Source organism: Ovis canadensis, chromosome 3, assembly GCF_042477335.2.
Source record: "Ovis canadensis isolate MfBH-ARS-UI-01 breed Bighorn chromosome 3, ARS-UI_OviCan_v2, whole genome shotgun sequence".
Lineage (NCBI taxonomy): Eukaryota > Metazoa > Chordata > Mammalia > Artiodactyla > Bovidae > Ovis > Ovis canadensis.
This window is the reverse complement of record NC_091247.1, coordinates 217,012,603-217,083,982: the sequence shown is the minus strand read 5'-3', so window position 1 is coordinate 217,083,982 and position 71,380 is coordinate 217,012,603. Positions and strand designations below refer to the sequence as shown.

Sequence of the window (71,380 nt, the reverse complement as noted above, 5' to 3'; positions counted from 1 at the left end):
AGAGTGGGATGAATGGAGAAAGTAGCATCAACAAAGATACACTGTCAGGTTTAAGATGGATAGCTGGTGAGAAGTAGCTGTGTAGCGCAGGGGGCCCAGCCTGGCCTTCCATGATGACCTGGAAGGATAGGATGCAGGGAAGGGAGGGGGATTCCAGAGGGAAGGGATATATGTAGAATTATGGCTGATTCCCTTTTGTTGTATTGGAGAAGGAAATGGCAACCCTCTCCAAGATTCTTGCCTTGAGAATCCCATGGACAGAGGAACCTGGTGGGCTACAGTCCATAGGGTTGCAAAGAGTCAGACACAACTGAGTGACTAACACCCTTTTTTTGTATAGCAGAAGCCAACACAACATTGTAAAAAATTTTTTTTTAAAAAGCAAAGAAAAAAAGGATTGTTTTTTATGTCTGTGAGTCTGTTTCTGTTGTCTAAGGAAGTTCATTTTTTTCCTATTTTTGAGATTCCACATATAAGCGATGTCATACATTTGTCTTTCTCTGTTTGACTTATTTCCCTTCATGTGATAATCTCTAGGTCCATCCATGTTGCTGCAAATGGCATTGTTTCATATTGTTTATGGCTGAGTCGTGTCCCATTGTATATATGGACCTCATCTTGTTCATACAATGGAACATATGTATATATGTTCCATTCATCTGTGGATGGACACTTGAGTTGCTAGCAGATTTGTGAATCAGTGTGTGTACCAGCACATTGCTGGCAGGAGGCCAACGGAGAAACTCCTAGAGCTCTAAAGGGGTGAGAAAAAGTCATCAGATTTGGGGCATATTTTTAAAGCTTCCTCCTGTGATGAACTAGGGTGAGTGACCTTCTTGCTCTCATTCCATCCTCACACCAGCTCAGAGCCAGCTTTAGCCCATAGAGGACATCATGCAAATTAGAGAAAGATGCCCCTTGCTCTGGAAGTGAGCAGCCAGGTCAGGGTGCAGCCTGCCAGTTCACGACGATGTCCTTCTAACTCCACTGACGGAGGTACTGTCAGGACTCCTAGTTCATAGATGAGAAACAGGCAGTCCCTATGAGTTGAGTAACTTCCCTGGAGTGGGGGAGAGGAGATTGAAACCCAATATACAACCTCACAGCCCAAACAGAACCTTCATACCTGGGCTATAAGGCACCCAGACTGCAAGGGCAAGGAGGTAGAAGAGGAAGAAACTAGGGCTACAGACTTCTATGGGAAAAGTTTTTTCCTTGTGCCAACAGAAGGTAAAGTGAAAGGAACTACAGATATTAAGTTTCTACTTGATGAAAAGTATCCCATATGTCTTCACATTCATTTGGGGGAAAAAAGACATTTTAGCTTCATGTTTCCCCTGCTTTGGTCAATGTTTCTTTAAAATAAATTTTTAGCTTTAGCTGGAGGACAATTGCTTCACAATGTTGAGCTAGTGGATCAGCTGGAGGTGCACGTATTTCACCCCCTCCCACCACATCCATCCCACCACTCTAGCTGAGCACCGAGCTGGCTCCCTGTGCTATTCAGCACTTTCCACTGGTTCTTTACTTTCTCCGTGGTAGCGTATATACGTCAGTGCTGATCTCCCAACGCGTCTGCATGTCCATTCTCTGTGTCCATGTTGCTATTCCTCCCTGCAACTGGCTTATCAGCACCAATTTTCCAGATTCCGTATATACGCATTAGCATGATAGTTTTCTCTTTCTGACTGACTTCACTCTGTAGAACAGGCTCTAGGTTCGTCCATCTCAGCTCAACTGGCTCAAATGTGTTCCTTTCTACGGCCGAGTAGTATTCCACTGTATATAAGTACCACATATAGATGGGAACACGGAGGCTCAGGGAGGCTGGGAAACGCATCCAGGGTCACACAGTTGGAAGGTGGCATCTGGCCTGTGCTCCATCCTCGTCATCTCCCTTGAGCTTGGGCCCTACCAGTGGGCAAAGGAGCTTCCCCTCTTTCTCAGATCAGTGGGCATCTGAATGGGGAGCAGGCTGCCCACTTCCTCATATTTTAGGGGCTTGACATCAGGGCAGTTGTATGGAGATCATTTCTTTTTTCCACTCATTCAATAAAGTATGAATGTCTATTATTTAGACAGTGATGTATGGGGGCGGCAGTCAGATCACGACGGCTTCTCTCTGACCTTGTAGATTAGTTCACACCCTGCCTGGTTCCTCTTTACAGTTTGGGGTGCAGGCCCCATATGCTCAGTCCCCACCCACCCAGGGTTCCAAGGGAACCTGGGGATGCCCGTGTGGTTTGATATTTCCCCAACTGGGAATCGAATCTGGACATATGGAAGGTGGGCTTCCCTGGCAGTTCAGTGGTAAAGAATCCACCTGCCAAGCAGGAGATGCAGGTTTGATCCCTGGGTTGGGAAGATCCCCTGGAAAAGGAAATGGCAACCCACCCCAGTATTCTTACCTGGGGAACCCCAAGGGCAGCGGAGCCTGGAGGGCTTCAGTCCATGGGGTCGTAGAGTCAGAAAGGACTTAGTAACTAGGCAACAAAATATATGATAAGTATCAAAAGTTGCAACTTCCCTTTCCTGTTTCCATAATGTCGCTTTGCCCCTTCCTCAGCCAATTCCTGAGCTGATGACACTGAGAATACAGAGAGCAGAATTTCCAGAGAGTGGGGGCCCACCCTCCACCTCCCCTGTCCCCCTGTGTCCCCCATTCTCAACCTCCTTGTTTTTGACAAGAGAGCAGGAACCTGTTTTGTAAGGATGCGAGGCTCTTCCCTAGCACGGGGCCCCTTCCTGGCTTTGGGAAGGACCAGAGGATTCTGCTGGACGTGTTTTTCATGGAAATGGAATTCAAATTGGAACCTTATGTGTTGCAGAGCAGGGCTAGAGTGTGGCCTGCACCAGCCAGACTCGGATTCCACAGGTCTGCTGACTCGGCTTAGCTGAGCTGCAGCTTTCTCTCTAAAGGAGGGGCTTTCTGCTGGTGCTTTTCCTGCATGGACTCCCTTCTGGTGATGGGATGGTGAAATGTGATGCCTAGGGGTGAGTGAGTACGTGTGTGTGCGTGCATGTGTACACGTGTGCATATGCGTGCAAGTGTGTGCACGTATGTTTGTGTGTGCATGTGTATGTGTTTGTGTGCATGTGTGTGTATGAGTGTGTGTGTGAAGAGAAAGTGCAGAGGGCTAGTCCCACTTTGAGGAAAGTTCTGGGCTCCCCTGGACTCTACCACCCCCCTTCACTCCCCAGGAGGCAATCTATTGTCACATCTCAGCTGGGTTGGAACTTCCGCCATAAAACCTAATAGCTGAGCAACTCTCTGCAGGTTATGTGGCTGCTCTAAGGGGTTCAGTTATCTCTGTCAGCATCACAAGGCAGCTGACCCCTAATGTCTTCAAATATTGATTTGTTGTCATTATAGCTCATGATTCTGGGGCTCAGGAATCCAGAAAAGTCAGAGTGGGGATGTTCTGTATCTCTTCTGTGGTGTCTGGGGTCTCAGCTGGGATGATGTGAATTACCGAGTCCTGAAACAGCTAGGGCTGCTTGAGGAGTCTCTCCGTCTCTGTAAATGTGTGTGTGTGTGTGTGTGTGTGTGTGAGGGTGTGTGTGCACCTGTGTCTATACACCTATGTCTGTACATGCATGCGTGCTTAGTTGCTAAGTCGTGTCCAATTCTTTGCAACCCCATGGACTGCAGCATGCCAGGCTTCCTCTGTCCATGGGATTCTCCAGGCAAGAACACTGGAGTGGGTTGCCATGCCCTCCTCCAGGGGATCTTCTTGACCCAAGAATCGAACTGGCGACTCCTGCATCTGCTGCATTGCTTCTCATTTACCCACTGAGCCACCTGGGAAGCCTGTACACCTGTATGTATATACTTCCCCCTCCCCAGTTAGGTCGATTGTCCTGGGGGTTAGAGTCATGCTTCTGACTATTTCATTCAACACTCTCAACCCAGCATGTAACACAGTGCTGGTATACAGGAGATGCTCCATGATTATTTGTTGAATAGACGAGTGACTGCCTCTCGGGTTACCAGTGTGTGTGACCAAGACTGTGGGCGATGACAAGACAAGTGAGCATGGTGACAGCCCTCTCAGGAGCCACTTGTCCCCTCCCCACACAGAAACACTGCTCAGGTCACCCTGGACTAGGAGAATTCTACTTGACAGCTAGTACAGCTTGAGGAGTCCAGGACTCACACAATCTCATCCATGCTCTGTCTCATATAGCTGAAAATGTGCACATTGACTGCTCTAGTCTTTTCGCATGAACAGGTTCTGGGAATAACTAAGAGACACAGAGTGCTTTGAGATCTCGAGATGACAGATTGGGTGGGAAACATCCTCTACTGTAATTTGCTGTTAGCGTCAGATCCTCCGTCTTGTCCTCATGAGCATGTCCCCAAGCGGAGTGGTCCAGGCTTGCTCGGGAAGATGGGGGGAAGTGGCCTCTGGGTGTTGGGGGTGTCTGCCTTTTCTTTCGCTGCCTCTGAGCACTGCAGCTGGTGATACACATCCTCCTGGGCACCACCTCCAAGAATCAGGTCCCGGGCCAGCTGCGGGCGGTGGGGGGGTGGGGCGGTGTGTGTCTAGAGTCGACCTCTCCCCTTACTAAGGGAAGGACCTAGTGGGTGATGCCAGGGATCATGATGTGAGACTGGTATTGGGAAACCTCTCTCTACTGATGCTGTTGCTTTGGAAGAAAATGGAGTTCTTTCTACCTTCAGTGAACAAATCCCCAGAGACTTTCTGAAATGGTAACAGCCTAGGATGAGGAGCTCACAAGACAGAGAGTGAGGGTTGTAGAACCAGGGTTAGAATTTACCTTAGACCCCAAAGACCTCTCATATAAACCTCTCACTGTGCAAGCGAGGAAACTGAGGCCTGGGAAAGTGCAATGTGGGCTGAACATGGACACCCCAGATCTGGAAGTCAAGCTCCCCAACTTCGACTTCAGGGCTCAAGGCTCTAAACGTGACTGTTCTTTGCCAACTGTAAAGCACTGTGAACAAGTGAGGGCCTTATTCACGACATTATGAACACGTGTCCGCTGATCATTGGATGGGAAACATACATGGAGAGAGAGCAGCCATCACCCCTCCCCTTTCTCCCCTAAATTTCCCCTCCCACCTCCACCCCGCCCCCACCCCTTCTCTGGACTCTGACCCCCTTGCTGGTGACCTGGCCTGGCTGGGAACGACATGTACATTTTGGAAAAGAGGCTGTGGAGGACGAAGAACTTGTGTGAAGGCTGCTTGGCTGGGCTTCCAGGTCTTCAGAAGAAATTCACGAATGGTGGGGAAACCAGGCGAGAGTCACGACTCCCCTTCACTCTCCTCCTGTGTGGCCCTTGAGGCCCCCGAGGCCCCCGAGGCCCCCAAGGCCCCCAACCTCCAGGTGTCCCGGAATACCTGCGCTATGCAGCAGGATTCTGGAACCCCTGCTGCCAGCCTGGCAGCCAGCATCCTGCCTCCACTGTGGTCAGAGCCCGGCTGCCTCTGGGAACTGTATATGGGTGGAAATGAGGTCCTCCCTTCCCCAGGCCATCTCCAGGCTTCCTGAACCGCTGAGAGCAGTGGGAGGAGGGATGAATAATTTAGTAAAAGGCCATCAAATATAATTTGTTCCTGGGAGTGAATTAGAGGCTGTAGTTAAAAAAAGAGAGAGGCTACCATCGGTGGACCGGGAGTGTTGCATTATTCAGCCCCAGCTATTTCATTCCCTTGGGGAAGTGGATGAGCCAGAACATGAAAATCACACTCTTAGCTCCTCAGAAAAGGAAGCAGCGCGTTGGAGGCCCAACTACATCTAACTTAGACTCACTGGGCAAGGGACAGTGGCTCTCTGCCTGCAGGGTGCTTGGGGCTTTGTTGTTGTTCAGTCCCTATGTTGCAGCCAACTCTTTTCGACCTCGTGGACTGCAGCACACCAGCCTTCCCTGTCCTTTACCATCTCCCAGAGTGTGCTCAAATTCATGTCCATTGAGTCAGAGGTGCCATCCAACCATCTCATCCTCTGTCACCCTCTTCTCCTCCTGCCTTCAATCTTTCCTAACATCAGGGTCTTTTCCAGTGAGTCAGTTCTTTGCATCAGGTGGCCAAAGTATTGGAGCTTCTACAGCATCAGTCCTTCCAATGAATATTTAGGGTTGATTTCCTTTAGGATTGACTGGTTTGATCTCCTTGCAGTCCATGGGACTCTCAAGAGTCTTTTCCAAGACAATTCAAAAGTATCAATGCTTTGGCACTCTCTGGCACTCAGCCTTCTTTATGGTCCAGCTCTCACATCCATACATCCTTACACTTGGGGGGTGGGAGGCATATGTGCTTTGGAGGGAACCAGGCACCAGCCGTTCGGCCTCCCCCACTGCTTCCGTCTATTTGTATCTGAAAGAAAGAGAGGGGAGTGGTGGATGCTAGTGGGGTCTCCTCTTTCTGTAGAGTCCTCCCTAACTTCCTCCATCTCTTTCTCCAAAGCAGCTCTGTCATTATCCAAGGGGAAGCCAAGCCCAGAAGAGATAACAGGCTAAACGTGTACACCAGACATCTCTGTTTCAACCTCTGCGTCCGACAGGCTGCCTCTCAAAGTCTTTGTGACCTTGCCTCCCCACCCTGTTTGGGGACCTGCCCTCCTTGATAGACAGCCTTCTCTAATTTCTTCCTTCTTATTTTATTCTCTTTCTTTCCTTCTTCCTTTAAAAAAAAATTTTTTTTTTTTGGTGGTGCTGCATAGCTTGTGGAATCTTAGTTCTCCAACCAAGGATCAAACCCATGCCCTGGGCAATGAAAGGGCCAAATCCTAACCCCTAGACCGACAGGGAAGTCCCAATTTGTTCCTTTTCAGTTTCCTGCAAGTTCCTGACCCTGGGAAGACAATCAAGAATCATTTTACTTCTGTTTTGATGCAAAACAATAGAATTTCCTTTGCCTTAAGCTCCCATCACAAACCTGCTCAGTTTCACCACTCTTAATTATAAAAATCCTTTCATTTGTCATCAGAACTAAAAGAACTTTTTACTCCATGGAGTCCCCAGCTAGCAAAATCAACTAGACAAACAACTCCTTTAACTGTGTCAAGGCTTCCAGATCTATCTCTTCATGAACTTGCACTTCACAGTGGAGGAAGAAGCAGGGAAATATTTCCTCCATCTTTTCTGAGCATCCCCTCTGCAGGATGATACGGTGGAGAAAGAAATAACTAACAACAAGAACGCCAAGAACAAAAGAGTTGGCCAAAATTAAGCTTTTGAAATGAATTTCATGATTTATGTTCAATGTTTTTCTTGTGGCCACAGAAAATAGAACATTAGTGATCTCTGTTGGGCTTCCTTGGTGGCTCGGTGGTGAAGAATCCACCTGCCAATGCAGGGGACATAGGTTTGGTCCCTGGTCCAAGAAGCTTTCACATGCCATGGGACAACTGAGCCCAGGTGCTCCGACTATTAAGCCTGTGCTCTGGAGCGCGGGAACCAACACTACTGAGCCCACGAGCCCCAACTACTGAAGTGTGCTTGCCTAGATCCCCTGCTTTGCAACAAGAGACACCACCACGATGAGAAGCTGGTGAACCATGGCTAGAGAAAAGCCTGTGTAGCAACGAAGACCCAGCACAGCCAAAAAATAAAAGTGATGTCTGTTGTGTGTATCTCCAAGCAGGAAAACAAGCAGGTGAATTAGACAGGCGAGGCTAGGTCACGCTGTAGTAATCAACATCCCACACCTCTCAGTGGGTTCCACTGAAGGATTATTTATTTCTCAGGCTATGCATACCTCATTGCATTCTTGGGGCCCAGGTTGCTAGAGCGGCCACCTTCTCAAGCACTCAGAATTGTTATGGCAGAGAAGAGTCTCGGTATTTCAGGGCTGCAGGCCAGATAGGACACAGTCAGTTCAGTTGCTCAGTCATGTCCGACTCTGCGACCCCAGGGACTGCAGCGTTCCAGGCCTCCCTGTCCATCCCCAACTCCTGGAGTTTACTCAAACTCCTGTTCATTGAGTCAGTGATGCCACAGATGGAACACAAATCACAGTGAATTGGCTGGAACTAGTCATGTGACCCCACCCCGCCGAGCATGGACCAGGAAGGACACAATCCTACCACGCACTCAGAAGGTAGGAAGATAGAAATATTTGGTAAATAGCAGCAACGACTACCATTGTCTGCACTCCTGATCAAAAATGTTTGACCATCACAGGCAGAATACACGTACTTTCTAAGGGAGACAACCCAAAAGTCCTATCCAGTCCAGATATCAAGCTCAAAGTACAGGACCTCCAGTGATGGGCAGTAGTCTTTGTGTTCAAAGGGACATGTTTGATATTAGCACATATATAAGGAATCTAGAAAGATGATACTGCTGAACCTATTTTCAGGGCAGCAATGGAGATGCAGACATAGAGAACAGACTTGTGGACACAGAGGGGGAAGGAGAAAGAGGGACGAATTGAGAGAGAAGCGTAAAACATATACATTACCATACGTAAAATAGATAGCCAGTGGGAATTTGCTGCCTGATGCAGGGCGCTCAAAGCAGGTGCCCTGGGACAACCTAGAGGGGTGGGAGACAGGGTGGGAGGTGGGAGGGAGGTTCAGTAGGGAGGGGACATGTGTATACCTATGGCTGGTTCATGTTGATGAGAGGCAGAGACCAACACAATATTGTAAAGCAATTACCCTCCAATTAAAAATAAATGCATTTAGAAAAGGGACATGTTCTGGTCTCTAAATCAGTTATGGACATGGCTCCTCCTCATTCAAAACCTCAGGGAAACACAAAGATAGATTATCTTTCCTTCGTCTACAGCACAACAGACAAAGGTTGATTTGGGCCTTCCCTGGTGGCTCAGACGGTAACGAATCTGCCTGTAGTGCAGGAGACCTGGGTTTGATTCCCTGAGTTGGGAAGATCCCCTGGAGAAGGAAATGGCAACCCACTCCAGTATCTTATCAGGGAAATCCTACGGACAGAGGAGCCTGATGAGCTATAGTCAAGGGGGTCACAAGGAGTCGGACACGACTGAGTGACTCACACACACACACACACAACCTTAATAAATATTCCCATTCAGAAAAGGGAGAGATGGAAGCAGTGTAGCCGTCCCTGGACTGTGGTGGTGATGGTTCTGAACAGCTCTTCACAGAATGAGGTCCTCATGTGGCTGCATGGGAGGGATTCCCAGGTCACTGTTCTTTGTTCCCCGACTTCTCCCCCGCCCTTTTCTCTGTCATTTTCCTTGGTCCTACCTGAGATGGGTGTTGCAAGTGATATGCTCCTTGGAGACAGAGCAGCTTTCTCTGCCTGCTTCTTGAACATAAAGGTTTAGGATGCTAAAGATCATTGCACATCAATCAATGAAAAATAAATAAATATAATTTTAAAAAAAGATTGTTGCAAGTCTTGAACAGTCCTGCATAGGTTAGTCCAGATGGCGCTTCCCTTGGTGGCGTGACTGGTGTAAATCATCTTAGACTTTCTCCTATCTGTCCAGGCAGCTGTCTGGAAATATAGCCATACATCCTGGAGCCACTAACCACATCCACAGTTTTCCCTGAGATCAACCTAACAGTGGATAATTTGAGCCTATTAGTTCCTTTTTTTTTTTTTACAATTAAAAAGAAATTAAGTCTTTATTGAATTTGTACAATATTGCTTATGTTGTTTATGTCCTGGTTTCTTGGCCATAGGGCATATGGGATCTTGGCTCCCCGACCAGGGATCGAACCTACACCCTCTGCATTGGAAGGTGAGGTGTTAACCACTGGACCAGCAGGGAAGTCCCAAGTTTATTGGTTTTCAGTTGAAGCTTATACACCTCTAGCTTCTCCCCTCTATCCCACAAGTCACTTTGTCTAATTCTAATACTTATTTTTTGAAAGGCACAACTTTAATTAGGCTTTTGTAAAACACCTTATTTTCTTCAGAGTATCAGCAAGGGGCATAATTGTCTTATGCTTGACTTGTTCCATGAAGCCAGCCTGAATCCTAGTCAGCCCTTCTTTTAATTTTTATTTATTTCTGATTGACAAGCAGTTGCCTCCACCAACCCTGAAAATCTCCATGTTTCCAGACTCTTCTCTTGTCCATCTCATCTCTGCTGGCCAATAGTAGCCACCATGTGATATTAACAATCTGGTTTCCAACTTCTTCACAGACAAGCGAAGTTTTAGGTACATTATCTGCCTTCTAAGTTATCACCAGCAACGATTTTTCAAATATTTTGCCACTCATAACATAAATGGCCCATAACAGCCTCCAGTAAAGTGTCTTTATTGCCCATAACTTGGCCCCTGATTGTTGCTGTGGTAGTTGTTCAGTTGTGTCCAATTCTTTGTGATACCATGGATTATAGCCCATTGGGCTCCTCTGTCCCTGGGATTCTCCAGGCAAGAACACTGGAGCGGATAGACATTCTGTTCTCCAGGGGATCTTCCTGACCCAGGGATCAAACCCGGGTCTCCTGGATTGCAGACAATTTCTTTACTGTCTGAACCACCTGCTGCTGCTGCTAAGTCGCTTCAGTTGTGTCCAATTCTGTGTGACCCCATAGACGGCAGCCCGCCAGGCTCCCCCATCCCTGGGATTCTCCAGGCAAGAACACTGGAGTGGGTTGCCATTTCCTTCTCCAATGCATGAAAGTGAAAAGTGAAAGTGAAGTTGCTCAGTCGTGTTCGACCCTTCTCGACCCCATGGACTGCAGCCCACCAGGCTCCTCCGTCCATGGGATTTTCCAAGCAACGTACCAGATCACAAATTTTAGGTTTTGGTTATAGTAGTTTCTCACTTCTGGGTATTACAGTGAGTCAGTGTGGGTAGACTACATTTGGCCATGGTAACAAGTCCATCCCCAGATATCAGAGAATTAGAACAACAAAATATTTTTTCTTACTTACGCTTCATCCCCGTTGCTTTGTCTGGGGGCCCTGTCTCAGGTCACCTCACTCTGGGACTCATCTCACTCTGCCAGAGCAGTCACCATCATGGATGATGCTGACCACTGTGGTTATGATAAAGCAAGCTCTGGAGGCTTTAATTAAATATTTTGATTCAGAAATGGCACACATCACTTCTGCTTACAGCTCTTTGGTTAGCACTACTGGCCTGGTCCAACCATAAGTGAGGCAGAGTGTACAATTCCTCACCTTCCGGAAATGAAGAGTTGGAGACATTTGGAAAATATCACTGATGATGCCACAGTAGGGAAATGGGATGAAGAAGTAGGCTGCAAACTTGCAGAACTAACAAGTGCTCTTGGGATCCTCCCTGCATGATAAAATGCTCTTTATAGATTTATTTCTTGGCAGGGTTAGTCATCTCCTAGGGCTGTTGATTTGCACGACTCAGATGTCTAATGCCTTCCTTTTCCAATATTCCTTTTCCACTCAACTGAAAACTGTTAGATTTCTCTCCGGTGGATTCTGGAGCATCATTATCTCCATCACCAGTCTGTAGCTGATATCATCACCATCATCGTCAAAAACTTCAGCTAAGCAGCTAATTATAAATGATCCTTATCTATAAGGCGTATTTGCATTTGTCCTCCCTCTCCTCATTTTGGTCCCAGGGAAGGCCCACAGGGAGGGAAATGGTCATGGGACACGGTGTCATGGGACACTTATTATTCCTGTCCTCAACAATCTGCGGTGAAAAGCTAGACAGAGGTGATTCTTCTTACGGAGAGTGTGTGTATACATACCTATAGACAGGTAGGAACTGAGGGAGCTGACCCCTTACCATTCTTTCCTTCCACGGAGGTCTGTGGCTGAAAGGGCAGTGGAAAGGACCATTCACAGAGATTACTCAGAGAAGCAAGGCTAAGTCTCCCCAGAGGAAAACCATGAAGATCCCACTGCTGGGGTAATGACAAGCACACACGCTCGTGCACACACACACACACACACACACACACACACACCCATGACCTGTCTAGCTCAAGGCTTTGGAACTTGTCTGCCCAGAATGATCTTCCCTGCTTGTAGCAAGTCTGGCTCATTCTCTTCTTTGAATTCTCAGTTAAATCAGTACCTCTTCAGAAGGAACTTTGCCAACCACCTGAGGCTTCAAAGCAGAATTCCCAGGTTTGTGCCTAACTCAGCATCCAGTTTATTTTCTTCAGAGCCTTCAGTACAATATGTAAATATCTTCTTTATTGTTTACTGTGAAAATTTTCCATCTAGAATGTCATATATTTACTGCAAGAAATAAAAGCAGATGGTCTGTCCAGGTTACTCCTAAAACCCCAGCACCGGGCACATGATGGGCACCCAATAACTTCTCAATGCAAGCATATTAAATAAATGAATGATAGCAACCATCAGTGAAAATGTCTGGCTTTAGACAGAATTAGGGAAGCCTATGCTGTCATGAAACTGGGGCTCCATGAATTCTGGAGAAATGTTCACTTGTGCAGTCTGGGGATGGGGTTATTCCTCTTGTCTTCCTTCACGTGGGAACTGGCACTTCTAAAGGTGTGATTTTACTCACCCTTTAATATCGGCTTGAGAGGAATGATCTAGAGAAAAGGGCTTTTCTGTGGCTAAGAAATGAGTCTTTCACACAAGAACTAAAAACAGAACTCTGATTCATGAACTTGCTAATGGGTTTTCCCTCGGGGGGAAACTTTCTGTGCACAGTGAAACCTCTCTTGGGGTAGAGCCTTATGCCGCATGTCAAGTAACTATGGAGCTTCTCTCTGCCTGTAGCTTGGAAGCCTTAACCCAGGCGACACTCAAAGGTCTGTTCCCATCACGATTTTAGACAGAATTCAGGTTCCTCCCTACATTTCTCCAAGGTTTGCTTGGAAGAGTGACTGGCCTAGGGGACAACCTTGTGCATAAAAATGGCAGTGACGAAAACAAACAAGTCAATGACTATTTCGTGGTAAAAACTGATCACCAAAAACAAAAGGACTCATGAGTAAGTCAGTTTACCACTCAGAAAAGAATTACAGGTAATTGGACAGGGGTAAAAACAAACAAACAAAAAAAACCCCAGGACTTTCTGTGGTATACTTGTAGCTTTCCTTTTTTTTTTCTTGGAAGAAAAAAAAAATTTAATGGCGCAACCTACTAGTGCAAAGTTTAAATTGATTAATGACAATACCTTGTGAAAAAGAAAGGTACTGACTGGATGATATACTTGCGCTCTTGCCATTCACCGAAACATGCAAGGTGGGAGAAGGGAGCAGAAACAACCAGGAATGAAACGGAAACAACTACCTAGAAGGCGTGGTGAGCCACCAGACTAGAGAAGGAAGACGCAGTGGTGCGGCCATCTGTCTGCACTCGCTCATCACTTGACCTCTGCCCCACACATCCAGCAGGCGTGGTTCCCGACTCACCTTCCTCTCCAGCACCCTGCTGGGAATGAACCGCTGTGGTTTTACAACACCGCGTTTTATGCAAATAACTCTCACATGAGTCTCGTGGTTTGAGAGTAGCTCTATGTATCCTTCCCATCATGATCGTCCATGAACTCCTACCAGTGCTCTAAGAGCACCAGGGGGTACTAAAAACACCTTCTTGTTCTGGTTGTCAGCCAACTTATTTTTGTCCATAGCCACCCCAAAAGGGGAAAACTGAGGCAGCGAGAAGCCAGCATCAGCCCTGCTGGGTAGGTAGGCAGTGTGAAACCATCAGACCCTAACCTGTCTGACCTAGTGATGGTCTCTGGCCGAAATGGGTGGAAAACCAGTCTTACCTCCTCCCTCCTGGAGACTCCCTACAACCAAATGGGGTCTCTCCCCAAATACTTCCAGGTGGGTCTTCCTTGTAACATTGCACGTCTGTGCACAGGAGCACAGGCCATCTTTCTCACAAGATTGTAGGGGAGTGAATGAGATGGTGCAGGTGAGGCACCCAGAGGTGATTGGCACATATTAGGTGCCCAGGAAGCACAGCTCTTAGTTTAATTAACACGCCCTTCTCAGACACTCCAGATTCGTTCCCAGGGAGGCTGGGAGCTTATGAATTCCAGGATGTATAATACTTCCTTAGATTATGCTACCTGTGAGATGCCACCATCTTCTGGTTCTTTTTTCCCTGGGACTGCTGCCCAAGCGCCCTTGGAAAACCTCTCTTGGGAAAGGCAACAGGCGACCTCCCACCCTTCTCACTTTGCAATCCTAGAAGGGCAGCCTCACCCGCCTTCCTAGGTTTGCAAAAAGACCCATGGGATTCTCTGGGGAGTGACACTCAAGTACAGTTTAAATCGGAAGCTCTCAGGCCATCAAAGGTGCTTCCTTTATTTTTTAAGTAGAGATTGAAGAAACTGGCAAATGGGTCTTTGTAAATTCAGAAAGAGAAAAGATGACTTGATTTTTTTTTTTTTTTCGGTCGTTCAGTTTTGGGGTGAGTGGAGGCACGAAGCTCTGTGCCGGATGGCAGGGCGGAGTGTTTTCTTATTGATGAAATGCACTGCGCAGGTCAACTCCGCAAACCGAAAAGGGAGAAGCGGATTGCGGGGGCGGGGGGGTGTGGCAGAGGGGTAAGTGCCTGTTCAGAGGGCGGTGGATGCGGACGCGCTTAAGGGAGAGGCGTGCCAGGAGAGCGCGGGAAAGACTGCCGGAGAGGCTAGGGTGCTTCTGCTCGCCGCGCCCGGGCTCGCGCAGCCCCTGGCCGGGCGAGGGGTGTCATGCGGGAGTGGGGTGGGAGGGGGCAGCAGGCGGGGCCTGCCACGTCACTTGGAGAGAGTGTGTTGGGAAGGAAGGGCAGAGCGGAGAGCCGAGCCGCTGCAGTTGCGGCGGCTGCAGCAAAGGCTTGAGCGCTGGGGAGGTGGGTCCGCGCGCCCCGGCCCCCGGGGCGGCCCCAGGGCCCCTCTCGCAGGCCGGCGGCGCGGCTCGGAGGGAGGCGGTGGCGGCCGTGGCGGCGGGAACGGCGACCTTGGTCAGCGGAACGCGCGGTGGCCGTTGGGCGGAGGCCGAGCCCCGCCGGGCTTCTTGGCCGAGTAGGTGGGAGGCGCATCTGGGGCACGGGTCCCGGCGGCGGCAGGGGGTCTGGAGCCGTGGGATCTGGGACGTGCTGACACCCAGGGCGGACCCCCGCGTCGCGGAGCCCAGTCTGGGGCGGGGCGAGAGGGGCCAAGCCACGCGTCTTTTTCGGGCGTCCAGCTGCACACGCGCCAGGCTGCGGTTCCAGGTACTCCAAGCTCCATCTGGCATCCGGCGCGGATACCTGGAGGCGCGGGGCCGAACCCTCCGCGCCCTGGTCCCCTCCCCAGACCTAGCCCGGCAGAGACCAGGGCTTCGGAACTCAGGGACCCGCCGCCGGCTCGAACTGCAAGCCCCACCCTGCAAAGAGGGCGCCGCCGAGAGCTGGGAGGCGCCGCGGCGCCCGGGTGGTGGTCGTGTCGTGGGCGCCGTCCTAGCGGCGGGGAGCGCAGCGCCGAGGGGACATGCGATCGGAGAAATCCCTGACGCTGGCGGCGCCGGGGGAGGTCCGCGGGCCGGAGGGCGAGCAACAGGATGCGGGAGACTTCCCGGAGGCCGGCGGCGGCGGCGGCGGCGGCGGCTGCTGTAGTAGCGAGCGGCTGGTCATCAACATCTCGGGGCTGCGCTTCGAGACGCAGCTGCGCACCCTGTCGCTGTTCCCGGACACGCTCCTGGGGGACCCCGGCCGCCGCGTCCGCTTCTTCGACCCGCTGAGGAACGAGTACTTCTTCGACCGCAACCGGCCCAGCTTCGACGCCATCCTCTACTACTACCAGTCGGGGGGCCGGCTGCGCCGGCCGGTCAACGTGCCGCTGGACATCTTCCTGGAGGAGATCCGCTTCTACCAGCTGGGGGACGAGGCCCTGGCGGCCTTCCGCGAGGACGAGGGCTGCCTGCCCGAGGGTGGCGTGGACGAGAAGCCGCTGCCGTCCCAGCCCTTCCAGCGCCAGGTGTGGCTTCTCTTCGAGTACCCGGAGAGCTCGGGGCCCGCCCGGGGCATCGCCATCGTCTCTGTCCTGGTCATCCTCATCTCCATCGTCATCTTCTGCCTGGAGACGCTGCCCCAGTTCCGTGCAGACGGTCGAGGTGGAAGCAACGGTGGCGGCGTCTCCCCAGTGTCCAGGGGCAGTCAGGAGGAAGAGGAGGATGAAGGTGACTCTTATACCTTCCATCCTGGCATCGCCCCCGGGGGAATGGTGGCAGGGGGCTCATCCTCACTAAGTACTCTTGGGGGCTCCTTCTTTACCGACCCCTTCTTTCTGGTGGAGACGCTGTGCATCGTCTGGTTCACCTTCGAGCTGCTGGTGCGCTTCTCCGCCTGCCCTAGCAAGCCAGCCTTCTTCCGGAACATCATGAACATCATCGACCTGGTGGCCATCTTCCCCTACTTCATCACGCTGGGCACCGAGCTGGTGCAGCAGCAGGAGCAGCAATCGGCCAGTGGCGGGGGCGGCCAGAACGGGCAGCAGGCCATGTCCCTGGCCATCCTCAGAGTGATCCGCCTGGTGCGCGTGTTCCGCATCTTCAAGCTGTCCCGCCACTCCAAGGGGCTGCAGATTCTGGGCAAGACGCTGCAGGCCTCCATGCGGGAGCTGGGCCTGCTCATCTTCTTTCTCTTCATCGGGGTCATCCTCTTCTCCAGTGCCGTCTACTTCGCAGAGGCCGACGATGACGATTCGCTCTTCCCCAGTATCCCGGATGCCTTCTGGTGGGCGGTGGTCACCATGACCACCGTAGGTTATGGGGACATGTACCCCATGACGGTGGGGGGCAAGATCGTGGGCTCCCTGTGTGCCATCGCCGGGGTCCTCACCATCGCCCTGCCCGTGCCGGTCATCGTCTCCAACTTCAACTACTTCTACCACCGGGAGACAGAGCAGGAGGAGCAAGGCCAGTATACCCACGTCACTTGCGGGCAGCCTGCCCCGGACCTGAAGGCAGCTGATAGTGGACTTGGCAAGCCTGAATTCTCGGAGGCCACCCGGGAGCGGAGACCCAGCTACCTTCCCACACCACATCGAGGGTATGCAGAGAAAAGGATGCTCACTGAGGTCTGATGGATGCGGGCAGTGCCTGCATGGAAGGAAGACACCAAACACACCCTTCCTTAGGGACCTTTCTCATCCTCCACTACTCTCACCCCAGCTCCAGGTGACCTCCTGACTCCCTCACCCCACAGTGGTTGGCGCCAGGCCCATACACCTGAACTGTCAGCCTCGTTACTCGACCCCTGCAGCACCCCAGGTTTCTCCATCTAAGTGACATTTTTGAAATTCTAATGGTGCCACCCATTCGTGCCCATCTTATGTCACGTGGATGAGATTTCCATCTGACCTTCCCTTGAGACTCTTGATTTTTCACGTTTGGGACTGGTGATGCCTCTAGGAAGAGTAACGTCGACAGGCTGGAAACCAGGCATACCTGGGTCTTCTTTCTCCTTAGCATCCTTGGCTTTGGGGCATGCACCCTCCCATCGTAGCTTCTGGCCACGTGCTAACTAGCCGAAGCCGGTGGACAGAAACAGTACTCATCCTGTTGTTTTCCTCCAGTGCCCTGTAAGGTCGGCTGGTCATTCTGCAGAGAAGCCTTCGGAGAGCCTTCAGTTGCGCAGCCTGAACATATGTTATCTGTCTCTGATCTTGGATGCAATTAGAGAAACTACGATGACACTTGGCCATTTGGAGGACGTGAGAGGTCAGTCCTGGACCAAAAGGGCCAGTGGATTCTTCTAGCATGACCTGGCACGATAGATGTTAGTCTCTGTTCTCCACTTGGCTCTCTCGACTCTGATTCCCCTGACTCTCTGGCTTCCAGGAAGGCTCCTCCTTCTCAGAGCCAAATACTCTGTCTGTTCAGGTGCCTTCCTGTGCGGAGGAACTGACAAAGGGGAACCACGGAGCTGCGAGAAATGGCCGAACGGAACCACGTACCTGGCCTGACCGCTTCTTAGAGAAGCAGTGTCCCTTAGACAGTGCCATCTCGGAGCGGTGGAGGAGTCATTTTGCTGACAGCAAATTCCTTTCCCTCACTTCCCCCAGCCCTCTCTAGCCCTCCACCCTTCTTCCTGGGAATCTGACTTAGGTTTGCAGCCGAAGGCTTGCTAAAGCAGACTCCAGCTTAAATCTGCCGCCAGGTAAAAGCACACATTGGATGCTAGCATGGGTTTCTGTTTGCATTTTGCGGGCAATGAGACAGGAGGTTTAGAGTAAGGGAGAAGCATTGTTCTTTTGCCGACAGCCTCACTGGTAGAGGTTTTTTGTTTTGTTTTGTTTTGTTTTTTTGCTGAGTCAGGTAAACATTCTCCTGCTCCAGCCCTGGAGCCGAAGCCGCTGGCTGTCACCGGGGAGATGCCCAGTGGTGCCCCCACCTGGTCTGAGCCATCTTCTTTCATCGGGAACTGAACTGCTCTTCCTGTAACACCTCCCCACGTCCCCTTTTTCTCCTCTTTGCACTGCCATTCATTTGCTGCCTTGATCAACTGTGATGTACTGTTCTGAGCTCTCCTGGGTGCAGTTCAGAAACCGGAAGGACTGTTAACATGTTTTTAGTTTTATAATCTAGGCTTTAAGACTCCTTGATGAGAATTTTTTTTTTTAAGCTTTTCTCGAAGAGCCAGCTTACGAGGTACAGCCTCTTGAGGGTTTTCTTGAGAGACACTGTGTCTGGATGTTGCTGCACTTTACAGGGTAACTTGGGGGCCACAGTTCCTCTTTGTGCCTCAGTGTCCCCACCCATTTGATGGGAACATTGACGTCTGTCCCTCCACCCCCACTTCTTGGGGAATGGCCCAGGAACTCAGCTTGGATCCTGGGGGTGATGCTATGCAAATGCGTGAACTTCTGTAATGATTTCTAGCTCATTATCTTGCTTCCCCCTGTCCCATAGGCAAAGCCTCCTCCCAGGGTTCCCGCTTTGGGTCCAAAGCCCACGTCCAGGCCGTTCTGGGTCCTTAGCTTTTTAAATCCCTCCCTTGCCTCTTGAACTGGGCCTTATTCTTTGCTTCTTCCCCTTCAGCAAGGAAGGTGCTCTTTGGAGCGATTCAGTGGCATCCTTTTACGGCCAGCACCATCTTGACTGGGTGCTTGGCTTCTGAAATACAAGAGAAATCTGAAATACAAGAGAAAATGCTCATGATTCAGACACCTGCTCTGAGGCAATGAAGTGCCAGTTTTCCACATCTGTTCTGGAATATTACTCCTGACAGTTCAGGGGGAGGGGGGAAGAGAAGGTCCACCCAGAGGCAAAAGGGATGCTCACGTCGAGAGTGAATGTTGAAACACGGATGTGTCCTTCTCAGAATGGGTGTGTGTGTGTTTTCATCATCCTCACCATTTCAAGTCAGAGCATGCCCGAGTGGAAAGGGTTTATGAAGAGCTGGGCTCTCCGGGGATTCTGGTTGCCGTAGCAACCTTCCAGACTGTTCTATCTTCTGATTTGGGCGGCCACGGAGAATGAGAGACGATGTATTCCCAGCTTCTGAAGTGGGGACGCCCCTCACGTAACGTTGTTTAGGGGCTGGCAGGGCTGGGACAGGGATGTGTGGCCTTTGGAAAAAGAAAGGGAAACAGGTCCCCAAAGCTTCCTATCTGGACCTTTCTTCCTGGTTTCCCCAGCCCATCACTGGAGCTATTTCATCTCACTCCTGAGTCTTCAGAAACTTGAATGCTAGGCAACTGCCAGTTAGACCATATTCTCTCTTTCGAAATGGCCTTGGAGGGGACTAGCTTCTCAAGAGGCAGCTGCTACTAGTGTTAGTCCATAATAGTACCATGGAGCCCTCACATTGGCCCCTCCCAGCTCTAAGACAGAGAGATGATGCTTCTTCCCAAGGAAATGTCTAGCTCCTGGGAGGGACCTCATAGATGGTTCTTCTTAAAGACATCCAAGACAAACTGGGAGGCTGTGACCTGACCTACTTCCTCTGATGGATTTCGCCAAGTGACCCCCTTTGACTCTGAGCCTCTTGATGTGGATTTTGTTCCCTGAGCACCGAGGGAATCTGTGCCCCGTGTCGCCGTGACAGCTGGGGTGGCGATTTCACAGCTGTCAGCAGAGGGGTTCAGGTCGTTGTTACACCTGAATTGGGCCGGCAGGAGCTCCCAGAGGTCTTCCTGGATCTGTCAGGCTCAGCTGAGACGTGGGGGGATTCCTCCTGCCTGAGAAGCCCCAGGAGAGAAGGGGACAGCTGGCCGTCTTTGCACCCGAGGTAGGTTCTGCTGTTGGGGAATTTTGTTCTGGCTCAGTCTTTCGGGTCAAATGAGAACAGGAGTGGGGAGGGGCAGAAAAGGGGTGGGAGAGCATGCATCTGGGGAGAATGAAGCCTTTGACTGTCTTTCCTAAGCAGCCTCCTCGCTCGCTCTCTCTCTTTCCGTGTGTTTCTGTCTCCATCGATATTACTCTCCTCTGTTTCTGCTTGCACACTGCTATCTCCCTTCACTCCCCCTTCTAAATCACCTCCCCCTTTTCCTCTGCATTTTCCCTCCTTCCTTATTCTCTGCAGTCTCACTTGCTCTGCCTTTCTTTCTTCTCACCTTTCTGGCTTTCCCTCATCTGCCATTTGAACCTCTTCTTCCTTCTTTGTGCATCTTTCTCTCACTTTCTCAGGAGCTGGGAGCACCTTAGGGCGTTTCAGTTGGGCTCACTCTTTGCATTTGAGGATGGCTGTGACCTTGGGTGTTTGCTCAGAAGGTTGTTCTCCAGCTGGTGGACTCTCTGTTTTCCTGACAGTACAGCGTCCTGTCCTAGCGTGCTCACCTCTGGGGGTGGAATGCTGAGTTTCTGGAGCAAGATGAGATTGCTGTGGGTTTAGAAAACATCTCTGATGAAATGTCCTGAATCTGCAAGTAGGAAATAGAGAAGGCGGGTTGGAGAGAAGACAGAAGACCTCATTTATTTCAAATAAATATTTTGCTTGTGTAGCACTGGACTCTGCTCACTCTGGGTCCCCAACCTTGAGAAGCTTGCGGAAGAGTTCCAGACAACGCACTATAGATACAGTGAAATAAACACCGAAAAGAGGATGTAGGAGGAAGGCATAGAGTGGAATTAACCTAGAAAAAGCCTTAATTCAAGGCTGGCCTTCTGAATGCCCTGAATTCACTCGAAGGTTCTCAGAGCTGTCTCTCTCATATCCTGAAAGCAGAGTTCGTAAATCCCAGTGGTGTGAAGTGCAGGGGACGACTCTCCTTAGAAAGGTGGCTTAAGATTCACCAACCGGTTTATAAGGAGGCTTTTTCTTTGTGCGTCTCTTTGCTGGAGGTCATGTAGACTGAGTCCCATGTGTATCAGGATATTAGGTTTTTGCAGGGTTGTTGTTCAGTTGCTCAGCTGTGTCTGACCCTTTGCAACCCCATGAACTGCAGCACGCCAGGCCTCCCTGTCCTTCACCGTCTCACAGAATCTGCTCCAGCTCATGCCCATGGAGTTGGTGATGCCATCCAACCATCTCATCTTCTGCTGCCCCCTTCTCCGTCTGTCTGCAGTCTTTCCCAACATCAGGGTGTTTTCCCATGAGGGTAATGGACATTTTCTAAAAGAGGATTGCTGTGACAGTTGTACTTGATAAGTTAACTCACAAAAGTCACTGAATTTTTTTTTTAAGTGACATGAGGCTGATAACTCCAGAGTTTCATGTCTTGTCTGGGAGATGGTTTGGTTTTATAAATCTAGACGTTAAGCCTCTTTAAAGATGGACCAGACTGCGTATTTGAGAAGAATGACAGTTTTTTTCTCTGCCGCATGGGGACACTTTAGAGCTTTCGTGCTGCTCCTGTCCAGTGCTAGGAACCGTTTGTTTTGTTTTGAATTTTGACAGTGAGACCATTGTGGGATTGACGTGCTCCTTTCTTTTGGCTCTGGAGACAGACTAAGCCATTTCTGATCCATGCAGAGCCTGGTCAGCTTGTCTTGAACTATGATAAGCACGTTGAACATGACTCGTGACAGCGCAAAGACAATGAACTTGCCCACCCCGCCCCCACCCCCGCAACCCGCCCAAAGCTAAGGGGTTTACACTTTGCTGGCAAAAGCTCACAAACAAATGCAGAAAATTCCACCTCATCTCTGTTTCCCTGGAAACTCAGAGTTCCTTGAGAAATTACATATGAGCCAAGGTGTTATTCTCTTGGTCTGCCCCCCACCCTCCAGTGGCTGATTGGGTGTTGCAGGCTTATGGCGCATTCAGAAAACAGAAGAAGCGGGGGTGAGGGTCTTCCCTTAGCTGGTCCTCCTCTTGGAGTGCTCATCAGATGTCATTGCTCTCTGCTCTCACTTGCCTTCCCCCTCACTGATCCCTTCCTTCCCCTCCCCGCCCTTGGTGCTTTTCCTTACGTGACACCTTCCAGTCCTGCTATTTATCATGCCTTCTCTCGGCTGGCTGAGACCTTGCTTTTGGCAATGTTTTGTCCCCCGGCATCTCTCCATAAATGCCAAGATAGATTTCCAAGGAACGCGGTCCTCCTGGGACAATCTGGCTGGAACCTGCCGGGCTGGCTCTGATTGGTTCTGACTGTGAGTTATTGCCCAGGGAAGCAAAGTTTGGTCTAATTCTAGCTTGTCAGGGTCACTTAGAGAAGGAAAAGAAACCCATTCTTTAAACTGAAGGATTTCCTCTCTCACTCCCATTTGATGCTGGGCTGCTCTGGGGTGCGAGGCTCTCTTGGGGCAGAATCGGGCTGGAGCTTGGGGCTTCTCCCGAGAGAGAGCCTCTAGATGCAAGCCGCTGGGAATGAAGACAGATGGGCTCCTAATGCCTGTATTATCATGTCTCACGATGAACCACTTTCCTGATCTGGGCCTGAGGTCCCTGCGGGGCTGGAGACGGTCATTTCTTTCCCCTCCCTTTGCTCTGAATTCCTAGAGAAGGGTGTTCTTGCCACCTCTTCGTTCCATATATTAAAAAAACCTTTTTGTTGGAGACTACTTGATTTACAATGTTGTGTTAATTTCAGGTGTACAGCAAAGTGATTCAGCTATGCCTATATGTATATCTACTCATTTTTAAAGATTCTTTTCCCATATAGGTCGTTATGGAGTATTGAGCAGAGTTCCTTGTGCTATAAGTAGGTCCTTGTGAGTTATCTTGGTGCTCCCTAGGAAGGAGATGAAAACCTATCAGTGAGCACCTTGGAAAGGTTTTCTAGAATGAGTGACTGCTTCTTTCAGAACAAGAAAGAAAAAGAGGCAGACACCTCAATACTGGTATCTCACCTTGGCCACCTGTACTGGTCTAACCTTGGCCATCAGCATTAGCTAGCCCTGGTGGAATTTATGACAATTAAAAAAATTATTTTATTGAAGTATAGTTGATTTACAATGTGTTAATTTCTGCTGTACAGCAAAGTGATTCCGTTATACATATATAGACATCCTTTTTCATATTCTTTTTCATCATGGTTTATCTATGACTTTTTTTTTTTTTTTGAGCACAGCTCTGACCTCATCCTTGTTGCTATGGAGAGGGTTTCCTTTCGTCTGTCACGCGCCCGGCAGACACTCTTTGCTTGGCCCTAGAAAACGTCTTGGAGCCTTAAGTGGCCTTCATCACAGGTGCAGGGAATGCAGACAGACCCTGTCTCTTTGGCGAGAGCGAAACCAACATCTCCAAGGAGCTTGCAGCCGAGCTGTCTACGGTGCTGCTATTTTTGACATGCTTGCTTGCTCCCAGGACTTGACAACCGCTGTCTCCAGGAGACAGACAAACCCTGCTTTTGGCAGCAGACATTTTGCCTTGGAAAAAAATATAGGAAGACAGTCCTGCAGTCAGGAGGGGCTGGTGCTGTGCTTTCCCTCTCCTCCAGGAGGCTGGCACCCGGCCAGTGGGGTGGTGGGTCTGAGGCTGGGGCAGCACCCCTATCTGGGAATCCATCCTGCCCCATGAGAGTGGTCCTAACAGGAATGAGAACGGCATCTTTCATTTAAGAAAGCATCTCAGTTCAGTGCTTTCAGACATCATGTCTTATAACAGAGGTTAGGAGCCTGGACTCTGGAGCCAGTTGTCTGGGTTCAGATCCAACCTCTGCTGCTCACTGGCTGGGTGATGTGAACCAAGTTCTGGAACCTTCTGTGCCTCAATTTCCTTCTCTTTAAAATGGGGGCATAATGGGGCCAATCTCATAGGGCTGTTTCAAAGATTAGATGAGTTAATATCCTGTTTATGTAACACCAAGTAACACTACTTACACAGTGTCATGTAAGCAAGCACCACACAGAGGTTGATATTATCATCAGTGCTGTTATCCTTCAACAACCAAATGCAATGGGAAGGCTAGGCATCGTTTTCCTCTTTGGCAGAGAAGGCAGTTGAGGCTCAGTGGGCAAGTTCAAGGGCACCTGGCTATCGAGTGGTCCACTGCCCTCAGGTAAGACGTGATGAGCAGAACCCAGGAAAAGTCCAATGGATATTCAGCACGAAGAGAGAATGAATCATGGTTCCTGAATGTGCACATAGCTTTTTGTTTGGCCACATCTCCAAGCATCCCTAGTTCCCCAACCAGGGATCAAACTTGCTTTTCCTGCATTGCAAGCGTGGAATCTTAACCGCTGGACCACCAGGGAAGTCCCTGAGAGGCTTTTACTTACTTGCCAGTTTGTCTTTTAGACTGAAAATCCACAGGCTTCCTATGCTGTTTTCCTTCTGGGGCTCTGAAGGCTCAGAACTGCTCATGCATCTTTCTAGAGGATCTTTCCTCACACCATCACTGTTCTCCTCCCCTCATGCGTTAGCAGTCTGGGAGGGTGGGAGTGGCTCTCTTCTAGAGCCTTCCTCTAACACTTCCTTTGAATCCTCTTCTTTGGAACAGATGCAGGGTCTCACAGGTGGCCCTCGGGACAGAACCCATAAGCTGGACCCTGGCTCAGAGTTTTTGTCTACAGTTCTAGCGGCTTTCAAATCCCACTTCCTGGTCCTCACCCTCAGTGTCCTTTTATGTCCCACCATGTCTTTCCTCTCTGCAGTGGGGTACCTGCTGACATTCCTTGGTTGTTTTCCACTGTTTTTTCCTCCTTTCAGGGGCTTCCCAAGTGGTGCTAGTGGTAAAGAATCTGCCTACCAATGCCGGAGACGCAGGAGATGTGGGTTCGATCCCTGGGTCGGGGAGATCCCCTGGAGAAGGGCATGTCATCCCACTCCAGTATTTTTGCCTGGAGAATCCCATGGACAGAGGAGCCTGGCGGGTTACAGCCCATGGGGTCACAAAGAGTTGGACACGACTGAGTGTCTGAGCAATTTCCTCCTTTCAGAGGGTACAGGAGACCCTAGGGTCGAAAGAAGCTGCTCCCCCACCTCCTTTGGTTTTCTGGTCTGCTTCCACTGCGGTTGAAGGGCCGCTGCTGGCTTGGGGGGTCTCAGTTCCGGGCCAACAGCTGTACACATCCTTAGCTCATTCCTGAGGCCACTGCAGTGTCCTGTGGGGGACTTGGCCCCAGGCAGGAAATGGGACTGCCCTCCCCACCCTGAATTCAGAACTTCCTGGCTTCCTTGCTTTCAGAGTCAGAGAACTTAGGTCTGAATCATCTGTTAGCTGCACCTTGTATAAATCTCTCCATGCTTCTGTTTACCATCTGCAAAATAAGGAAGCGAATTCCACTCAACCCACCTGGTGGTTGCGAGGTTGCAAGCGAAAGCATTTCCCAGGCCACACACTCTCAGGAGAGCCTGGTTCCCTGCTCTGCCAGGCAGCTGAGGGGGCTTCAGTGACACTGATCAGCCACCCAGAGTGCCCAGCCACCTGCACCTCAAAGAAAGGGTGTCCCAGGTGACTGCAGTTTTGTTCTCTGAAACCAGCATTGAAATGAAATACAGAAAAAAAAAAAGACTCAGGATATCAACTTTTAAGCTCAAAGGCTCTTTTCCTAAAGGATTCATTGCAGAATCTCTAAATAACTTGCACGTAAGACATGATTTAATATAGAGAAATTAAAAGATGCTTGCTCCTTGGAAGAAAAGCTGTGACAAACCTAGACAGTGTATTAAAGAGCAGAGACATCACCTTGCCAACAAAGGTCCTCATAGTCAAAGCCATGGTTTTTCAAGTAGTCATGTACAGATGTGAGAATCGGACCATAAAGAAGGCTGAGCACCAAAGAATGGTTGCTTTTGGACTGTAGTGCTGCAGAAGACTCTTGAGAGTCCTTTGGACAGGAAGGCGATCAAATCAGCCAATCCTAAAGGAGATCAACCCTGAATATCCAGTGGAAGGACTGATGCTGAAGCTGAAGCTGAAGCTCCAGTACTTTGGCCACCTGATGCAAAGAGCAGACTCACTGGAAAAGACCCTGATGCTGGGAAGGACTGAGGGCAGGAGGAGAAGGGGGTGACAGAGGATGAGATGGTTGAATGGCGTCACCGATTCAATGGACGTGAGTTTGAGCAAACTCAGGGAGATAGTGAAGGACAGAGAAGCCTTGCGTGCTGCAGTCCATGGGGTCATAAGGGGTCAGACATGGCTTAGTGACTGAACAAACAACAAAAATCACAGGACCAGAGTCAGACAGAGTGAAGTTTCCAGAGGCCGTGGTAGCTGAGTCATAAATCAGACGGACGCTCATCGGCTGCTTTAAGGCAATTTGGCATCCCTGGGAAGAGAGAAAAGTCTGGTGTGCTTGGGAAAATTTGAGTGGCCTGTGAGGTTTGCTCTCTGCTGTAGGGGATGTGTCAGGCTTTTCAGGAGCTACATATATTTGTGTGTGGTGAGCCCAGCTTCTCATTCACCCCTAGACCTCAGGCAGTTGCCCTCTGCTCATCTGGAAGGGTGTTTGTTTCCGGTTTTATTTTGCTTTTAAAAAGTTGTGTTTTTTTTTTGGGGGGGGTGTAGACCATTTTTAAAGCCTTTGCTGAATTTGTTACAATGTTGCTTCTGTTTCATGTTTTGGTATTTTGCCTTCATGGCTTATGAGATCTTAGTTCCCGGACCAGGGATTGAACCCGTGCCCCGCTGCACTGGAAGGTGAAATCTTAACCACTGAACTGCCAGGAAGTCCCTGTCTGAAGTCTGGGAGTGAATGACAACCTGCGCTCCTCATGTACACACCTTCCTTTTTATTTTACTTTCAGTTCAGTTCAGTCGCTCAGTTGTGTCTGACTCTTTGCAACTCCGTGGCTTACCTGTCCATCACCAATTCCTGGAGCTTGCTCTAATTCATGTTTATCAAGTTGGTGGTGCCATCCAACCATCTCATCCTCTGTCACTCCCTTCTCCTCCTGCCCTCAGTCTTTCCCAGCATCAAGGTCTTTTCCAACGAGTCAGTTCTTCGCATCAGGTGGCCAAAGTATTGGAGTTTCAGCTTCAGCATCAGTCCTTCCAATGAATATTCAGGACTGATTTCCTTTAGGATGAACTGGTTTGATCTCCTTGCTGTCCAAGGGACTCTCAAGAGTCTTCTCCAACATCACAGTTCAAAAGCATCAATTCTTTGGCTTGGCACTCAGCTTTCTTTATAGTCCAATGCTCACATCCATACGTGACTACTGGAAAAACCATAGCTTTAACTAGATGGACCTTTATATTACTAGACATAGCAAAGTAATGTCTGTGCTATGCTGTCTAGGTTGGTCATAGCTTTTCTTCCAAAGAGTAAGTGTCTTTTAATTTCATGGCTGCAATCACCATCTGCAGTGATTTTGGAGCCCCCCAAAATAAAGTCTCTCACTGTTTCCATTGTTTCCCCATCTGTTTCCCATGAAGTGATGGGACCAGATGCCACGATCTTTGTTTTTTGAATGTTGAGTTTTAAGCCAACTTTTTCCCTCTCCTCTTTCACTTTCATTATGAGGCTCTTTAGTTCTTTGCTTTCTGCCATAAGGATGGTGTCATCTGCATATCTGAGGTTATTGATATTTCTTCCAGCAATCTTGATTCCAGCTTGTGCTTCATCCAGCCCGGGATTTCACATGATGTACTCTGCATAGAAGTTAAATAGGCAGGGTGACAATACACAGCCTTGATGTACTCCTTTCCCAATTTGGAACCAGTCTGTTGTTCCATGTCCAGTTCTGTTGCTTCTTAACCTGCATACAGATTTCTCAGGAGGCAGGTAAGATGGTCTGATATTCCCATCTCTTTAAGAATTTTCCACAGTTTGTTGTGATCCACACAGTCAGAGGGTTTGGCATAGTCAATAAAGCAGAAGTAGATGTTTTTCTGGAACTCCCTTGCTTTTTTGATGATCCAGTGGATGTTGGCAATTTGATCTCTGGTTCCTCTGCCTTTTCTAAATCCAGCTTGAACATCTGGAAATTTACGGTTTACTTACTGTTGAAGCCTGGCTTGGAGAACTTTGAACATTGCTTTACTAGCATGTGAGATGAATGCAATTGTGTGGTAGTTTGAACATTCTTTGGCATTGCCTTTCTTTGAGATTGGAATGAAAACTGACCTTTTCCAGTCCGGTGGCCACTGCTGAATTTTCCGACTGTTGGCGTATTGAGTGCAGCACTTTCACAGCATCATCTTTTAGGATTTGAAATAGCTCAACTGGAATTCCATCACCTCCACTAGCTTTGTTCATAGTGATGCTCCCTAAGGCCCACTTGACTTTGCATTCCAGGATGTCTGGCTCTAGGTGAGTGATCACACCATCGTGGTTATCTGGGTCATGAAGATCTTTTTTTGTACTTTACTCTTTGTTTTTTCTTTCTGCATCTGCTCTGCCCTGGTACATGGTTTTACATATGTGCAGCATTCCAAACAGCTATCACAAAGTGCCCAACCTGAGATTTCACAGCTACTTCTGACCACATGTCCTAAATCAGAGATGATGGGACACTAAGAAATGCTGGGCACGACAGTTCTGTCTCAGTAAAGGTGGAAAGAATAGAAAAAAATGAAACAGAAGAAATGTTGGAAGAGTTCACATGCAGCGTTGGATTTTTGTTTTCTTCTGAAGAATAATGGGTCTGGTCTCCTTGGGCTTGTGTTTCAATTTTCTAACATTGATCAGAAGCACTGAACACAGTCGCTGCTTTGGAAGGGCAGAGTGATCCCTTTGTTTAAAAAAAATAATTATTATTTATTTGGCTGCACTGGGTCTTAGTTATGGCACGCAGGATCTTTGGTCTTTGTTGCAGCATGCAGGGTCTTGAGTTGAGGCATGTGCGATCTAGTTCCCTGACCAGGGATGGAAACCAGGCCCCCTGCATTGGGAGTGTGGGGTCTTAGTCACTGGACCACCAGGGAGGCCCCAGGCTGGGTGCTCTTGCCCGGTGCCCATGGAGGCACTGTGCCTGTAGCGTTGGGCTTCTCACGGGAGGAAAGACCTCTTCCTACATGTGCATTTGAACCCCGGGCTGGAACATCAGAGGCTGAACCATGGTGCCCTAGTCTCCTCCATCTGGTGACCTGTGGTCGCTAGCTTGTGTGGCCACTCTTGGAAGCCTTCCTGCGGGATCGTGTTGGACTGAGTCACAGCGGACTTGTAGATGGGGGTGGGAGGAGGGTAGTTATCAGACACAGACAGTGGGAGGGAGCGGAGGTGAGGGCTGGCAGCTGGGGAGAAGACAGTCACAACTCCAGACGAGGGATGTCCCTGCAGGGGAGCAGGGACCTCCCGACAATCAAGAACACGCTCAGTTAATGTGCAAATATAATGTGCAAATATAACACCCTGAGGCTCTCTGCCATCACCCTTGTGTAGGTTCTCAGCACCCGATGTTAGAATTATTGCAATGTTAGTCACTCAGTCATGTCTGACTCCTTGTGACGCCATGGACTGTAGCCCACCAGGCTCCTCTGTCCATGGAATTCTCTAGGCCAAAATACTGGAGTGGGTAGCCATTTCCTTCCCCAGGGAATCTTCCTGACTTAGGGATTGAACCCAGGTCTCCTGCATTGCAGGCAGAGTCTTTACCATCTAAGCCACAAGGGAAGCCTAAAATTATTGCAATAAGACCATTCAATTTGGGGAAAAAAGAACACCCTAAGTTACATGCGCTGTTCAATTACACGGGCAGGGACACAGGTGGGTGTGGAGCAATAAAGGTTTTCCATCTAAAATGACTAGAATGAGAAAAAGGCAAACTGTGGTGTTGGGCTATTTTTCCCATTTGAGGATGACCTCCTGCATCTCTGATGTCAGATAACTAGGTGTCTCCTACGCCTGTCGGCTGGGAGCGGGACAGAATTGAGAGAGGACATTCCTAAAGTGGGACCATATGGCTTTTCTGGGTCATCACTTGCTCACAGCCTGGACTCTGCATTTGTCGGATGTCTGGGACATCATGACCCCTCTGTCAGCCCCAGACCCCTTCTTGTCCTTCTGAGATTATTCCCAGTGAGTTTCGGCTCCCAGGGGAACTCTTGTGTTTGTGAGATTTACTGGCTGAAAGTTAAATCATTGTAGAATTGGATCCATGTCCAACATATTGCCTTGGGAGGCAGATAAGAAAGTCTCCCTTTTTTCAGTGCTTTACGGGTAATTTCATTGTGATATTTCAGGGCTAGAATTCAAATGGAAAGTCTCAAAAGCAATTTGAGCTGCAATCAGCTCAAAATCCTCTGGATTCCAAGAGAGGTGAGGTCATCCCTTACCAGGGACAGCTTTCACTGCAGAAAACCCAAGTTGAAAAAAATTCTATAACCCTTCCTTCCATTCCCCCTAAAATATCTGCTCTTTCCAGGAGTGTGGAAAAAATGAAATCAGGTTGGACTTCAAGGAAATCCATCATGGGCCTTCCATCTTAATGCTTCTCTGCCTCACTTTTTCCAATAGGTGCACTTCTAAAAAGTTGCTGTTTTTGTTGTGTGAGTGTGTGTGCATGTGTGTGTATATAAAATAATAGATTCAGTTTCTATCAGAGGTGTTTTCAATAGTAGGGAGCCTCTTCACATTAAAAAAATCGCAGTATAGCTAAACTTACATGAGGATATCTGGTCTATAGAAAAAGGAACGTTGACTAATTCGTGGCACACTTGCTATGAATACCATCCTAATTCCCTTTCTCTAATGGTGGGTAAAGGAATACTCTCAGAAAGATTTAAGAAAGAAAGAGCCTTTCTATTTGTTGGCAGAAGCAGGGGATACTTTTCAAAATGCATCTTCAGAAGTGGGCACTTGAGGCGAGTCTTACCATTTCCATGACTTTCTTACTGCATTTTGACTCTAGGTGCTGAATCTGCCAGTATTCCGATGTGTTCGAGTTCAGTCACTCAGACCTGTCCGACTCTTTGTGACCCCATGGGCTGTAGCCTGCCAGGCTCCTGGTGGGTTGCCATTTCCTCCTCCAGGGAACCTTCCTGATTCAGGGATTGAACCCGCATCTCTTGGGTCTCCTGCATTGGCAGGCAGATTCTTTACCACTGTGCCACCTGGCAGCACTGCATTTTCCGTCCCTGTGGCCGTGTCAGGTGAGGCAGGATGGGAGATTTGAGGACACAGTTCTGAGCCCCTAGTTTCTCTGTAAACCAAGTCGGAAGAGGTGATCTCAGCCAACCCGGGAGTCGGCGCCCAGTGCTGCCACCCTCTGGCTCTGCTGCCATGTGGCCTTGGGGGTGTTGGGAACCTCTCTGAGCCTTTTCTTCCCTGTGAAAACATCCCTCATGGTGGCCAGTGGAATGTACTGAGGCAGAGCTGGCCCAGGTGTGTCACACGGCCTGGCAAGCACCCAATCAGAGAGCAGTATTATTTCCATGGTCTCTCTTTTCTTTCCCTGGTTCAGTGGGATGTTGAGGCTTCAACTGGCAAGCGTCTGAAAACTGTCCAACCTTTTGGAATGGTGGAAACCACTCGGAGCTCTCATAAATTAGTCTTTTGGGAGATATAAGTATCTATAATAGTTTCTATTGCTTTGCAAATTTAGATTGGCTGACCACGATCCAGCTATTCAATCATCAGATACTTGGCTGTCACAGAGGAGACTCATGGAAAGGGGTTGAATGCCCTTTTCAACTTGAAAACTACTTCCAGGCTAAAAATGCCAGCAGAAGAGAGTATCCAAGGATTCTAGTAAATCCCTTTAAAGAGGACGTAAGCAATGAGGCAGCATATCCCTGGGAGCAGTGAGAGCTTCCAGCTCCCTTAGGAATTAACTGAGCATGTGAGTAAGCGAGTGTAGACAGATCTGGGGCTCAGCTCGTTACCTGCCTGGCTTCTGGGCCCAGGTGGGGTGCTACCTGGGGTGCCCAGCAGCTCATTGACGTGCCTTTTGTTATGTGTTTGGGGTCGATGGTCTTTGAAATTACGACACAAACTGTTGGGAAATAGGATTCAATTTACAGAGAACGTATTTCTTTATATGCAGCATTTCAGGATGTGTTTCATTTGCATGGAAGTCAGTTGAGTTCCATGGTAAATACGTAGAGAATAAGACAAAACAACATGGAATAACTGAATAAGAAGAGACTTCCAGAAGTCAGGGAATACAGTGCTCTGCCTTGCACTTGAGTAAGTCCCTAATTTTCCCAGGCCTATTCTTCTTCTTTTTAATATTTGCTTATTTATTTGGTTGCACCTGGTCTTAGTTGTGGCACGTGGGATCTAGTTCCCTGACCAGGGATCAAACCCGGGCCCCCTGTATTGGGAGCCCAGAGTCTTGGCCACTGGACCACCAGGAAAGTCCCCCAGGCCTCTCCTGAGACTTCCTCAATGAGAATCCGTATCCCACACCCCTTCAAGGACATGTGTTTGGGCTTCACAGCCTTTGTTGTCGGGGCTTTTTCCTCCTATGTCAGTTACGCATCGCCTGTGGTGCTTTAACTTCCTCGTGTTTTTTCTTCTGCTGCCACATATACTGGCCAGATTACTTAGAGTAGCTCCTTCTGTCAGCTCCTCAAGGTGATCTGCCGAGCACCAGTCCAACATCCCCACGGGAACAGAATCTCTGGGCGTGATGCCCGTTTCAGAAATGATGGTCCTAGTGGTTAAGAATCTGCCTTGTGATGCAGGGAATGCAAGTTCGATCCCTGGTCAGAGAACTAAGACTCCACCTGCTGAGGGACAGCTAAGCCTGCGCACCACGACTACTGAGCCCACGGGCTCCAGCACCCACGAGCAGCAACTGGAGAGTCTGTGGGCCGCAGGAAAAGATCCTGCACAAAACAAGGAAGATCCCAGGAGCTGCAACTAAGACCCGACCCAGCCAAATAGCACTGCCTCTGAGAGACACAGAAGGCATATGTGCAGAAGAGTAAAGCCTCTGAGAAGTCCTGCAGCGAGTAAAGCTATTTCCCTTCTCAAGTCAGTGCTGTTCAAAGTTTTTTTTTTTTTTTTTTAACCTCAGAAGCTCCACCTCTTTTTGGAGGGAACTTCTATTCATGTCCCACAAAAAAAAAAAAAAAAAACAAAACCCTGTAATCCAAGGAATATTAATACATTTCGAGAAACTCAAAGAGATCTGAAACTCCCGGCAATGGATTTGAGTCCGTGAAACCTCAGCCCTTTAAATAAGGTCTTCTCAAATGGATCGTTGGGGACCTCCTTAGCAACCGTCTTCAAGTTTTCCACACGCCTCTTAAGTTTGTGCAGAGGCTTACGGAATCAGTGAGTTGATAAGGCTCTGAATAATGCGGAAGGAGACATTCCCTCCCCTGGTGACCTTGCTCTTAAGTAGAAGTCCTTGAGAAAAAGAACTGGAAGCGTTGTTCTTTGTTAGAGGTGAAGTTTATGTTCTGCTTTGCTTGCAAGTGGCCACACTTGACATACACTTCGCCAATGGATGACTGACTTCAGGGTTGCCTTACGGTGCTAGCAGTTTGATTTCCATGCACGTTGTTAACCAAATCAGAGATCGCACGCCTGTGTGCTAAGTCGCTTCAGTCTCGGTTGACTGCGACCTCATGGACTGTAGCCCACCAAGCTCCTCTGTCCATGGGATTCTCCAGGCAAGAATACTGGAGTGGGTTGTCATTTCCTTAATCTTCCCGAACCAGGGATCGAACCCAGGCCCCCTGGGTCTCCTGAATTGTAGGCAGATTCTTTACCGCTGAGCCACTGGGGAAGTCCCTTCTGTGCTTAGAGACAAAAGGAGGGGATGTGGTTGCTCTTGACCTGCTGTTGCCTTTGTCTCGGCTCCTCTCCTGGACATCCTGGACTGTGCGTGAGGAGGAGCTTCTGATAACTGACTGTTTTGTCTTTAAATCCACCAAGAGTCAGAACAAGTGGACTGTGGAAAAAGTGGGAATCACATTTAATTCTGGGTCTGTCACTGGCTTCGGAGAAGGCAATGGCACCCCACTCCAGTATTCTTGCCTGGAAAATCCATGGACGGAGGAGCCTGGTGGGCTGCCATCTATGGGTCGCACAGAGTTGGACACGACTGAACTGACTAGCAGCAGCAGCAGCAGCAGCTGTCACTGGCTTGCTGTGACCCTGAGCAGGTTGCCTGCCTGGCACTGGGCAGGGATTAACTGTCGGTATGATTCTGTCCCAGAGTCTTCATCTGTACAGTGAGGTGGTTGCATTAGACAATTTTTGAGCTTTTGCTGGAAAATTCTATGGGCGCTCAAGCCTATTCATTAAATGTACAGCTGGTTCCCTTGATCACTTGGCCAACTTTATTGCTTGACTTTTGCCACTAGAGTGATCTTTCAAAGAGAGAGTGGGCGTTAACTTACAATTTCAACTTTACATAGAATCATTCAGTTTTAGAGGTTATCTGCTCCAGTCTCTTACAAAGATCAGAACTTAACACTTTAAAAATATACTGAGCTGGTTATAGCAAAGTCTTGGAAGCGGTCATAGCTTTTTTTTTTTTTTTTTTTCGGTCATAGCTTTTTATGTGATACCGAGTATGATAAATCTCTTCCCTCTGCTTCTCAGTTACTTTCCCTCTCTCTCTATCTTCCCTCCTCCCGCCTCCTCTCCATCTTTCCTCCTTCCCTCCCTTCCTTCCTTCCTGTTTGCTTAGATGAAGTCTTTCTTAGTCAGTAAGTGATTTCTTAATCTTTTAAATCTCAGAGTAGCAAAATAAGCGTTCCTCGGTGTTGTCTGTGTCAGAACCTTGGCTTTATGACTGGAAAGACGTGGGGTGTGGACGGCGCTTCTGTGTTAAGGAGAAGCAGGGAATGCAGACCAGCAAAGATGCTGATCTAGTATCCTCCTGGCTCTCTGGCTCCCCACTTGCAGAGGGAACCTGCAGAAAAGACAAAGCCAGGTAGGTACAGCTCTTTGGTGTCTTCAAAGTAGGAGCTGCCTCTTGCTGTTTCTGGGTAACCCCGAGGGCGGTGTTGGACTGTTTGCTGGGATGTTCCCACTGAGCCATGCAGTTTCTCTGATAGGAAGGCCTGTCCAGCTCTGCCCTTTCAGCTAAGTCCCAGGAGCTGGGGCTGCACTTCGGGACCAGGGTCCTTGTTGAGCTGGCTCCCAGTCCTGCCCAGCTCCCAGGTCCTGGTGCTTTTTGGTGTTTGTGCCTCACCTTTATCCCGTTTTGCCTCGCTTCCTACTGCGGGTGCAGCCTGACAAGCAGCAGAGGGCTGGCCAGAGACAGAGGAAGCCCATGTGGACTCCGAGCGTGCTGTTTGAGCAAACGGCTTGAAACAAACAGTTTTATTTACTGACTTTAAAAGTTGCATCTGCTCATTATGGAAACCTAGTGCAATTTAGAAAAACATAAGGAAGAAAATAAAAGTTCCCACAGTCCCATAACCAGAGACTTTCAGTGTTGGTATTTTGTTGGTTTTTCTTCCAGACCAGCTCTGTCTCTGCATCTCTCTCTGTTGAGATCCATTTTGTATTTCATTAAAAAAAAGCTCCATATTTTGCCTCTAATTTTCTCATGCAGTTATCACATAGATGCACCATCGTTTTGGTAACCTACCGCCTACTGTGGGTCATTCTGGTTGTTTGCTAGCTTTTTGTTCTAAATGATGCTACGGTGGACATTTTTCCTCTATATAAGTGTTCACATTTATGATTCTGTCCTTAGGTTGTGTTCTTCCAAGAGTCAAGTAGCATAGATAAATTGAGCAAATTATTTTCTATACCTCAGCTTCCTCACCTATCATAAAGCAACAACAGAAACAACAGGAGGCACTTCACCAGCGTGGCGGATGCAGCCACATTTCTAAGCGCGTCGCCTGCTCCGATTTGTTTGCTTTCCCAGCAGCTCTGTGAGAAGCTCCACCCCAGAGGAGCCGCTGGTCCAGGTCTCATGGTCCAGGCATTCTAGCTGTAGCATCCTTGCTCTTAACTTCCCTGTGAGACGTGGAACAGTCCCCTGATCTCTATCCGGTCCTAAGGTCATCTACATCATTTATTTCTACACTAGCCGTGTTCCCAAGTAACACGGTTGCCAGGGGTGAGTTCTCGACTCCTTAAATCCTTGAATCTTCACCCTGGCATTTGTGTATTTAATGGGATTGGAGTGTGTGTATGTGTGTGTGTGTGCGCACGTACACACACTTATGTAATCTCAGGGATGGAGCAGAGCCGACGAGAGAGTGTGGGGCAGAAAAGCCTGGATATCTGTTGATAAAACAGTGAAGTGCGGTTATTTGGTGTTATTCGTTAAGGATAACTCATCTCAGCCTCTATGGCTGGGAAACTGGTCATGTTAGAATCGGGCGGTCAGTCCAGTGGAGCAGGAATGGGGTGGGGAGTGCTGTCCAGTGCCATCCCATCCCCAGAGCACATGTCTGCATGTATTCCCTGAAGAGGGCACCTCCCCTCCCCGAGTGGCTCTGTCCACAGCAAGGTGATGCCTGCAGGTGTGACTGTTCATCCTGCAAGGAAGAGGGGATCACAGACTCATCACAGAATGACGGTCCGGGCTGCCTCATCATGGTGTTCAATACAGAGACCACTTGGCCTCCCAGAAACCCTGACGCAGGATCTGGCAGAAGCTGAGGGTCTGCTTCTCTAAGACTTGTGTGCCGCATGACTATCTTCAGGAAACCTGAGGAGATCTGAGGTGGTGGGTCTCCACCTTTCCAGTGCTTCAGAATCCCCCTGAAGTGTTAGTCACTTCAGTCATGACCGACTCTTTGTGACCCCATTGACTGTAGCCCGCTAGGCTCCTCTGTCCATGGGTATTCTCTAGGCAAGAATATTAGAATGGATTGCCATACCCTCCTCCAGGGGATCTTCCCAACCCAGGGATTGAACCCAGGTCTCCTGCACTGCAGGCAGACTCTTTACCTTCTGAGCCACCAGGGAAGCCTGAATCACCCTGCTGTTGCTGCTGCTGCTGCTGCAAAGTCGCTTCAGTTGTGTCTGACTCTGTGTGACCCCACAGACAGCAGCCCACCAGGCTCCCCTGTCCCTGGGATTCTCCAGCCAAGAACACTGGAGTGGGTTGCCATTTCCTTCTCCAATGCATGAAAGTGAAAAGTGAAAGTGAAGTTGCTCAGTCGTGTCCAACTGTCCGCGATCCCATGGACTGCAGCCTTCCAGGCTCCTCCGTCCATGGGATTTTCCAGGCAAGAGTATTGGAGTGGGGTGCCATTGCCTTCTCTGGAATCACACTAGGAGCTTTATTTTAAAAAGTACCGCTTTCTGCCCCTTTTGCTGTCTTAACGCCTTCTCGCTTCTCCAGTTTGAACCACTGATCTAAGATGCAGTCAAGAAGCAACACTTAAAAAAAAAAAAAGCTTCTCGAGAGACTGTAGGGCACAGCCATATTTGGGGACCACTGGTCTAGGAGGTTCTAGCCCCCATGCTTTTATACCTTCACCTGTACGTGCCCTTCACATTTCACAAAGCTCTTTCACAACAGGACATCACAACAGTTCACCGAGACCAGCAGAGCAGGCATTTTTATGACTTTCCTTGGCCCAGAGAGGTTGACTGAGTTGCCCGTGGTGGCACAGCTTCCCCACCAGTCAGAGCAGAGATTCCCTGCCCAGCCCCGGCCAGTCCCGCCCAACCCTTTGGGAAGGGGCAGCCTCCCTTCCCCTGAAGATCTTGCAGGATGGAATTATCTCAGCCCCCTTCTTGTGGAGCTTCCTTCTTTGCCTTCTCACCCACATCCCTTCTACTGCAGCCCTGCCTCCTCCTCAGAGAGCTCCTCGTGAAATGGTGCCAGTCACCTCTTTTCCCCAAGCTCCACCCCCACATAACAGATGGCCCCAAGGACAGAGAGGTCTGACCCCCAGCCCCCCCCACCCAGCCTTTCGTGGCCGATCCTCTGCATTAGTGCGTGGCAGGAGCCAGCAGAGCTGCGTCCAGCAGCAGCTGTCTGGGACTCCCTCTGCTTTTCCCCTGCTGTCACCTCCTGTCTGAATTCTCCCTCCACCACCGAAGCTTCTCTCCTGCACCTACTCCCCTCCCACCCTGCCCCCAGGATAGCCTTCAGGCCCACCTGAGTCCTTCCTGTGAGCCCCTGCAGTGGCGGGTCTCCTCTCTGGACATCTGGGACAGACTGGTGCTTGACAGTGTGGACCAGGTTGAGGAGGACAGAAGCAGGTACCTGTATATGCTCTTCTCTATCCATCCTCTGCCCAGGAACCAGCTATTGGCTCACACTCTCCCCCGACTCGAAGCGACGACTTCTGCTTCTCTTTCCTCTTCCTTCCCTTATTCGAACCTTTCCCCTCGTGCAGGCGGGATCCTGGACCAGCTCCCAGGGACTGCAGGCTCCGAGTCAGAACCCTGCAGCCTTGGTCCCTGGGATGCTGAGAGGGGGGCGGGGGTAGGGAGGAGGCGGGGTTTTGCGCTGCAGGCTGCAGAGCTGTCCCAGGGGGAGGTGCAGGTGCGGAGGCCCTGCTTCCCTTTACTTGCTCAGCATCCTTGTGACAGGGGATGGCACCCCCTGGCAGATACCAGCAGTGACTGCAGCATCAGAGCAGGTTCCAACCCTGCCTCTCTGACTCGCTAGCCTCGAGACCTTCTTTCTTCTTTGATGCTTTGTGTTCCTCAGCTATAACATGGAGAGCATCGTGCTTAAAAACTTAAACAAAACTGACTTTTCTGGGCACAGAGAAGCAGGGCAGGGGATGGCAGCAGTTCTGAGAATCGGTAGGATGGAGGAAACGCCTTATTCAGTGTCTGGTACCCACTCATTCTTTCTTAACAGACATTTATAATGGGCCCACATGAGCCAAACCCTGGAGAATCAAAGGTGAGCAGGGCTTAAAATCTTGAGGAAGGAGGTACATGGCAGACATGAGTAGATAGCTGGCCATAGCACAGTGTGCTCAGTGGTGGAAGCTACGGGGACAGGCTTTCCGTGAAGCCTGCGCCGTCATTCCGTCTCATCACCCCTGAGCTCTGATTGTGGGTTGCTGTTGTTGTTTACTCAGTTGTGTCTGACTCTCTGCGACCCCATGGACTGCAGCACGCCAGGCTTCCCTGGCCTTCACCATCTTCCAGAGCTTGCTCAGACTCATGTCCATTGGTCGGTGATGCACAGACAGACACTGATGCAGGAATCAGGGGACAACTTAATTAGCATCAGAGCAGTGCTCAGATCCTGCAGCTCGGGGTGCTGGGGTAAAAGGCCAAGCTGAAACATGCAGCTGGGACTGCAGGCAAAGTGGGGAGGGACTCTTACTCCTTTCTACCTTGGAAGGAGCTTCCAGATCACATTGCAAAGGACAGAGCAGGAAGTTGGAACCACTTTTGCCCATGACCGTGATGGAGGGCTTCCCTTGTAGCTCAGCTGGTAAAGGATCCATCTGCAATGCAGGAGATCCTGGTTCGATTCCTGGGTTGGGAAGATCTGCTGGAAAAAGGATAAGCTACCCACTCCAGTATTCTTGGCCTTCTCTGGTGGCTCAGCTGGTAAAGAATCTGCCTGCGATGTGGGAAACCTGAGTTCGACCCCTGGGTTGGGAAGACCCCTTGGAGAAGGGAATGGCTACCCACTCCAGGATTCTGGCCTGGAGAATTCCATAGACTGTATAGTCCATGGGGTCGCAAAGAGTTGGACACAACTGAGTAACTTTCACTTCATGATGCAAGGCTCAGGGGATCCTGCTCTCTGGGGCTTGGCCCCCTGCCTTACCTCATGTCCACAGAAGGCTGCAGTGGTTCCAGAAATCACGTCCTCATACCACCATGTCCAAAGGCAGGAAGAGAAGAATGAGGAAACAAGAATCTGACCAGCTCTCTTAGAGGTGACCTGCAGGAGGAGAGAGAGCAAGACTCTGAAATTTGCAGTGGTCGACATTCCCAGCGGCTTAATCCTTCCTTGGAAACCATATGCAAGATGCTCCTGGTAAGAAAGGTAGAGAATTCTCCTGGAGGCTGGAGGGAGTCAGGGGAGGTTTCCCAGAGAAGTCAGTATATCAGCTGGGCCTAGCAAGATGAATAGGAGTTTTCAGGATTGAACATTCTCAATAGAAGGAATAACTTGAGCAAAGGCACGGGGACTTGGGACTTCCCTAGAGGTGCAGTTGTTAAGACTCTGCACAGGTTTGATCCCTGAGCTGGAAACTAAGATCCCACATGTTGCAAAAAAAAAAAAAAAAAAAAGGTTCAGGGACCCAAGAAAAGGAGGATGTGTTCAAGGAACTGGGAGCTGGGAACACATAGGGTGGGACAGAGTGTACTGCAGAGGCTGGGAGAGAGAGGTTGGATTCAGGTGGTGATGAGCGGTGACACTGTTAGGGGCTGGATTCGTTCTGACACCCGTGGGAGCCGCAGGAGCTGTCGGTCAGAGGCAGGACCTGCTGAGATGTCTTTTGGGAATGATCCCTCTGGTTGAAGTGAGGACTGGAGTCGAAATGAGGCTCGAGACCCAGTGCTATGCAGTGGCCAGCATGGCACGTTGTGGGGAAGCGTGGTGGGAGTGGTCCGCCGAGGTTTTGTCACTATTGTTCATCATTGCTGGCACAGGTGACCTCTGGCCAGGTTATTGTGAACAGGGCAGTCCTTTATTGCCCCTGCAAGGGCAGACTTGTCTTAACGCACTGCTCCTGGTGTGCCCCTGAAGGAAGGCTCCTACAGGAATCCAGGTAAATAGAGGAGGTTCTGGTCATGTGTGCCGGGAGCTCTTGGATGGACAGGCTGAGCACTGGCTCTACAGTTTGGAGGTGGATTTGAAAAGAGCCTTTGTACTTGAGGTGCTGTGGTGCCAGGCTGCAGAAGCTGTCTGCCTCCAGGAGTTTCTTGAAAGTGGAAGCTGCCCACGTGTGTGTGCTTGGAGGGTGTAGAGTGGGAATGGGGTGGGGGGAGTTGTCACCATCCTGCTGACCTCAGGGGCACAGGTCTCACAAACCCCTTCTCCTCTGGCCACCCTGTCTCCCCTGGATCCTCTCTGGGAGCCCGAGAAGCCCTCCCTCCACCGCTGAGAGCCAGTGGGAAGGAACAGCCACTCTTTTGTCCCTGGAACTTTCTCCGAAAAGAGTCAGGGCTGCCAGGAAATCATCAAGGGGAGGTGTTTGACAAGCAGGGTTATTCAGAAGGAAAAGCCTTGCCTGCCAGCCTCCATTCCCCAGGCTTCCATAGGCGCTGACTCCCACCTTTGCTGCCTGGGGAGCTGTAGCATCATGCCATCCTTGCCCAGGGTAGGGGGTGGGCAGCAGGGATTAATGTGGGTGCTCTCAGTGGGGAACTGAACCTGAGGAAAGCAAGACTGCTTCCCTTGACCTCCGATGGCTCTGTAACCTAAATAAAATGTGATTCAATGGACCAGGTGACTTAGTTGCCTCTGAAAAGTGAAGAAATCTCCCTGCAATGCAGGAGACCTAGGTTTGATCCCTGGGTTGGGAAGATCCCCTGTAGAGAGGCATGGCAACCCACTCCAGTATTCTTGACTGGAGAATTCCACGGACAGAGGAGCCTGGAAGTCTACAGTTCATGGGGTCACAAAGAGTCAAACACAACTTAGCAGGACTGTGAAAAGCAGGACACTTTATCTGTTTGCTCCTGGCCTGCCTGCCTGTGAACAGTCTATCTTTATGGATCTGTTGTACCTCGGTTTCTTGGAGTGAAGTTGGGTTACTGTGAGAAATAACAAGCTAGATGCATTGTACACTGGATACCATGTCCTGGGTAAATGCGCAAGAACAATTCTGCTACATTTTCATATAATTATACGAAACAGAAGTGACTTATTGGAAATCTGGTGATAGCTCATGTCCAGCTTAGACAGTGTCCTTATAAAGTGGAAAATCTGCAGCTTTCCAGCTAATTTCACCAATGGAGTCAGCTTTGACTAATGCTTCGGAGGGTCAGGTCAGTTCAGTTCAGTTCAGTTCAGTCTCTCTGTCGTGTCCAACTCGTTGTGACTCCATGAATCACAGCACGCCAGGCCTCCCTGTCCATCACCAACTCCCGGAGTTTACTCAAACTCAAGTCCATCAAGTCAGTGATACCATCCAGCCATCTCATCCTCTGTCATCCCCTTCTCCTCCTGCCTCCCAATGCCTCCCAGCATCAGAGTCTTTTCCAATGAATCAACTCTTTGCATCAGGTGGCCAAAATATTGGAGTTTCAGCTTTAGCATCAGTCCTTCCAAAGAACACCCAGGACTGATCTCCTTTAGAATGGACTGGTTGGATCTCCTTGCAGTCCAAGGGACTCTCAAGAGTCTTCTCCAACACCACAGTTCAAAAGCATCAGTTCTTCAGTGCTCAGCTTTGTTCACAGTCCAACTCTCACACCCATACATGACCACTGGAAGAACCATAGCCTTGACTAGACAAACCTGTGTTGGCAAAGTAATGTCTCTGCTTTTGAATATGCTGTCTAGGTTGCATAACTTCCCTTCCAAGGAGTAAGTGTCTTTTAATTTCATGGCTGCAATCACCATCTGCAGTGATTTTGGAGCCCCCCAAAATAAAGTCTGACGCTTTGGAGGTTACACGATGCTAATGGGCATTTGGCATGACTCAAGTGAGCCCCGAACCTGCTCTCAGATCTGCTTGGAAATCAGAGGAACATGGTAGCACTGAGGGGACTTCCTCCATCCACTTTAGTTTTTAATTTTAAAAAAAATTACTTTATTTTTGGTTGTGCTGGGTTGTCACTGCTGTGCGCTGCTTTCTCTAGTTGCAGAGAGTGGGGTCTGCTCTCTGTTGAGTTCACAGGCTTCTCATTGCGGTGGCTTCTTTGTTGAAGGGCGAGGGCCCTACAGGCTTCTGTAGTTGCAGAGCCTGCTGAGTGTAGGCTCCAGTAGTTGTGGCGAATGAGCTTAGTTGCTTCGAGGTCTGCAGAACTTCCCAGACCAGGGATGCAACCCACATACTTTGCACGGCAGATTCTTAACCGCTGGACCACTAGTGAAGCCTCTCCTCCCACTTTAAACAAGGTTCTGTTTGTGTGCTGTTCCTATGCTTGGCTTCTATCAGGGATATTTGTGGGAGGTAAGTTTCTGTTTTTTTCTTTCTTTCTTTTTTTAAAACTCAACTGGTAGTACACCCAAGCCCAATAAAAGAATTCTGTCTCTAGTGCGAGACTGGAATTTAGAATTCTAAGTCTAGACAGGTTGGTAGTGTGGCATACTGGTGGAATGTGGGGCCGGTGTCTTAGTTTCCTATTCTGTCCATCTAGTGGGGTGATTTGAGGGTAATTATTTAGCCTTATGGTGCCTCAGATTCTTCATCTGTGAAACAGAGAAAATAATGTCTATCTCAAAGGACGAGTGGGCTTATTCATGAGATAACATATTTAAAATATCTTGAACACACCAAGTGATGAGCAAAGTATAGCTATTATTTTAATTGGGCTGCAGAACGTAGGTGTTAGTGATTCTATAATTAAATGGGTCCAGTTAGCTTTCTTTGGGTTAAAAGAGACTAAAATGTCTGGCTCAAACTAATTTATTCCAAAAGGGAAATCTACTACTCATAAATTCATTTAAAATTGGGCTTTGGTTAGCAGAGATACCATAGAATAGGCCAAAGCATGGACAGCTGTAGGGGGTGAATGACTCTTTGGTGGTTTAATTGCTAAGTCCTATCTGACTCTTGCGACCCCATGGACTGTAGCCTCCCATGCTCTGCAGTTCGTGGGACTTGCCAAGCAATAATACTTATGTTCATGGGATTTCCACTTGTGTTCATGGGACTTCCTAGGCAAGGAGTGGGTTCCCATTTCCTTCTGTAGGAGATCTTCCCAACTCAGGGATCGAACCTGCGACTCTCACATCTCCTGCAGTGCAGGCGGATTCTTTCCGCTGAACCTCCAGGGAGGCCTAAATGTAAGGCTTACAGAGGCCTTCCATAGTAAGGCCCAAATTTTAACAAAATGAAAGTACTAGAATGCCTAGATAATGTAATGAATAGCTCTAACTGCTGAATTTTTGTAATATATTGAAAAATGCTGACTATGAGATATTCAGGCTGTCCCGAGGAGGCCAATGCAAGCAGCAGGACAAAATCATTAAACATAGGACACATCCTATGTGTGCTGGATGCATGCCAACCTCCTCTTTAGGCTCAGGGTATATCTACCCATGAAATCCTATCTGTCCCTATAAATGTTTCCAGTTAGTGTTATTAGACTCAATTAATTTCATTCTCATATCCATTAAATTAACCAGAGCCTGTGCTGGAACATTCAAAATAAGTCTAAGGTCCATAGTATGTTACTTGAAAATAATACAATTCTTTTGAAAAATTGGGCTTCAGGTACAGTGTGATCCAGGAGATAGATTTTTTTTTTCATTTCTCTTAATGTAATTCTTCTGTTCATATGGACTGCAGATGGTGTATGATGGCCAGTAGCTCTAGGCATATATCCTCCCAGGTTCTAGTCCCATAAACAGAGTCTTTTATTGATCGGAAAAAAATCCATGGTCTGATTTTCATTGGTCAGAATTTCACCTCATTTTCTTGTCTAATTGGACATATCTGGGTCATATGCACACTCTTGGAGCCAAGGTTGGGGTCAGTTTTATCCAAAGCACATGGACTGAGTATGCAGTGTGGAGACTGTTTTTCTAGAGGAGAGTTGGTGCTCCATGAGGAAGAGAAGGAATAACATAGATGTTGGGTAACTAAAAATGTATCAACCATCCTCCCCAAACAAACAAAATAGTGACTATTATATCCAGGCTCTTCTGCACCTCTTTTAGCCAGAGAAAAATATCATAGCTTAGGTAAATCAGCACCGAAATAGTACAAGGAACACGGCTCTGACTTTAAGTAAGGTGTTTCTAAAATCACACGTGGGCTTGCCGCTTTAGCTTTTTAGATTATCAAAGAATACTTTGGTATAATTCTTTTTTAAAAGTTACTGGTACATTTTCCCCCAACTTGTAATAGCTTTACTATTTTATTCTGATTATTAGGATAACATAGTTGACTCTTGAACAATGGATTTGAATGAAATGGGTCCACTTTTATGCAGATTTTTTTTTTCAATAAATACGTGTACTACAGTAAATAGTCCGAGGCTGGTTGAATCTGAGAATACAGAGGGCTGGCTGTAATGTTATAGTCAGATTTTTGATTGCGTGGAGAGTGGACACCCCAGATTCCTTTGTTGTTCAAAGTTCGACTGTATATGCAAAAAGGTGTATATCATAATATAAAGGTCACCAATAATCCCACAGTCCAGGGGTAATTCCTGTCATCATAGTATAATTATTCCACATGATTTGTGTGTGTGTTTATATGTGTCTTGTACGTATAAAACACTTAGCTAAAAATAAAGTCAAACATAAACTTATGAATACTTTATTACCTTTTAAGTTCAATTATATATTCTGGGCTTCCCTGGTGGCTCAGATGGTAAAGACTCTGCCTGCCAACGCAGGAAACCTGGGTTCAATCCTTGGGTTTCGAAGACCTTCTGGTGAAGGAAATGGCAACCCACTCCAGTATTCTTGCCTGGGAAATCCCATGGACAGAGGAGCCTGGCGGGCTATAGTCCATGGGGTCGCAAGGAGTTGGACGTGACAGTGACTAAACAGCAACAGAACATTCATGCATCTTTTTAAAAAATTAAAAAAATATATTTTTGGTTATACTGTGCAGCATGTGGGATCTTAGTTCCCCAACCAGGGATGGAACCAGCACCCCCTGACATGGAAGGGTGAAGTCTTAACCACTGGTCCACCAGGGAAGTCCTCTATAACATGTGTTTTTAAAGGTGCTTTCCTCTTACTGTATTCAAAGTCTAAAGGAGTTCAGGCTTTTGAAAAACAACACAGGCAGCCTCTGCTTATGAATAGAATAGTACAGTTTGTCTGCTGAGCTCAAAAGCTTCAGAAAGAACTCAATCTAGAGATATATACCCTTCATAAATTGAATACTTATCTATCAAAGCAATAGATGTCCTAAATCATCTTTTCGGCACACAAAAGCACCTTGTGGGGATATAAAGTGTGCCCATTGGCATTTATACACAGGTACATGTGCATAAGAAGCAGACTGGAGGTATATTAACAGCAATAATAGTCATAGTTACCAGTTACTGAATACTGTGCTGTACTAAAATATTATTGTAAATCCTCACACTGTAAGGCAGCCTCCATTATTATTATTGCCACCTATCAGATGAGACTGCATAAGTAACTGGGCTCAACCTGGATCTGTGTGGCTCCAAAGGCAAATGATTCTGTCTGAGTGGAAGGGATGTGTGTGAAGTTCAGTTTCCTTTTATAATTTTCCTTTATAGTTCCTCCACTGCGTAAAATGAGTATGTACGTTTTAGGATCAGAAAGGTTATTTCCACCTTGAAAATTTATAGTGCGTGGTCAATGGATAGAGATGGAGAACAGAAGGAATCGCCAGCTCTAGGTGAGACTGTTTATGTCACCAGCCAGCTTTGAGTTGGGGAGAGTGGCTGTTCACTAGATACACGTTAAATGGTATCTTGTGTAGCTTGTATTTTGTTGCTAATTATAATGTTCACATGCTCTTTAAAAAAAAAAAAAACTTTTGACTTTATATTGGAGCATACTTGATTCAGGGCTTCTCCAGTGGTTCAGCCATAAAGAATCTGTCTGCAATGCAGAAGCCTCAGATGTGGGTTTGATTCCTGGGTCGGGAAGATCCCCTGGAGGGGGGCATGGCAACCCACTCTAGTATTCTTGCCTGGAGAATCCTGGAGGACCTGGTGGTCAGAGGACCTGATGAGCTACAGTCCATGGGGTCGCAGAGAGTCAGACATGACTGAAGCGACTTAGCATGCATTGCACGCACTGTTGATTTAAAATGTGGGGACAGTTTCAAGTGTACAGCAAAGTGATTCGGTTTTAGATTTTCCCGCTTAGGTTGTTACATAATATTGAACAGAGTTCCTTGTGCTTTATGTACAGTAGGTCCTTGTTGGTCGTCCATTTAAAATATACCAGTGTGTACATGTCAGTCCCAAACTCCCTAACTCTCCCTTCCCCCTACCCGTCCCTTCTGGCAACCACACGTTCTCTAAGTCTGTGAGATGTTTCTGTTTTGTCAATGAAATCATTTGTATCATTTCCTTTTAGCTTCCACATATAAGCATTATCATAGGGTATTTCTCTTTCCCTGACTGGCTTCACTCAGCATGGCAATCCCTAGGTCCGTCCGTGTTGCTGCAGATGGCATTATTCCACTCCTTTTCATTGCATATATATATATATATATCACATCTTCTTTATCCATTCCGCTGTCAACAGGCATTTAGGTTGCTTCCATGTCCTGGCCACACACTCTTAAAGATAATGGCGAACCTTAAGCCTTGGGGGAGACTGGCAGCCTCCCTGTCGGTGTCTGGAGCATGACAGAGCCCTCACTTTGCTGCGAGGCATATCTCTGTCTCTCTGGGGATGCACAGGGTTTGGTGACATACCCCAGAGGGGCAGAAACTTTGATCAAGCTCAAAGTTTCAAAGAATGCCAAATTCCACATCACTCACAGATAGGCTGAGTGGTTGGAAACCAGTTGGTGAGCCTACCTCTGAAAACAGTGATAAGACCAGCGAGTGTAGACACGAGATTGAAGTGGTCAGTGGTTCACACTGGGTCCAGCAAGAAGCCGAATCGTCCAGATTCTTCTGGTCCTTGCCTTCCCCTGCCCATGTGGCATGGTCCATGTTCTCAAGACTGCAGCCCTTTTGAAGATGTGACGCCCCTCTCCCTGCCAACAGAAATTGCCAGGAGTTGATTTTAGGGGCAAAGGAAGGGGTGTTTGAAAAATACATGCATGAGAATTCTCACATTTAGTTGTTCAACTGTACTACATTGGAAACATAAGAATTTAAGACTCCCCCTGGTTATTTTAGCTTGTGTCTGAAGGGGATAAAGGAGACAGTCTGACGGCCTTACTGTTTAAAAGGAACTTTAAAGAACGTTTGATTTTTCATACGATTCTGAATAAGTAGGAAGAAATGGATGAATTAAAACCTGCTTTACTCAGCAAAGGGTTAAATGAATACTGAATTACCAGGTAGTCCCTAATTGCACAGGAAGTGTACACAAATGGTGCTCAGCGTTAGGTGTTCAAATTTGGAACCCGCGATGCCCTATTTTACGCTGGGTTTGGAATTTCGTGCGTTAGCTGCAACAAACGGTCATTCTCACGGTGGCCCTGTCTGTTGGCCTGTGGCACTGTCTCTTCTGTGTAGTCGTGTGCATGCAATAATTCAGCTACTCCATTGCATGTTTTGCCTTTGTTTTAGAAAATTGAGAGGGACACAGAAAAATTAAGAGCACCAAGCGATGATGTTAGTAGAACTGAGACAAGATAAGAATCATTCGGTTTGCCGGAAGTGCTGTATCTTTAGCTTCAGTCAGCAGTTCACTGGGATGCAGCCAGTTGAATCTGTTGGATTATGAAGGGAGGAAGCATATTGAAAAATCATGTGTGAAGTGCTGGAAATAGACCTGGATGCTTGTATCTGCCCGGCAAAGCGTGAGGAAGGATTTCATCAGACCTTAGCACTCCGGGATAGAAACCCCACACAACATATAATCTTTTGCACATTTTACATAAATACACATTTCCAGAAATTATGCGTGAAGATGGGAACTGCAAGTTTAGAGAGGTGTGAGCGGAAGGGCTTTAAAAAAAGCACGCAGTCTCTGAATCCTAGAGTTTTAAGGCAGAAAGGAGTTATGCTCCCCCCAAGCAATACATATTGATTGTTGCTGTAGAAAAAGGTAGTGGTTCAACAGATTCAGTGTTTATTCATTGGGCTCCTGTGTGTGCTTGGCAGTGGTGATAGAATGATACATGAAATGAGAACGATAAAATGATAAGTGAAATCATGAAAAATGATTTCTTCCTTTGACAGAATTGGTGATAATCATGAGATGTGTATGTGCTGATGGGGCATAAGGAAGCAGTTGTTAATCTAGTAAACCCCAACGTAAAACTACAGCTGTGATCAGTGTTGCAAAGCACGGATATCCACATACCTGAGCTACCAGGGCCTGAAATGGGGGGATTTGACTTAATGATATTCGAATGATGAAAAGGGAATTGAACAGGCAAAGGTTCCAGAAACAGCATTCCAGGCAGAGTGAACTATATCCAAAGGCCCTGTGATGGGATTAACACAGTGAGTACAGAGATGGGGTTGCCAACGGAACAAGGGAAAGGGTGCCGGGGGAGCAAGGAGGTCTCACCACAGTGCAGTGGGCTGGACACACTGTATGGATCCAGGTGGACTGGTCACGGAATTTTTGCTGGCATCCAGGTGGATGATGGCATTAGAACCCTAATGATGGAGACAGAAGGAGGTGAATGGATTTGACAGCAATGGGGGAGGTGAGCGCTTCCAGCCTTGCGGTGAATCAGAGATGTGGTGGGTTAGAGAGAAAGAGGTGGACGAGAGGAAGGAGATGATTTTTTTAGGATTGATAATACAAAAGAATAGGAAATCCAGTGCTCACTTCTTTAGTATTGCGACGAAGTATGATTGGAGCTGGGGGAGGTGCAAACAGCATATTTAAAACATTCTCATTTTTATTCGAGACACACACACACACACAATTTGAAAAGCCGCATAACACTGTAAGGCTTTTATGGAAACCCGGCAGGCTCCACCCCTCTTCTCACCATGAATCCAAGACCTCAGAGGCCAGCGCTTTCAATTATTTTAAGTTACTTTCTGGCATTTCCCTTCGTTTTTCTCTGTAAATACTTATGTTATTTCCTAATTTGTTTTTTCAGCTAATAAATATTGATAAAGCACCTGAGCACAGTACACACAGTAAAGAAAAATATACACAATAAATGAAAACACACGTCATACAAATACACGCGGTGAACAAAACCCCCCGCCCTCACGAAGCCATCGCTCCAGTGTGGAGGATGCCTAAAGGTTTAAATAAAACATCGCTGTCAGCCTCTCAGTGCATAGAGGCAGTGCTCCGTAGGGATGCAAGTGTTAGTCGCTCAGTCGTGTCCAGCTCTTTGCGACCCCATGGACTGTAGCCCGCCAGGCTCTTATGGTTATAGGTAATATGGTGAAGAATAGGCATCCATGGGTGTCCTGTGGGCACTGCTGGGGAGGAATGTAGAGGTCAGTAAGGGAAGGAGGGGAAAGGGATGACCCACCTGAGAAACAGCATCCGAGCAAAGACTGCAAAGATTGAGGGGAGAGCCCTATGGGTGTGCGGGGAGAGGGCATTCCAGGCCAGGGCAACAGCGAGTGCAGAGGCCCTGAGGCTGGAGGAGGTTGGGGGTCACTGAGGGTCCAATCAGCAGAGAGGCCCTTGCTGCTGGAGCGAGGTGAGTAGGGAGGGCCCTGGGGGTGAGGTCGGCTTGGTGGGGTGGGGAAGCCCAATGGGTAGGGTTTTGTGGGCTGCTGGAATGACCTCGGCTTCTACGCTGAGTGATGGGACGGCACCTCATGTCTTGACTGGAAACCATATTCCCACTTACCCTGCTTCCAGCAGACTTTTTGGTTAAATCAGTCTTCAGGGTTCCTACCATGATCACTATCAAATATTATTTCCTGGATTACCAGCATCATTTGTTTTAGATTCCACGTACAGGTGATGTCATATGATATTTGTCTTTCTCTGTCTGACTCTCTTCACTTAGTAGGGTCATCTCTAGGTCCATCCATCTTGATGCAAGAGGCGTTATTGCGTTCTTTTGCATGGTTGAGTAGTATTCCGTGGTGGACGTGTACCACATCTTTATCCATTCATCTGTCGAGGAACCCAGGCTGCTCCCATGTCTTGGCTATTGGGAATAGTGCTGCTGTAAACGTAGGGGTGCAAGCACCTCTTCAAATCAGATAAACGTCCCCTCTTCTGACTGAGTGGCAGAGGGGTAGGGGCTTGGTTTTGTGGGAGTGGGCAGGATACCTGGAGGAATTTGTCCAAGGCAACCCTGGCCTAATCTTGAAGGGCTTTGTGGGAGTTACAGGGACATGCCGGCACATCCAGGTGGCTTTTTCAGCCCAGGGCACAGTAGATACAAACCTTGAACATGGAACACTGGGCTCCCAATCTCACATGCTTTCCAGTAGAAAACAATGATGTCTGATATCACATGGGACAGACTGCAAAGGCTTCAGGAATCAGAGGAGAGAGAGATCCATTGTGTTGGTGTGGCCAGGGAGGCTCCGGGAGGCTCTGGGGCTCAGCTGGGCCAGGAGGGATGGGGGGGAGATGGAGGGAGGTTGAGACAAGAGGCAGGAGGTTCTGGTGGGCCGAGGGTGAGTAGCCAGGCTGTGGCAAGAACGCTTTCATGGAAGGATGGTGTGCCTGATGGATGCCGAGGGTCAAGATGAGCCCTGGAACCCAGGAGAACGGTGTCAGCATCCAAAAGAAGGGAGCTCAGCTGATAAATGTATGAAGCTTCGTCTTCCTGGGCCTGGGAGTTGAATGAATTGCTTGGACCTGATTTTGGAGACTGAGTGGCCATTACAGGTGAAGTATTTGTGGCCATGTATAAAGGCAGCTTCTGCAGGAGGCTTTCAGGGCTCAGCAGTTACTGATGGGCTGTGGGGACTCTTGCGGAGCCTGTGAGGTGGGAGGTGTGGTTTGAGCGAACCAGAGAGTCCAGGGACGGGGAAGGTGGGGGACCAGCATGCAGAGGAACCAAGAAAGAGGCTGGAGCTCCGTCCCAGGTCTCCTGGGGCCACTCCTTATGCAGCCAGGCCTCCCATCACTAACTCACCTCCTTTTCTTCTGATTTGTCCCTGGCAGGGAAGAAAGAAAGAGGCTGGCCCAGAATTCCAAACCAGGAGACCTACACCTGTATTTCTGATAGCGGCTGGACAAAGAGGACCAGGACCCTCAACTTCTCCAGAAGACGAGACACCCCCCCCACCCTCCTGGGGTGGACGGGCCTGACGCTTCTCCAGTGGCCTCCCATGAGCCATGACCAGGCTGGAAAAAACTGGGACGGGACCCATGGGCATTTAAAGATGGGGCTTGGGATACTGGGCTGAGGCTGGGGCAGGGAGGTGAGACAGAAGAACTGAGGGTGCAGACAGAAGAAACCAGGTGTGGAGGGGCCGGGGGTCGAGTGATGCCAGCGAGCGCATGGCTGTGCTGCAGGACCGTCCAGGAAAAGGGTGGCCACGAAGGACTCACAATAAACACACCCGGAGTCTCGGAAGCTGTATGTTTCAGTGTGTGAAAACACCAATGGCTAAGCTGAGCAGATGTGCCAAGCTGTGACAAAGGCAGGCAGGTACCCGATGCTGGACACTTGGCCGGCATCCCAGGGGCCACCCACAGATGGCATCAGAAAAAGGGGTTGAGCCCCTTCCACGGTGACCCCACCCTGCAGAAGGGGACGTTCTCCAGGGAGGCCAGGTGTGTCACCCGAGGTCAAGGAGTGGCCTGCCTGCAGGCAGGTGTCGAGGCCAGGTGATGAAGCCGTGTACGGGGTCTCCCAGGACAGCAGGGGCTTCTTTCTAGAGTGTGACCCACTCCACTCCTGGCCTGTCCCCTGGGGAAAGAGAGCAATTCCACTTCTGGGACGTCCTTCCTTCTCACCTCCGTCCCTCCTTGCAGCAACCGTCCAGGGTGCTCTAGGGGGGACATTCCCACGAGCACCCACTCATCCAAGTGTCTTGCCCTCTTGGTGACAAAACGCGTGAGGCTGATTTTCTTGCCGTGGGCTTACTTTTCTAATTAGGTGTTGCCAGGGTTACTGTCTGCTTTCATGCCGGGCCCTCCCAGGTCTGAGTGCTGGGTCACCAAACTGCTGCCTTGGCAGTGGGGACCATCTCCTCAGCCACATGCCCACCTGATGTCTGGTAAAGCCCCAGACGTGGACTCGTCACTCGCAGAGTATCTGGTGAATGAGTCAGGTTGTGGATGAATGAATGTAGGCTCTGGTTACTATACACAGTTAGCACTTGTTTAGTCGCTAAGTCGTATCCGACTCTTTGTGACTCCATGGACTGTAGCCCACCAGGCTCCTCTGTCCATGGGATATCCCAGGCAAGAACACGGGAGTGGGTTCCCATTCCCTTCTCCAAGGATCTTCCAGACCCAGGGATCGAATCTGTGTCTCCTGCATTGCAGGCAGATTCTTTACCATTGAGCCACCTGGGAAGCCAGAGTGGGGGGGTGGAGACCAGGTTAATGTAGGGGGACAGGAGAAGGCTGACCTGGAAGCTGCTCTCTTCGAGTGGAGAGCAGAAGTGGTCAAGGAATGAGGGAGGTCTTCTGGATGAAAAGGCCTGGGGGTGAGAGGCTTGCTGGCGTGTTCTAGGAGCGCAAGGGGGCCAGCATGGCTGGAAGGCAGTGAGCCCGCAGGGCGCAAGGTCAAGGTGAGCTGAGCGCCGAGGGTTGTCCAGCCAGGCAGGGCCTTGGAGGCACTGAAAAGACTTTGCCTGGACTTGGACTTGGAGGGATAGCCATTCCTCCAGGGTTCTGAGCGGAGAAGGGATGTGATCAGACTTAAAATTGAACAGACTTTCCAGTTGGGAAGCTGGTGGGATAACCTAGGTGAGAGCGGCTGCTGGTTGAACTCTGCTGTCTGCAGTCGGCGGGTAGTGATGAGAAGCACAGATTCTGCATAACTTTGAAAAGAGAATCAACAGGAGGGACTGGGTGTGGGGTTAAGAGAAAGAGTGAAGGCAAGGATGACTTCCAGCCTGTGGGGGAGAGACGGGACACCAGAGACTGGACTGTGCTAGAGGATTCTGTGGCTGTGCTGGAGACCCTGCAACCCCCTCCCAGAAGCTGGGATGAGGGGTGACCTTACCCTGCAGACTCCGCCCCCCTCACAGCCTGACTCTGCCTCCAGCCCCACTGCCCCCGCTGGTGGATGGGTGAGGGTCAGCTGCTTCTGCCCCCGCTGTCTGTCTCCCTGACCCCATGTCCAGGACAGACTGCGTCTGCGTTTCTGTGATTCATTCTAGTCTCTCCCTCCTGGGAAGGTTGGGGACCTGGCTGGCCTTGGCCTTGGTAGTCAAGGTATTGTCGCCTCCCAGGGCAGCCAAGCCGAAGTGGGTACACAGGAAACCAGAATTGCCTGAGGCTGAGACCTTGGGGATGGAAATGGTGGGATGGTTGGGGTGCTCCAGTAGAACCAGAAATCGATCTGAGAAAAGAAACAGCAGCGGGAGGCCGAGAACACCTCTCTCCTGGCTCCTGGAAGGGCCCGTCCAGAGTGGACAAATGGACAGTAGGTCCCCCTCAGACTGCCCTGCTCTCTGCCATCGGTGTGCACTTGGGATGCACCATTTCCGGGGGTGGCGCTTGTCTTCATTTCTAAAAAAAATTATTTATCTTAATTGGAGGATAATTACCAGGTTGTGATGGTTTTTTGCCATATATCAACGTGAACTGGCCACAGGCATACATGTATCCTCTCCATCCCGAATCCCTCCCACTTCCCTCCTCACCACCCATCCCTTCAGGTTGTCGCAGAGCACCAGCTTTGGGTGTCCAGCGTCATACATCAAACTCATGTCTTTGTTCTGAGGTGAGATAGCAGGAATATGATTTACGAGGCCACTTGCAGGCGCTGTGGGCTGGTGTCAGGAGGAACGCTGCTTCCTGAGCTCAGCTGTGCTGGCTGGTGTCCAGGGAGCCCATTGTGCCATCCGAGGTGAAGGTTCTTGGGGCTGCCCTCCAGCTCAGCTTAGCTTTCTCAACACAGCAGAGCGGCAGGTGCTGAAGGCTGAGAGTCTGGAGACCCGGGACCCAGTTCCAGCTCTGCCACTAAACTCACTGCATGATGCATGTTGAGACTTTGCATGTCCTTATCACTTGGGAAATGTGGAACCGGACCCAGCCATCTCTCATGTCTCTTCCCACTTAGAATTCTGAGATGTTTAACTCCATCACTTGAGTAACTGAGAAGCGAATTGATTTCCGGATACCTGACGGCAGACGAAAGCCCTCTCATCTTGCTTAGGGAGATCACATGTATTCAGTTCTTATTAAGCATCTGTACCTGCAAGGTCCGTATAGTCAAAGCTACGGATTTTCCAGTAGTCATGTACAGATGTGAGAGCTGGACCATAAAGAAGGCTGAGCACCAAAGAATTGATGCTTTCAAATTGTAGTGCTGGAGAAGACTCTTGAAGAGTCCTTTGGACTGCAGGGAACTCATCACTGAATATTCACTGGAAGAACTGATGCTGAAGCTCTAATACTATGGCCATCTGATGTGAAGAGCCAACTCATTGGAAAAGACCCTGATGCTAGGAAAGACTGAGGGCAAGAGGAGAAGGGGACAACAGAGGATGAGATGGTTGGATGGCATCACCGACTTGATGGACATGAGTTTGAGCAAGCACCAGAGTTAGTGTGGACAGGGAAGCCTGGCGTGCTGCAGTCCATGGGGTCATAGACACTTGAACACTACTTAGTGACAGAACAACAACATACCCACAGGCATTGTAATAACCAGGCAATGGGCTCTGTCTGTTCTGGGATCCAGGCAGGAATGGCTTGCTGATGGATCGCCTGCAACACAGGGTTGTCCTGATTACAGGCGTTAACGCAAAAACAGAGCCTGGCAGCCATCAGCACGTGTGGATGTTAGTGACAGTCACTGTCATGACTATTATGGGCTGGCCGCAGAGACATCTTTTCCCGCTCAGTTCAGTTCAGTCACTCAGTTGTATCCAACTCTTTGTGACCCCATGGACTGCAGCACACCAGGCTTCCCTGTCCAACACCAACTCCCAGAAATTGCTCAAACTCATGTCCATCGAGTCGGTGATGCCACCCAACCATCTCATCCTCTGTCGTCGCCTTCTCCTCCTGCCTTCAATCTTTCCCAGCAGCAAGGTCTTTTCTAATGAGTCAGTTCTTTTCATCAGGTGGCCAAAGTACTGGAGCTTCAGCTTCAGCATCAGTCCTTCCAATGAATATCCAGGTCTGATTTCCATTTGGATTGACTAGTTTGATTTTGTAAGGAGAATTCCTGGGTCTCGTTTTCTCAGGCGTCCAAGTGCAAACCCTGATTGACCCCTTGGCCCAGAATGCTTGGCCCTGCGGGTTGCAGAAGGGCCTCCTCCATCTCTCAGCTCAACCTCGGACTATGATGCTGGCCCGGTGGTGGGAGAGGTGAGGCCGAGGTGCATCAGACTGTCATCATGCTCCTCCTGGAAGTGCTGGTTGACTGTCAGCCTCCCTCCAAGCGTAGGAGATTATGAGCAATGCTGTGCTTCTTCGTAGGTGAGTGGTAGACCATGGGCTCGTCAGAGAGTCGGGGCATCTCAGAGCATCACAGGGATGGGTGATCAACTGGTTGACAAACACACACTGCCCCCCAAAAACACATGGAGGAAGACAACCCCCAGAAAAGTGACAGGGGTTTGTCCACGGTGGGCAGTGAGTGGCTGGAAGAGACGTCCTTGTTGGGAGGTTAGGGCTCAGGGCCCTTGGGCTTGTTGCTGATTCTGAGGCCTGCAGTCACAGCCTCCTGTTCTGGAGGTGAAAACAACTTCCTCCAAAATCAGCTACTTGAGATGACTTGTGAGAATCTGGACTGCGCTCATCAGCTCCATTCCTGCCCTGCAGGTCCTTGCTGCTCCCTTTCTGGTCCCCAGTCACCTGCCATTGCAGACATCGCCACTAGAGGGAGCCATCACTACTTCTGTTTCTCCCATTGGTGGGATGGGACACCCCGCGGCTGCCCTGGGAGCTGGACACCTCCTGGCTCTCGGTCACTCCGAGGGGTCCCTGCGTGTCTAGCCATACCTGCTGATTGAGTCCATTCAGGGCTGAGAGTGTGCACTGCTTTCCTGGGGCTGCCAGGGTCTCTACCCAGCAGTCCTGATGTAGCTGGATGTCCCGGGAGTGGGGATGACCCCCTCCCTGCCACCCCTTTGTCCATCCATGCAGGAGCCCCAGGAGGTGCTTTTCAGAGAGGCAGGGAAGATGCAGGGAGAGCACAGGCTCCAAAGGCTCCCGGATCCCTGGCCTGGGAAGTCCAGTGGGTAACTTGAGGGGGGCCCCTGCCTGGGAGTGTCCCCTACCTCTTGGAAGAAACTGCCTGAAAACTGCACTCAGAGAGGCCTGACATCCCAGGGACTTCTGCCTGAGTTGCTGTCAGTGATGGGAAATTACCCACAGGGGCCAGGAGATGACCTGGCAAAGAGATCAGGTGTCATTAGGAAAAGTGATTTTCCAGTTCAGATACCACTCGGTCACAGAGATACTCTGGAATCCCACCAGGTTGAATTATCCAGAATGCCTACCTGCCATCAGGGTTAGGAGGGGAAGTATGGATAAGTGACCTTGTGCATAACCTCATATCCTCCAGGGCAAGTCTTCACCTCTGGGCCTCAGTTTCCATCTCGGTCAAACAGGGGTTTCTATTTCTTTCTCAAGTTGTTTTAGGTGTAAGTTTCGCTTGTTAGGTTTATACTTCGATGCTCTATAAGGCCCCTCCTGCAAGGGATAGCAGTCTGTTCAGTCTGTCCTCTGGCCCTGTGGCTCATTTGCCAACTCTCTGCTTTCTGTGGTTTAAAGGCTGTTAAAAGTCATTGTCCTTTCCCACGTGAGCTTCTTTTAAAAATCCCACTAAAAATAAAATTAGACTGACCTCTTAGAACCAGTGAACTCATCAAAAATGATTCTGAGCCCTCTGTGCTTAGATGTCAACAGTAACTGATCATTTCACGGCAATAGGCTGGAAAAGCTCAACAGCAGGGGCCGGGGTTTCCGTTTTCTGTGTCAACAATCGCTTGCCCGCTGTCTAGTTTCTTCCCTGGTCCTGCTGGTTTCTGAGGGGCTGGGACCAGCTCATCTGGACTCTGTGATGCTGGCTCATGGCTTGGTGACAGGGTCCTCATTTCTCTGAATTTCCAGGCACTGCTTTGTCTCTTAAAGATGCCTCAGTGACCAAGACTCCATCCCAGACTTGGTTGTGGTGGAAAAGAAAGTGGATGACAATGGAAGGAGGTTGAAGAGGTTTCCTTAGAGGCAAGGAGAAGAAATTCCTTCCAATTAATACATCATTCTGGGCAACGCATGATTGATTGGAATAAGGAAAATGTGCTTTTTCAGTTTTCTTTTTGCCTAGTGCTTTAAAAATGTCTTTGTTTTTTAATTATTTCTCTATTTGGCTGCACCAGGTCTTTGTTGCAGTCCCCGGGCTCAGTACTTGCAATGCAAGCGCTTAGTTGCCCTGAGGTATAGGGGATCTTAGTTCCCCATCTAGGGATTGAACCTGCGCCTCTGGCATTGGAAGGTGGATTCTTAACCACTAGACCACCAGGGACGTCCCTGTCTACTGCCTTAATAGTCAAGAAAGGCTCCAGACATTAATGGGAGCAGGATACCAGGGGCATGTGCAATCCAGGGTAGGCCTTCTCACCCTTCACTGTGGATCCAAATCATCCAGAGACCTTGTTAAAGTGCAGATTCCTGGGCTCCAATTCCCAGAGTTACTGAAACAGTAGGTTTGAGAAGGGGCCCAGGAACTCGCATTTCTATCAAGCTCTGGGTAACACCAAGGCTGCAGGTCAGGACACCAGGCTGGAGGGCGGCACTGGCCTGGGACACAATGATGCGTCATCTACCCCCAGAGTGGCGAGCCCTGTGAAGATCTTAACCGGGGATTGTCGCACTCATAGAGAACAGTCGCCGCCGTGGATGCTAGCATAGCTAAATCCCCAAGGAAACGGAAGGTCCCCACTCCCCTCCCATTGTTATTCACAAGGCTCTGGTGCTGACTAAGCAGAAGTGAAAGCGCCAGTTGCGCAGTCCTGCTCGACTCTTTGCGACCTCATGGACGGTAGCCCTCCAGGCTCTTCTGTCCGTGGGATTCTCCAGGCAAGAATACTGGAGTGGGTTGCCGTGCCCTCCTCCAGGGCATCTTCTTGACCCAGGGATCCAACCTGGGTCTCCTGCATTGCAGGCAGATTCTTTACTGTCTGAGCCAGCAGGGAAGGCCAAAACCCTTGGCTAATTACCATGTTGCCAGGAAGCATCCCAGGTCCGTGCTCTGAGCTTCTGGCCCCTGCTGGCCACCAGGTGGGGCAGGGTGATTTCTTTCCAGGTCTGAGGGGCTGACAAGAGGAAAAGTACTGTGGAGATGGGAGTGGAGACTTCCAGGCAGCCCTCTGTGTGTGCCGGCCCCACAGTACCGCTGCCATCTCTGTGTGAACCTACTCCATCCACATCTAGGGTGTGGTGGGGAGGGGGTCTGTTGGCTTTTCAGGTTGCTTGTTTCTCTTCCTGTTGTCTCCCAAGCGCATCCTCACTCACCTGCTGTGCATCAGTGACTGTGGCTTGAGATGAAAGGGAGATGGCTCCTCCTATACCAGAGATGGAATGATGGGGGGAGGAGGGGGACCAGAGTGTTATGAATGGAGGGACCAGAAGCCTCTCTTCTCTGGCTGGGGCCTGAAATTTTCTCCAGCTCCCTGTGATAGCATTTTGACCTGTGCAGATGAGCAGACTCCCTTTTTTGTGGATAAAAACAAAAAGATGTGTCTGTGTGTCTGTGTGTTTGTGTGTCTGAGTGTTTAGACTACAAGCTCCCACCCCACATACACCCCTTAAAGTGTCCTGGGTAAGAGATGTAGCTCACCTGGTAAAGAACCCACCTGCTGAGGCAGGAGATGCAAGAAACATGGGTTAGATCCCTGGGTTGGGAAAGAGCCCCTGGAGGAGGGTGTGGAAGCACACTCCAGTATTCTTGCCTGGAAAATTTCATGGACAGAGGAGCCTGGCGGGCTACAGTCCATGGGATCGCAAAGAGTTGGATGTGACTGAGCGCGCGCACACACACACACACACACACACACACACACACACAGCATCCTTAGTGAGCAGAGCCACATTCCTGCGCTGTCGGCTCACTCCCTAGATAGCTCTACTGCCAGCCGCCCAGATCATCTTAAACCAAAGACCGCGGGGTCCCCCTTCCCCTGCACTGATGTCTGGGATATAAATTCTGACTTTCCTAGTGACAGTGTCCCGAAGGGCTTCTTTGTCCCTTGCTGACAGTGGAGGCAGTCGCTCTCCAAGACCTCGCCTCACCTCCACTGCAGCTCTTTGGATGGCAGGGACTCTCAGCATGGGATTCGAGGCTGCCCTACAGCCGCCCCTGAACTTGCATCTTTGGGGACACTGCAGGGCATGTCCCCTCTGGCACCTGCCCACCTCCACAGCGGACTCCAGCCGCTGCTGCTTCCAGTGCAGCCTGCCCGCTGGGACCAAGCAGGGGTCCGGCGGCCCGCAGTCAGGAAGCACGCGTGGTCCAGGGCCCTTCTCCGCAGAGTGAAATGCTGATGCGGGTTCTTGAAGGACCTCGCCCCACCCCCTCCCGCTCCGCCGTCCCCAGAGCTGTGACTGACCCGGAACGTCAGAGGCAGGAAAGTCGCTGCTCCAGTTGAATTTTGCTGCAGTTTCTCTCTCTTTTTTTTTTTTTCTTCCTTAGATGCTGAGAGCTATTTTTAGCCACAGATTTTTTTTTTTTTTTGCAGGGGATCCACAGTCTATTTTTAAAGCCCTTACGGAGGCTAAAGCATCCAGTGTCCCCCAAGAGAAATTTTGGAGTTAGGTGAGAGAGGCCTTCCTGAAGATGAGAGGGTGGTCTGGGAAGGCCTAGGGAGGGCTGGCAGAGGCTGGGCCCCAGGCGGTGGTGGGGGTCTATGGAGACCCCACCCTGCTTCTCCCTCCATGGAGCAGCCTGGGAGCCAGGACAGTCGGCTCTGGCAGTTGCAACGACACGGCCTTCATATGTGCCATTGGTTTAACGTACTGCGTTTCCTTCTGTTTCTTGAATTTCTACACTCATGTCTCTCCCCATCCCCTCCTTCCATGGCCCCCCTGGCAGAGGAGAGGTTGATTGTGGAAGGTTTTGGTCAATGAGTCCAGTAGGAGGCCAGCCCTGGGTGAGGAGAGAGGCTGAGGGGGCCCCAGGCGGTGGCTGGAGGTGGAGAAGTGGCCGGGCAGGGATCCGCTGACTGCAGGCTCCACAGGAGGGGCAGAAAGAGAAGGAACTGGGTCCCCAGGGCAAGGCCACTTCTAGGAAAACTCAGGTTCCATTCCAAGCTGCCTGGACAGAGATGCTGTTGGGCGGAGGTGCTGAGGGGGCCAACAGACCTGCCCTCCAGCTCCTTTAGGCTTTCCCACAACGGCCTGTGGGACTGGATGGGGCAGGTGGGGAGAGGAGCTGGGCTGGAAAATTCCAGACGGAGTTGGTGAAAACGTTCCACAGCTGAATGGAAGTCTCCTCTCTCTCTCTCTCTCTGCTCTGCACCTAGGGAAGGACAGAGGACACCTCACAGGAGGTCCAGGTCCTTCCGCACCTCTCCTTTCTCCCTCCTCCTGGAACCGAATCCACCAGGCTGCTTTGAAAATGACCAGGGCCTTAGTGCCCCCTGATCCTGCCCCCTGCCCTTCCCCACCACCTCTGGCTGCACCTGGAGGAGAGGAGAAGGGAGGCAGGGATGTAGGGAGTCCTGGGTTCCAGCTCATTAGTCGACCATCGCCTGGCCAGTTAGCCAAGTGCTCTGAGGATGCTGCTGTGGGTCCATTGGGGTTGGCAGCACTACCCTCCTTGGACTCTGTCAGCACTGCAGACCATCCAGGTTGGCCTGGCCTCCCTGCTGTGGGAGGGCAAGGGGCCCAGTCCTGGGTGCCCCAAAGAGATGCCCACACTCTGCAGCTTCCCCACCATGACCCGCCTGGAATCAGGCCAATCTCAGCATGCCCTCCTCGCCTGGTTCGTTGGGGTCAGGCTCCACAGAGCCCAGGGCCCCCTCTTTCTGGAGTGTCTGCTCCATCACTCGGACTTTATCAGTGGGGCTCGCCTGCCCACTTCCATGTGAGATCGTCATCCCCTCCCCTTACCCATGTGTCCCTCCTGGCTGAGGTTTCTCACCATCAGACACACACACATCCTCCCATCTCCTATTCATTATCTGCCTCCAGTAACATAAGTCCCATTAGGACAGGAATTTCCTTTCCTCTGTTCATGACAAGTCCCTCAACGCCCAGGGCAGCACTGGCATATTTTAAGCACTGAATGTGTATTTGCTGAATGAATTAATAAAAAAAAAATGAAAATGTGCCTCGGTGGAGGCACCCCTAGAGAGGCTTTCTCTCTGACTCCCTCTTCCCTGAGCAGAACATTCAGGGAGGTGACTAAATGGGGACATCTCCCTTCCCAGCACACACAGACGAAATCAGTTTTGGCCCCAGAATAACAAGCGACTCAGAAGCTCAGCAGGAAGGGACTGAAGAGGTCCTCAGAACTAAGCCCCATATTTGTGCAGAAGAGGGGATTGAAGCCCAGAGAGGTGAGGCCACCTGCCCAGAGTCACACAGCCCGTGAGAGACAGGCAGCAGAACCTGGGTCCCCTGCTCCAGGGTTATGATTCTGGGAGTCCCAGGGACCATCTGCCTGCTTTGCCTCAAAATGAGAGGAAAGCATTATATTCCCTCCCAGCCAGGGAGCAAGTGCTTTCCTGATCCTGAGGGGTAAGTGTTAGTCTCTCAGTCATGCCCGACTTTTTGTGACCCCATGGACTGTAGCCCACCAGACTCCTCTGTCCATAGCATTTTCCAGGCAAGTATATTGGACTGGGTTGCCATTTCCTCCTCCAGGGGATCTTCCTAACCTAGGGATCAAACCTGGGTCTCCTGCACTGCAGGCAGATTCTTTACAATCTGAAACTCGGGGTGGACAGATCAGCAAACAACGTCCCAGGCTCCCAGCCAGCTGGAGGGCTCATTGCCTGTGAAGATGTTGGCTCTCAGCACGACCCAGACCAGGAGCAGTAAAGAACCCACTTGACAAAAAGAGACACTTTGCATCTCCAGGAGGCGACTGATGGCTGCGTCCCCTTTTTCCCAGTGGAGCCAAAGTCCTCACCAGGGCTCATCGGCAGGAGGACTGATCTGATGCCAGAGCATCAGTCACCCTGACTCCCACCTGCACTGAACAGCCAGTTACCCTGGAGAAACAGGGCAAGGGGAGTGTTCCATGCAGAGGGGCACTGCAGTGAGCTGAGCACTGAACTGGGTGAGCTCACTGAACTGGGGTACGGGGCATGGGGGACAGCTGCTGGGACACAGCTGCAGAACTGCCAGACGCTGAACCAACGCTGTGAATGCAAACGCCACAATCATGTGCCTGGGGCTCCCTGTGAACTAAATCCCGGTCGTTGACACAGGCCCCTGAAACCCTGGAACAACCTTATGGGGGGTTATTAATGATGGCTCAGATGATAAAGAATCTGCCTGCAGTGCAGGAGACCTGGGTTCAATCCTTGGGTCGGGAAGTTCTCCTGAAGAAGGGAATGGTAACCCACTCCAATATACTTGCCTGGAAAATGCTATGGACAGAGGAGTCTGGTGGGCTACAATCCATGGGGTCTCAAAGAGTTGGACATGACTGAGTGACTTACACTTTCACCTTCACTTCACTTAAAGAGGCACAGAGGAGTTACAGTCCCCAGGATCTGGCTGTTGATAAGGGGGGTGGGGCTGGGAGTCCAACCCTGACTCAGGAAAACCCTCATGCCAGTCTTCTCTTTGATGTTGATGAAAGTGGTGGATGTTACTCTCAGGGAGCACTTACTCGTGTGCTGCGCTGTGCCAAGTCGCTTCAATCATGTCCAACTCTGTGCGCCCCCATGGACTGTAGCCTACCAGGCTCCTCTGTCCACGGGATTCTCCAGGCAAGAATACTGGAGTGGATTGCCATTCCCTTCTCCAGGGGATCTTCCTGATCCAGGGTTCAAACCAGTGTGCCTTCCGTCTTACCTGCATTGGCAGGGGGTTCTTAATCACTAGTGCCACCTGGGAAGCCAATTCCACTCAAAGCACTTTACATGTGTTAATCCATTTACTGCCCATTTAACTGCCCTAGAGATAGGTTCTATTGTAGACAAAGTGGGGACATTCACTTGGGTAATTTGCAAACTGTCTGCTGGTAGTAAAGAGTGAAGCAGGATTTGCAGAATGGGACAATGTGGAATTGTTGCTGTTTAGTTACTAAGTCATGTCTGACTCTTTGCAATCCCACGGACTATAGTCTGCCAGGCTCTTCTGTCCATGGGATTTCCCAGGAAAGAATACTGGAGTGGGTTGCCTTTTCCTCCTCCAGGGGATCTTCCTGACCCAGGGATCAATCAAACCTGTGTCTTCTGATTTGGCAGGCAATTTCTTTACCACTGAGCCACCCATGTGGAAGCCCAGTGTGGAGCTGAGCATGGTCTTATTTCTCTAGGACTGGGGGACCAACCTGGTTACATGTCAGATCACAGTTAGAGACAAACGCCTGTATTTCCCTTGTCCATTCTAAGAGGAAACTGTTCCTTGAAGATTCCTCCCACATGGTTCTGAGTGTCCCCAAAGTGCCTCAGATGCTCTAAGACTGTTCCAACAGCAAGTGCGAGGGCCCATCACTCTCATGCCATGATTATCCCTCGTTCTCCTCCATCATCTGCTCTAGCTCCCGCCTTGAAATGTTCCCCTCATGAGCCTGAACAGAAGAGTAGCTTCAGCCCAGGCTGCTCTGTGTAGCCCATACATCACAGATTTTAGGGGAAAAAACTCTCAGTATTTACTGCCTGTCAAGCCCATCCCCACCGCTTCTCCCCAGCCCCCAGCCAGGATTCAGGTACAGGTCCTGGGAGCTGGGTGACCTGAGTGACACTCAGAACCACACGCCTCCTCTCTTCCCCGCTGATGCTGCCATTGGTGATAGTCTAGAATTTTTTCCTCCCCAGCAGACAAGCTTCCCAAAGTCTGTTGCCTGCTCTGTCAGATTCTCCTTGATGGTCCTTCAGCTGTGCAGATGGCCTGAATATAAGGTGAAGGAACTCCTCTTCTCCAGCCTTTATTTTAAAATGAGTCAGGTGGGGAGGAGCCGGTAAGCTGGGGACTTTCAATACTCATAAGGGCTGTGGAAGTCTGTGGCACTGCAGCAAGAGAACGTGGGGAGTAATTTCTAATTTTCACAGCGCTTTCACTTTCCCTGGGTCATCCTCTCCCCTTTCAAGTCATCTGTGATGAACCACCAGATCTCCGGGGTGCTTCTGTTGCCCTGGCAATTTCCAGAGCAGCACACTTCCAGCACTGAGCTTCTGGTCAAAGATGCAGCTTCTGGGAGGGTATGGTCTGCTAAGGCTCTGGCTGAGCTAACACTGAAACGTGCAGGGTGGGAGAGCCCTGGGCCAAATTCCTTTCGTAGGAACCATTGCGTGCCTCTGTGTGTTTTAAAATAAGGGTTCCTGTTTGTCTACTAGGTTATCTATCTGACCATAGTGTAGGTTTTTATAAGGGACTTGGGAGGTCCACCCTGTTAACTTGGTCCCAGGAGTCTCCAAAGTCTGTCCTTACCCATATAGCAGGAAGGGAGTGAAGGGCACTGAACCATGTCCTTCCCTGAGATTTTTCTGGTCCAAAGACATTTCACTTAAGGACAGAAATCATAAGAATGCAAGGGCAGAGACTGACTTACAGTCTTAAGGTGCTGCTTCTGGGAATAACAGTGATGATGACGATCTGATGCTAATAATAACAGTGATGTTGATGGTGATGACGGTCATGATGGTAATGATGATGGTGATGTTAATGACGATGGTGATGGTGATGATGAGGGTGGTGGTGATGATGGTAGTGATGATAGTCATGATGGTGGTGATGGTGATCATGGTAGTGATGATGGTGATGTCGATGATAACAGTGGTGATAGTGATGATGGTGATGATGGTGATGTTGATAACAGTGGTGATAGTGATGATGGTGGTGATGAAGGTCATGTTGATGATAGTGATGATGGTGGTGATGGTGATGATGGTGATGTTGATAACAGTGGTGATAGTGATGATGGTGATGATGAAGGTCATGTTGATGATAATGATGATGGTGGTGATGGTGATGATGGTGATGTTGATAACAGTGGTGACAGTGATGATGGTGATGATGGTGATGTTAATGACGATGGTGATGGTGATGATGAGGGTGGTGGTGATGATGGTAGTGATGATAGTCATGATGGTGGTGATGGTGATCATGGTAGTGATGATGGTGATGTCGATGATAACAGTGGTGATAGTGATGATGGTGGTGATGGTGGTGATGGTTATGGTGATGATAACAGTGGTGATAGTGATGATGGTGGTGATGGTGGTCATGTTGATGATGGTGTGGAGATGATAGTGATAATGATGATGGTGGTGATGGTGATGATGGTGATGTTGATAACAGTGGTGATAGTGATGATGGTGGTGATGTTGATGATAACAGTGGTGATAGTGATGATGGTGGTGATGGTGGTCATGTTGATGATGGTGTGGAGATGATAGTGATAATGATGATGGTGGTGATGGTGATGATGGTGATGTTGATAACAGTGGTGATAGTGATGATGGTGATGATGTTGGTGATGATGGTCATGATGTTGATGATGATGTAGTGATAGTGATGATGCTGGTGATAGTGATGATGTTGATATCAGCTAATGCTTCACTTCAGTTCAGTTCAGTCACTCAGTTGTGTCCGACTCTTTGTGACCCCATGAACTGCAGCATGCCAGGCCTCCTGGTCTGTCACCAGCTCCTGGAGTTTACCCAAACTCATGTCCATTGAGTTGGTGATGCCATCCAGCCATCTCATCCTCTATCTTCCCCTTCTCCTCCCACCTTCAATCTTTCCCAGCATCAGGGTCTTTTCAAATGAGTCAGCTCTTCACATCAGGTGGCCAAAGTATTGCAGTTTCAGCTTCAACATCAGTCCTTCCAATGAACACCCAGGATTGATCTTCTTTAGGATGGACTGGTTGGATCTCCTTGCAGTCCAAGGGACTCTCAAGAGTCTTCTCCAACACCACATTTCAAAAGCATCAATTCTTCAGCACTCAGCTTTCTTCACAGTCCAACTCTCACATCCATACATGACCCCTGGAAAAACCATAGCCTTGACTAGATGGACCTTTGTTGGAAAAGTAATGTCTCTGCTTTTGAATATGCTGTCTAGGTTGGTCATAACTTTCCTTCCAAGGAGTAAGCGTCTTTTAATTTCATGGCTGCAGTCACCATCTGCAGTGATTTTGGAGCCCCCAAAAGACAAAGTCAGCCACTGTTTCCACTGTTTTCCCATCTATTTGCCATGGAGTGATGGGACTGGATGCCATGATCTTCATTTTCTGAATGTTGAGCTTTAAGCCAACTCTTTTACTCTCCTCTTTCACTTTCATCAAGAGGCTCTTTAGTTCTTCTTAACTTTCTGCCATAAGGGTGGTGTCATCTGCATATCTGAGGTTATTGATATTTCTCCCGGCAATCTTGATTCCAGCTTGTGCTTCTTTCAGCCCAGCATTTCTCATGATGTACTCTGCACAGAAGTTAAATAAGCAAGGTGACAATATACTGCCTTGATGTACTCCTTTTCCTATTTGGAACCAGTCTATTGTTCCATGTCCAGTTCTAGCTGTTGCTTCCTGACCTGCATATAAGTTTCTCAAGAGGCAGGTCAGGTGGTCTGGTATTCCCATCTCTCATAATTTTTCCACAGTTTATTGTGATCCACACAGTCAAATACTTTGGCATAGTCAATAAAGCAGAAATAATGTTTTTCTGGAACTCTCTTGCTTTTTTTATGATCCAGTGGATGTTGGCAATTTGATCTTTGGTTTCTCTGCCTTTTCTAAAACCAGCTTGAACATCTGGAAGTTTACGGTTTACTTACTGCTGAAGCCTGGCTTGGAGAATTTTGAGCATTATTTTACTAGTGTGTGAGATGAGTGCAATTGTGCGGTAGTTTGAGCATTCTTTGGCATTGTCTTTCTTTGGGATTGGAATTAAAACTGACCTTTTCCAGTCCTGTGGCCACTGCTGAGTTTTCCAAATTTGCAGACATATTGAGTGCAGCACTTTCACAGCATCATCTTTCAGGATTTGAAATAGCTCAACTGGAATTCCATCACCTCCACTAGCTTTGCTCGTAGTGATGCTTTCTAAGGCCCACTTGACTTCACATTCCAGGATGCCTGGCTTTAGGTGAGTGATCACACCATCGTGTTTATCTGGGTCATGAAGATCTTTTGTATATTTTTTCTGTGTATTCTTGCCATCTCTTCTTAATATCTTCTGCTTCTGTTAGATCCTTACCATTTCTGTCCTTTATTGAGCCCATTTTTGCATGAAATGTTCCCTTGGTATCTCTTGAAGAGATCTCTAGTCTTTTCCATTCTATTGTTTTCCTCTATTTCTTTGCACTGATCGCCAAGGAAGGCTTTCTTATCTCTCCTTGCTATTCTTTGGAACTCTGCATTCAAATGAGTATATCTTTCCTTTTCTCTTTTGCTTTTTGCTTCTCTTCTTTTCACAGCTATTTGTAAGGCCTCCTCAGACAGCCAGTTTGCTTTTTTGTATTTCTTTTTCTTGGGGATGGTCTTGATCCCTGTCTCCTGTACAATGTCATGAACCTCCATCCATAGTTCATCAGGCACTCTATCTATCAGATCTAGTCCCTAAAATCTATTTCTCACTTCCACTGTATAATCATAAGGGATTTGATTTAGGTCATACATGAATGGTCTAGTGGTTTTCCCCACTTTCTTTAATTTAAGTCTGAATTTGGCAATAAGGAGTTCATGATCTGAGCCACAGTCTGCTCCTGGTCTTGTTTTTGCTGACTGTATAGAGCTTCTCCATCTTTGGCTGCAAAGAATATAATCAGATTTTGGTGCTGACCATCTGGTGATCTCCATGTGTAGAGTCTTCTCTTGTGTTGTTGGAAGAGGATGTTTGCTATGACCAGTGCGTTCTCTTGGCAAAACTCTATTAACCTTTGCCCTGCTTAGTTCTGAACTCCAAGGCCAAATTTGCCTGTTACTCCAGGTGTTTATTGACTTCCTACTTTTGCATTCCAGTCCCCTATAATGAAAAGGACATCTTTTTTGGGTGTTAGTTCTAAAAGGTCTGAATGCTAATTCTGTACCTGGCACTGAACTGAACTCTTAATGTACAAGAGCTTATTTCATCTTCACATCTATCCCATGAAGCAGATACTAGTATTATTCCCAGTTTGCAGATAAGAAAACTGAGGCTCACAGTGGTTAAGTAACTTGCTCTATGTCACACAGAAGGGAGGCAGTAAGACTGAGTCTCTCATGCAGGAAGCCTGCCTCCACAGCCAGCCCTAAACCAACACTTCCACCATGTTTTTACTCCCTGGCTGCCCCTCATGCACTCTAGATTCTGAATCCAGATAATGTGCCTAGCTAGCTCCCACGAAGTGAAGATGCTCTTGCCCAGGAAAAGGGGCATAGGGAGCGGTCCACTTGGCACATTTGCAAAGTACCCAGAACTGGTGACTGGGGAGCAGAGAGGAGGGGCTGGGGGAAGGAGATGAAACTTTAGAGGCAGACTGGATGAGAGAATGAAGGAGGTTTTATTTGACTACAACCTGGAGGCAACAGAATCATCAAAGGTTTTTGAGCAGAGAAATGGCAAGGTCAGATTTGTATTCAGGAAAGCACCTGCAGTGGTTCAGGTCTGGATGGAGACATTCTCTCTGTATTCCTTCAAACCCTGCCAGCAGAAAGAAGGCCCTCTCTTGCACCCACGGGTAAGGCAGTGCTTGCCCACAACATGGGAGACAAGGCAAATTGCTCCATTTTGCAGAAGCAGCAGCTGAGGCTCACAGGTTCCATGCTATTCTGGCTTCCCTTGGGGCTCAGAATAGGGGGGATGTACCCATTAAAGGATGTGGACAAATGGTAAAGAACCGTCCCTCTAGGGAGAAAAAGCCCCGCTTTGGAGCATTTGCAAATTTCCTTGGCATTAATACGCCTGTTGTAGCTGATCTCAGGCTACCAAGTGGTTATCAATAGGGCTGCAGAATTCCTGAAAAGTTAACAGTTGGTTCTAACAAGCCAGCTGGGGTCCACACTTCTGTGCGACCCTTGTGCCCTCCCCTGGCTTGTATCCACATAGATACTGGGGGTGATCCTTCCCCCAGAGAGGCAGAGTGAGTTACCCAGACCACAGCTGACCCACTTGGACACTCAAGGATTGGTGAGGGATGGAAACTGGCATCCTGGCGGCAGAGCCATGTGTTTGGATGGGCTCTGTTTACGAGGACAAACTCTGATCTCTGCCTGGATCCCCTTCAAGAGAGATTTAACATTCAGTGGTAGTAAAAATTTCCTCTGGCTTCTGAGGCTTATGGGTTACATCTTCCTACCAGAACTGGGAAAATAATGTCAGGGCACATTTTTAATAGTAAGTACAAATCTCCTTGGACATGAATTTGAGCAAACTCTGGGAGACAGTGGAGAATGGAGGAGCCTGGCATTCTGCAGTCCATGGAATTGCAAGAGTTAGACATGACTTAGCGACTGAACGACAGCAAATCCCCTATGGTGATGGATGAATTCGGATGTCTCAAATCCAATGCGTCTGCTACAAGGTTATATGCCATTGTTCAATTTCCAAAGTGCTTCTATGGTCCTGGTATTCATTTAATCAATTGTTCATTCATTCATCTGACGTAAGTGGGAGGCCAGGCATGGAGATTATGGCCAACAGAAGAGAAGGACCACCAGAGAGGCACTGAGAATAAATCAGGGGTGGGAGCAGGCAACAGATCATGAGTCTTGCTTGCAAGGTGAAAGTAAACAGTAAGGAGTGGGGCTTCTCTGGTGGTCCAATGGTTAGGAATCCACCTGCCAATGCAGGAGACATAGGTTCAATCCCTGGTCTGGGAGGATCCCACATGCCACAGGTCTACTAAGCCTGTGCACCACAGCTACTGAAGCCTGCATGCCCTAGAGCCCACGCTCTGCAAGAAGAAAAGCCACCACAATGAGAAACCCATGCACCCCAACTAGAGAGTAGTCCCTGCTCACCGCAACTAGAGAAAACCCATCCCAGCCCAGCCAAAAATACAGAAATAAAAAATAACTTTAAAAAGTAAGCAGTGGATGGCATTCAGGCCACCCCAAAAGATGCAACGTCAGTGTTTTATCATTTTAAATGAAAGTTGCATAAGAAATAGCAGGTCAAAGAAAAATACTTGGGCCCTCTTTTGTTCCCCTGAAACCAGGAAATAAATTTCCTGTGTGGAATTACCCTCCTTAATCAGGGAAGGGATCTCTATCACCAGAAACTGGGAATTCAGGGTCAAGAAGGATGTTTTTACATATATTTTCTTTCTTTCTTCCTTTCTTTCTTTTTACTGAAGTACAGTTGATTTACAATGTTGTGTTAGCTTCAGGTGTACTACAAAGTGATTTAGTTACACACACACACACACACACACACACACACACATATATATATACATTCTTTTTTCAAATTCTTTTCCATTATAGGTTATTGCAGGATATTGAATATAGTTTCTCGTGCTAT

General features: G+C 49.2%; 1 protein-coding gene across 1 annotated transcript; it reads left to right on the top strand.

Annotated features, from left to right (window-relative positions):
• Positions 1 to 15,262: 15,262 nt before the first annotated feature.
• KCNA6 (potassium voltage-gated channel subfamily A member 6) lies at positions 15,263 to 52,200 on the top strand. The gene is made up of 2 exons (XM_069581460.1): positions 15,263 to 20,087; positions 51,786 to 52,200. Exon 1 carries the CDS (start codon positions 15,346 to 15,348, stop codon positions 16,936 to 16,938), a length of 1,593 nt encoding a protein of 530 aa, XP_069437561.1. The 5' UTR covers positions 15,263 to 15,345; the 3' UTR covers positions 16,939 to 20,087; positions 51,786 to 52,200.
• The last annotated feature ends 19,180 nt before the right edge of the window (positions 52,201 to 71,380 follow it).

Coding starts and splice junctions, on each gene's coding strand:
- KCNA6 (XM_069581460.1), top strand. CDS start 15,346: ATGCGATCGGAGAAATCCCTGACGCTGGCGGCGCCGGGGGAGGTCCGC.